The sequence below is a fragment of the Eumetopias jubatus genome, unplaced genomic scaffold, assembly GCF_037043125.1.
Source record: "Eumetopias jubatus isolate StellerSeaLion01/CBP00866 unplaced genomic scaffold, mEumJub1_p1.0 scaffold_5, whole genome shotgun sequence".
Lineage (NCBI taxonomy): Eukaryota > Metazoa > Chordata > Mammalia > Carnivora > Otariidae > Eumetopias > Eumetopias jubatus.
The window spans coordinates 143,411,528-143,483,616 of record NW_028274811.1 but is presented as its reverse complement, the minus strand read 5'-3'; positions in this window follow the sequence as shown (position 1 = coordinate 143,483,616).

Here is a 72,089-nt window from a genome sequence, read left to right as displayed (position 1 = left end):
GTTAATATCTCAGAAAGATGTAAAGCAGCACCTCACATACCAACTTAGTGAAGCAAAACAACGTCTAAGATTCGTAAGGCTATCTCTTAGTCCTTCTGGGGTAAACAATACTGCTTCCAAGACTCGTAAGAGTATTGTCCAAAAGCAGCTTCACAGAGAGCTCAAGATAGAAGATATATCTCACAAATTCACAGGTATAGCTTTTGTCTGACAAAAAGTGGATTAAAGGGGCACCTGGGTGGGTCAGTCGGTTAAGTGTCTGCCTTCGGCTCAGGTCATGATCCCAGGGTCCTGGGATCGAGTCCCGCATCAGGCTCCCTCTCAGCAGGGAGTCTGCTTCTCCCTCTCCCTCTGCTACTCCCCTGCTCCTGCGGGCCCCCTCTCTCTCATATATAAATAAAATCTTTTTTAAAAAGTGGATTATAAATATATTTCAACATATGTAGTGTTTAAAGAAATTGTACCAACTTAAATTGAAAGTGATGAAAATGTGATAAAATGAAAAGCAAAAGAAAAATGAAGAGAAAAGGCCTTTGGATCTACAGATTTCATCATGTAGCAGGCGGACTGAGAAAGTACTCTGTTTCAAAAACATGAAAATGGAAGGAATATGTAAACAATAGCCACAGAATTACAGGGCAGAACTAAGAGTCCAGAGGACAGAGTTAAAACCACAGAAAATCTTTACTAAGGAACAAGATTGAACCCCAGTAAAGTAAGTGGTAATGTGTCCAGCTGATTTCAGTGACTTCTGTGTGTCTGGGTTCCCCCCTTTCTCAGGAGTTTCTGTAGTAATTAACTTTTGTCTGTCTGATCACTATATATTGGGTATGTACATGTGGCCAGGGGTAGATAGGTTCAGATAACTTGTGTCTTTGGTTCAGTGGTCTTCAGATTGAGAGGGACTAAATCTGAGGAACCTCATTAGCACCTAAACTTAATCTATATGACAAGATTCTTGACCTCAAATCTGAGCTAATGCCATAATGGGATGAGACTTGGTGGGGCGGTGGGGGAAGATCTTGGGAAGGAGGGAGGGTACTCTGCATTCAGAAGGAACGTAAATAATTAGTGGCCATAAAAATATCACAGTGGTTTTAAAACATAGCAGCAAATTCCTTGCAATTGCTTCCATCCCGAGGTAAGGTCTATGCTCTCTCTCCTCTAATATGGGAGGGTGTAGAGTATGGGAGAGTAATGCTCTGTGACATCTGAGATTAGGTTGTAAAAGACCATGAAGTTTCCACATTATTTGCTGGAACACTCTCTCATGGAGTCCTGAACCACCACACTGGAAAGGCTATGTGTAGGTTTTCTACCCAAAGTTCTAGCTAAGGCAAACTTTCAGGCACCCCTGCCAAGAATGAAGTCATTTGGACCCTCCTAAACCAGCCCATAGACTAACTGAATACTGCTAAGTGGATTTTCTTGGTACCTCATGGTACAGAAAACTCAGCACTACTCAAATTTGTAATTTACAAAATTATGACATACAATGAAGTGGTCGCTATTTTGTCCCACTAAACTTTGAAGGTAGATTTTTAGCAGTTATAAATAATCAGAGCACCATGAAGTCCTGTCACCTGTTTGTTTTGAAGATGTTCTTCATAGAATTTTTAATTTTGGTATATATTGTTCTGCTTGGTTCTCAAGAGGAGTTTTGAGAAAATATAAAAAATATGCTGCTATCATTTTCCTACCACCATATTCTAAATCCTTCATTTTCATTAAAAATTATTAATGCCTTTGGTAGAATAAAGTCAGTATACCATTCAAATTTGCTGATGGTCCAGTGCTGGATAAAAAGAGGTAATGTACCATAATGTATCATAGAATCTGTTGGAATAAAATGATGGAATTAATCTAATGCAAAAAAAAACTTAAAAACTGGAAAAAAATTTAAAGTCATTAATAGGGCAATGGTAACTCAAATGGTAATGGTAGACAGACTTGCTTATAGCTCAGCATCTGGTAAATGTCTGAGCCAGTGAAAGTCCATCAGACTCCAAAGTACATACTGTTCCTATTACTCTATTCTGGTCACTAAGACACAGTCCCTGCTCTCTAGAAGGTCACAGTGTTTTTCTAGGGACAGATAACAAAACCAGTAATTACAGTGCAGTGTGAGGAGTGCTATGATAGACTCTGAAGTTCAAGCTGTGGGAGCATAAATGATCACACCAAACTCTGCATCTCTTAGGACATACACTGAGAGGAGGTGATACTTGACCAAGTCTAGAGAGATAAGGAAACCTAGCTACAAGGCAGGTAGGGAGAACGGCAAGCAAGTCACAGCAGTTCTAAGCAATGAACTGCAATGCACAAAGCTATCAAGGTCTGGGAAAGTTTCATTTTCAGAAAGTTTTACTAAACAGAGCTCCTGAAACAGGGGGGAGGCAGGGTGCAAGAGAAGAGGAGGCAGTAGATGAATCTAGAGAAGTAAGTCAGAGGCTGGTTTATAAAACACTTTGTATGCTGAAGGAAAGGGTTTGAAGTTTCTCCAAAAGCTGTGGAGAGCCAAGAAAGAATTTACACAGTGGCCAGAGATGATGAGATGAGTATCTGAGTGTCAGCATTCCCAGAAAAAAACTCACCTTAGTCTCAAGCCAACTTCTGAACTAATCCCTGTGGCCGGGGAGTTGGGCTTGCCAAGTGACTTTTCCTGGTGATGGAGCTGTGGGCAGATCCAGCAGAACTGACTGCTCACTAGAAGTAGGCTCTTGGGATGGATGGGTCCAGAGGGACTGGTTGTTGGGAAGGCAACCAACCCCAACATTCAAACACATTTTCAGATGACTGGATTCTGGCTTTTCACTTCACTCTTTTAGATGCCTTCAGGTAACAAGAAGACTAACAATCCTTCCTTCCTAAAATTACCAGAACATTCTCTCGCCCTATCATACAAATGGACTATTACAGTTCCTCAGAAAGACATACTTCTACTAATAAAGACTATCAAAAGAGGAACGATATGCTCATTTTAACTTAGAAGAAAATATGGAAGCCAGTAACTATACACACACGTATACTTATGTGCACATATAGTTTAATATATGTAGAATGCTCATTAAACAAAAAATATTAATAAACATATCCAATGTGTTTCAAGGAAATTAAAAACACAGAAGCTAAGGATACAGAACAAAGTGTACTAAATGATTAATGTGTATCTTTATTAACCCACAATTATATTAAGGAATAAGCCAATTGAATGAGACATGTCATTTTTTATCTTGTTTGGAATAAGTCTACTTGACAACTGAGTGAAAACATTACAGACTTGCCTGAGAAAATAAACAAAAAGAGCCCAATACTTCTCGTAGGGTTTATTGTTGGCTGCAGGACACAGCCAATTACATAGGGGGACTACAAATTTTCCTTAGCTGGGGAACTAAAGTGAATGTGATGAGTTCTTTTTATATAACAAAAGAGAAGGGAGCCTGAGGAACAGTGTTAATCAAGGATAATTGAACATAAAAGATGGAGAAGACAAAGATGAAGCCTTTAACAAGATAAGCTGCAGAAGGATCTTTTGCACAAGAACTGGATGAGACTGGGACAATCTGGCAAGTAACTATTTCCCCTGCAGAAGCTCTCCTCAAAGGGTGAAAGGATCGTTTGGAGCATACACAGACACAAATACTATCAACTCCTCTGACAATCAAAATATGACTCTTACATCTCCTCCAAAGAAAATAAATTTATCTTCCAATTTAAAACTGGCCAAATTCAATTGTTTCTTAATGTTTAAAAAAAGAAATTAGTCCAAAACAATCAAAGAAAAAAAAGAGAGAGAGAGAGGCAAACTAAGAAACAGACTCTTTAGGCTCTTAACTCTAGAGAACAAACAGATGATTACCAGAGGGAGTCGGTTAGGGGTTGAGTGAAACCGGTGATGGGGGTTATGGAATGCATTTGTGATGAACACCAGGTATTGTATGGAATTGTTGAATCACTAAATTATACACCTGAAACTAATATTACACTGTGTTAACTAAGTAGAATTTAAACAAACACTTAAAAAAAGAAAGAATTAGTTAAAAGTAGGGATAAAATATATGGAAAAGTAGTAAATGATTTCCAGTGACATCATACATACAGAATCACAACTCAAATTGCATTCATAATGAAGCTATCAATCTGTCTACATTAAAATAGGCCTTAGAGAAAACAACAGGCAACATGGGACAGAACAAAAAGAAGAATGGATTTCAAATCCAAATGCTCTGAAGTAAGAGTCTCAAGTCTGCCTTGCGGTAGCTCTGTGATCTTTGTTGTGTTACTTAATTTCTCTAACTCAGGTTCCTCTCCTGTACAATGGAGGGAGCGGCACTTACACTATAAATTTGTTGTGAGTATTAATGAGCTAACATTTGTTGTGAGTATTAATGAGCTAACATTTTACAGGACCTCTTATCCTATTAATATGAATTCGGGGGGGAGTCTTACTAGTTACATAAATATGTATTGATTTTATACTTCCTCCCACAGGTGGAAGCCTCAGTTTTATTTTATAAATGAAAAGAAAAATAAAAATTCCTTGCAATGTTTCTGTGAGGATCAAGTAGATGCCATGTGCCCAAGGACTCTGTCTGCAAAGTACCATACAATTGCTATGTGAAACTCTGCTCCCCTTCATCTCAGCGGAGAAAAGATTAACTTTTTGGATTGATCAAAAATTGACTTTGACAAGTTTCATAATTTCAGTATAGTTTCAAAGCTATTCACGCTCCCTCCAATTCTATACAGTGACATTGTTATTTAGCCAGACTCAGGATGAGTAAGATCAATGTTTTGACAAACAAAATTCCCATTTGAAAGACTAAAAAAGAGGGCTGTCTTATAGCCTGCCTCCCCTTCTCCCACATATGCATGTAAATAACAGCAATGCACTCTAACGAGCTGATGGGTGATTAGTTGCCACTACTTATAAGCAGATAAGCACTTCTATACCGAGGGTACTGATTAAGTACCCACCCCCAAAAAGGTGCTGCCTTAAGAAGCAAACTTTTTAGTTAAATGTTGTTGGAAAGGACAACTTAGCATCAGTTACTTCAGCTATATTTTCATTCTTCAGATTTTAAAAGGCAATGTTAGATCATTCTGCAATGAGTGGATTTATCGTGATTAATTCATGGTAATGTCAGGAAAATTGTACTAAGTTCCACTCAAAATTAGCAGTCTTCAGGAATACTCGAAGACTGATTTTCATGAAGGCTCTTGCTTGCTAACATTTTCTTTTGAAATTTTAATACCAAAAGTCAATGTTTCATGTGCAATATGACACAGAAACATGTACCCATCACGTTTTAAAAGAGATTAAAATTATTTTTTTGAATCATAGAAATATAGATCCTACCTATTTGCTGGTAATCTTTGGACCCACTTCCCTATAAAAGTAAAATGGTGTTACTTTCAGGAAATACTATTAATTAGGTTCCTTAATATTCACAATTACCAATTCTGTCATTTGCAAATCTGACAACTAAAGCATATGGTGATTTCCCACTTTAATCAAAATTACAGAGTATTAACAATTCAAGTGCTTATTTAAAAAAACCAAATTGTTATCTTCAATCTAGGACTTTCCTTGAAATATATGATATAAAGAAATACAGTAAAGGACATAATAACTATTCAGCCCTATATACTTTCTAAGTTATATTGCTATACTTAAATATGAGAAATAGATTTCTTCTGTGAGTCTAATATGGCCCTTTGTGTCCAAAACTTTAGTGACCCTCAATCACTGTCATTGTCAAAATCACCCACGGTATCTACCCAAAACTTCTTACTACACCAACATAAGGAGAACAACACTAATTTTTCCGGAGCCCAAGTATCCAAGTCTATGGTAGCCAGATCTTTCTACAGTGCAAAGCAAGAAGACAAGGGTGTTAGCCCATCCACAGCACAATAGGGAGAAGAGAAAGTTAAACTCAAGAAAATAAACACAAGCTTTGAGACCATGTGAAGATCAAAGAAATCAGAGTGGAGCTGAGTTAGCCTGCAAACAGGACCAGACTGGGGATAACGAGAGGACACAGGTGGGCATAGAAGTAAAGCCACTCTGTTCCCAGCTCCTGTAACAGTCCCTGGTACCTCGTAGGCGCTCAGTAACTATTTGATGAATAAATGAAGGAAGGAATGCATAAACAAATGAGTGGAAGTTCAACTGGCTAAAAGTGTGATGGTTACTGCCAGCCTGTATGTATTTACCTGGTCGTGCCTTATAAACACAAATTTGTGAAAAAATAAAAGCAACAACAACACTCAGTAATCACTGCCTTTGGAACTATTCCTCATGAGTTTCTTTGTGTCAAAACACCCCATTTTTCCACCTCTGCTCATTTGGCATTTGCCTATTTTTAGATTCTCTTGTAGGCTTTGTCAGCCAGCGTCCTGGCTGAAGCTGTTAAATTCCTGATCCAGCATGTTTGCCCTTAGTTTGTGACCTTGATAATCAATGTCTTATCACATTTGTGTGGCACCAAAATATGGCAACTTCCTTCCTGAGATATCCTGACTCTGCTCTCCTCCTGACTTTTATCTGAGCGTCTCCTCCTTTATTTTTAGTGATCCGTTCTATTCAAAGTTGACTCAATTTCCAGAAGGTTCTCCCCATTATGGACCCTGATTTATAACAAAGCACTGTCAGGTCAGTTTCAAAAGATATCTTTAGCCCCTTTGGTTCTTCTTACCACTGAACCCTTGCATTCCCTTGCTATTGGGAAAGGCAAAACCTCTCCCCATTGCAGCTGCTGTCCAGAAATCCACCTGCTGCACTTCCAATGAAGACCTGTTGGCTATTTTGTGATTTTTCTGTTCCCAGGTCCATTGTATGCTGCCTGCTGCTTTATCTTCTTCCCACACACCTGGCCACACCATGCAGGTCTTGAAGCTGAGGATAATTTGTCCCTACTCACTTGTATCTTTGGGGCTCGTACCAATATGTTATATAGAAATTAATGCTTCCCAAGATGGCTGCAACAATACCTACCCGCTTACATTACAATACAGTCTTGACACCATTTCCACTGACAGGTCAGGTCTGTGTCCTCTCTCCTTGAAACTGGACTGGCTTTTTAAACTGAATTTTTACATAGAAAATGAAAGAAATGTCACTAGTGATTTCTGAAGCCAGGTCATAAAAGGCAGTATAGTCTCCATCTTGCTAGACGGAATGCTCTTAGAGCCTTTAGTTATAATGTGTGTAGTCTGACTTCCCGGAGGATAGGCTCTGAGGAAGCCCAATCTAGCTGATTTGAAGAGACTACATGAGATGACCCTGATACCACATGAAGAGAGCGAACTGCCTGGCCAATCCTCAGCTGCTCTAGCACCCCACTGTTGTAGCCACCATATAACTGCAAGCTCGTTGGGAGACCTAGAGCTGCAACAACCCAGCTGAGCTGTTTCCAAACTTATGATCTACAAATATCAGGAAACATAATAAAATGGTTTTATCTAAGCCCTGAAGCTTTAGGGCAATTTGTTATGCAGCAGTAGATAACTGAAACATCTTGTCACCTAGTTTTGGTGTAAATATTTGCCATGGATTTCTGGACTTGCTATTGAATTGCTCTAGCTGGTTTTACATGGAGATTTGGAAAGACTTTAACACTATGTTACCACTACTGCTATCTCTCCAGAATCCCCAGCAGAAAATTTTTTAGAAGTTGATAAGGTAATACTCACATCCAGCCAGATTACATAACTGGCTTCATAAACTGGTTCCAATGTATAGCTCTCAATTCTTGGAGTCAGCTTTATATCTGGGCTTTCCTCTTGCTTTGTATGGCCCACTCTTACTCAGATGTTCCATGAAGGGAGTGAAATCGAACTGATTCTACACACTTCCTTGCAGTGCTTCTAGCAAATTTACCTGCTGAGAATTTAATTGGTACTTGGCATCATTTCTGTGGGCAGTGACTGGCCTTTTCTAGTGAATTTTCTTCCCGTTATGTTGCAGTTGATGGATATCCCAAGTGAATTAATGAAGGGGAAATTTATGAATGGTAAAATAAATATTCTCTCCTATGTACATATTTAGAATGGAGTGCTTTCTGTTTAATTAAAATAATTCTACCATTTATAAGTCAAATAGATATCACAGTAAATGAGCTCCTTTGTGCAGAATGTTTCTATGTCCAAAAAACATAGAATATTGAAAATAATTAGGAAAAACTGGCACATCTTACAATTCAACCAGGTGTGACCATTAGAATATGTTTTAAAGATACTTTTATTTATTTGAGAGAGAGAGAGAGAGCACAAGTGTGAGGGGCAGAGGGAGAGAGATTCTCAAACAGACTCTGCCCTCGGGATGGAGTCCAACGCAGGGCTCGATCTGATGACCCCGAGATCATGACCTGAGCTGAAACCAAGTGTCGGTTGCTTAACTGACTGCACCACCCAGGTGCTCCATGCATATTTTTTCTCTAAATATTCACTTCCCTCCTTTTCTCACCAGAGGCAGAGTATACTTGATCATATTACTTATGTTCAGTTCGACCCTGTGACTATTTGGGCCAGTGGAATGGTATTAGATATGACATGAGCAGAGGGCTTACAGAACTTTGATTGCATCTTCCATTCTGGTGAACTATCATAAGCAGAGTTTGCAGCAAGTAATTACTGCCCCTTCAACCTGGGCCCCAGAACAAATAGCTGTGTAGCAGGGCTGACTCAACCTGCTACCTGGAACCAAGCCCAGCCAACCCACATCTTGAAGCAGAGCCACCCATCCTAGGTAAGCTAAACTGCAGTTCCTCTACAGAGCAGTCAGCATAAAAATAAATGTTTGGGGAAGCCATTAAGTGTTTGCATAATTTTTTATTTAATGTTGTGGTAGCATTTGACCAAAATACCAGGTATCGTCAAATCATAGTTAATTGGATATAAACCAAAGGTCAGCAAATTATGGCCCACATGCCAAATTCATCCTGCAGCCAGTTTTTATAAATAAAAGTTTTATTTATGTATTGTCTATGGCTGCTTTAATGCCTCAATGGCAGAGCACAGTAATTGTGACATACACGGTACAATCCACAAAACTTAAAATACTTACTTGTCTGGCTCCTTACAGAAAACATTGCTCAACCAAATATAAAAGGATAATTCACACACAGAGCAATTAAAACTAAGCTCATCTATTTATATAGCACAGGTGCTGGAAGGAAACAGCAGTAGGAGTGCAGGGGAAGTTTACTATGGCAAAGCATAGCTCTGATAGCTTTTTCTTTGACCACAGTCCTGCACTCCTCTATGTACCTACCTTCTTTGCTTGCTGACTTTGTGGTTCTTCCCACTAAAGGTAGAGAGAATATTTCTTTGTCCCTTGACTTTGGCCATTTGGTGACTTGCTTTGCCAGTAAAAAGAAGACCAAGTGACTGGTACTGGAAGTGCCAGTTCTGAGTCTAGACCGTAAGAACTTTGTGTCTTTCTGCTTGAGCTCTAGCTTGGCCATTATCATGGCCAAATCAATAGCCTGTTGGTCTCAGGCAGAGGATAAAAGACACATGTAGCAAAACTGTCTCACCTAAGGTACCAAAGCTAAGCTTGACCACCACCACCCACCCCATTTCACCAATACACACATGCACGAGGCAAATAAATATATAGGGCTGCATGCTCCTGAGCTTTTATGACGCTTTGTTATACAGCATCTTCGGGGCCACAGTTAACTGATTATAATAAAAGGCAGAATTTTAAGATGGCTTCCAAGATTTCTCACATCCAGCTACACATGATCTGCGTAATTCCAGACTGTGAATACAATGAGTGTTACTTGCATAATTAGGTTATATTATATGGTACAGTTAACTTTTAAAAAGGGAAAGTATATGAGTAGGACCAACCTAATCATAAGAGCCCTTTAAATTTGATCTAGACATCAGAGGACGGCAGAAATCAGAGATGTGAGGCACAGGAGGGATTTGATATGCTCTTTCTGGATGGAAGACAGAGGGAGCCAGGTGGTGAGGCAGGCAGGTAGGTTCCAGATGCTGAGAGCGGTCCCCCGGCCGACAGCCAGCACTGTGTTAGAACCACAAGGCACTGGATTCTGCCAACAATCTGAATGAGCTTAGAAGCAAATATTTTTTTGCCAGAGCCTTAGGACCAGAACTCAGTCAAGATGATCCCTTGATTTCAGCTCCGCGATATTCTGAGCAGAGAATCCAGCCACACCCTGCCAGACTTCTGACTCAAAGGACAGTTGTTCCAAATTACTACACCCTGCCAGACTTCTGACTAAAAGGACAGTTGTTCCAAATTACTAAGTTTGTGGCCATTTGTTATGCAGCAATAGAGTATTAATACTCTGAAATGATCTCTTTGTACCGTTTTTATCATGTGTACAGTGGCTCTGCCTCAAAGGTTGTTGTGGGGATTAACGAAATAATGTAATTGTATCGCAGTGCCAAGCCAATAGTAAATACCCAACTGCTTTTAGTATTCTTAATTGCACCATTAGGAGCTTATAATCCAATACAACCATCATTGTTGAAGCAGACAGACGAGGCAATGATAAATTCTAGAAAGCACAAAATTCCAATAAATATATGATGAACAAATTAATTAGTGCATCTGGGGACTGGGAAGTTGTTTGAGCCTACAAGAGGCAGTAAGTTCTATGTCTGGGAAGGAAAAGGGATAAAACACCTAAAATTTAGCCTTCAATTGTGTGAATTGAGACTATTATTTGATTATGTAGTTAGACTCCATACTCTGGGCAATCATAATTGCAAATTTCAACATAACTGTATCTATCATATAATACATCTCACTCAATTTTTATTCAAAAGTAAGAGTCCTACAATGGAAAAAAAATTTACTTCCAAGATTTTATTTATAAGAGAGGGTTGTAGGCTAAATTTCTCCAAATATCATATGTTGAAGTCCTAATCCCCAAGACCTCAGACTGTGATTGTATTTGGAGACTAGGTTTTTTAAAGAGATCACTAGTTAAAATGAGGTCATTTGCATGGGCTCCAATCCAATCTAACTGGTGTCCTTAAAAGAAGAGATTAGGGCACAGATGCACACAGAAGGAAGACCGTTATAAGGACATGAGGAGAAGGCCATCTACAAGCCAAAGAGAAGGGCCTCAAAAGCAGTCAACCCTGCTGACCACCTTGATCTCAGACTATTCATCTCCAGAACTGGGAGGAAAGAAATTTATGTTGTTTAAGCTGCCTGTTTAAGCCACCTGGTCCATGATGCTCTGTTACAGCATCCCTAGTAGCAAACTATTCAGACTGGAATACAGCTTCAACTTAAGAGCATAATCATCTTATTTGGGGGATTTTTTTTTTTTTACCTGGAAAAATAAAGGACAACTTTCTATTCTGTTAGTAGTACCTCACTGATCTTTGCCAAGAAGCCTCCTCCAGAATGTTGAAGTCTCTCATATTTCAACTTGAACAAGCCTGAGTGGTAAAACTCTCCCTAGGGAAATGGCCAATCTCTTATGTTTAGAGCCACACAACAACCTTCTGCTGAATATGGTCTAACAGAAGAGTTCTCACCACATCAAATATACTGAACAATGCCTTATTCATTTAAATACTTGCGTGCACATATTACAGAGGATATTCAAAATGGAGCATACTACTTATGCATTAAACTAATGGTTTTCATCATTTTTCACATAATAGCCATAAAAAAAATCTGCTCTCTGATCGTGTGTTGTATGATTAGCACGTAACATTTGTGGTCAGTATATTTTGCATCTCTCTACTGAACTACATTTGCCATCTGCTGGCTCACTAAAAAATTATCAAACCTTTCAGCCAGCTTGCACTATGCATTAGACTTGCCATCACTTTCAAACACTGATAATGCAAATATTCTATTGTGAATTCCACTGAATAAATTATTCTGTGGGGGCCCAGGCATTTGCTAGGTTGAGACGTTTCACCAAATTTATTGATAACTGGAATTACACAACTTGTATCCAACTCACTTAGATTCTTTGCTGCCTGAGTTGGTGTACTTATTGATATGACCAAGGCTGCGAGGGCACATGTCAGACTTGAAGCAAACTCCTCCACTTAAGCCTCTCCACAGCAGTGAAATGTATAGGGAAGGTAAGGAAGCTGGAGCCCAGGAAATGGTGAGACTGAGTGAAAAGCTAAAACAAGAATAAAGACATGTCCAATGGCAGCATATGCATATCTTTTCTCTTCTATGCCTCAAGCTCCATGTCTCCAAAATTAGAGATATAAAGTTGTTGGATGAGGTCTCATCCAGTCAAATGTTGGAGGACTTCAGCATTCAGGGAATGGGAGAGTGTCAAAGCAAAAAATGCATATACTATTCAGGCTGTGACCCAATACTTGGATCTTCTATCATAACATACTCATTAGACCCATGCCCTTTGGGATCACGCAGGCCTGTGTTCAAATTCGGACTCTGTTACTCTGTTAGTAACTGGTTTTGAACCAGTTACCAGTATCACTCAGTCCTAATTCCCTCATATATAGAATAGGGATGATAGGTGGCGCCTGGGTGGCTCAGTCGTTGAGTGTCTGCCTTTGGCTCAGGTCATGATCCCAGGGTCCTGGGATCGAGCCCCACATCGGGCTCCCTGCTCCACGGGAAGCCTGCTTCTCCCTCTCCCACTCCCCCTGCTTGTGTGCCCTCTCTTGCTGTGTCTCTCTCTGTCAAATAAATAAACAAAATCTTTAAAAAAATAAAAAATAAAAATAATATTGAGATGATAATAGTTCATGCTTCAGAGTAATTTTTTGAGAATTAAATTAAGTAATCCACTTAAGTCCTCATAAATATAAAGTGTGCAATAATCTTAAATACTATTTTGTATTACTTTTGTTATATCTCCTCTTAATAATATTTATGTGAGGGATGGCACTCAGAATTACGTCCTGTTTAGGTACCATTTTTATAAGGGATTTTGTTTACCCTTGGTTTCAGTTTACTGGTTCAAAAGACAATGATTTTACCCAGTTCATATCTTCTCATAAAAAAAAATACACAGAGCAATTATTATAGGGCTTATAAAAACAGGGAAGTATTAATAGAAAATAAAGGCATTCTATGGACTTCAATATATATATAATGATCTATCCATCTAATGCAATTAACTTAAGCATAGACAAACGTAGATAGACACCTGCACATACAATGCACATGGTCATAGGAACTATAGCTAATGAGCACATGATAGTGCAGATTGGTTCCTCTGTTCGTTAACAATTCCTGTCAATCACTTTATTAGAAAGTCCTTGTTCATGAGAGGAAAGGAGAAACTCTCTGTCCTCATGTTGGCTTCTGCATCATCCTATTTGTGACTGCATCCAACACTAAAACATCCATGTGGGTCACTCTACTAAATGTAGAGTTAGTCACTTCACAAATGAGAAATTGTACTCTAACTGCAGAGAACCCAAGGTGCCCTGGGTTTACACTGCTCACACTTCATCTGCTTCACTTCTAGGACTACAGAGAGTTCCCTGCTTTTTCTTTCATATGTCAGGGAAACGCTGGAATCGGGGCAGATGGTTGTCACTCCCCAGCAATGTACATTCATGCTGTGGATTTGTTGTCAACAAAACCTACTATAAAACACCTAGAAAAAATATCTACTGTGATTTTCTTGTTGTCTTTAGACAAGAAAAAAAGATAACTTTGAACCCGGGAAATATTAGCACATTACTTATATGAACTTTGCGCTATGGTATTCCATTTCTTTCAGAGTTCCCCTCTCTCCCTGGCTGCAGGAACATGGTTCAAAGATTATCCATTGGCTGCCAGGGCAGGGATTTTACTCTCTACCTTTTCTGTGGCCAGTTACACATGAATTTTTCTATGTCTCTATATGTAGATCTCATGTTCATGCTTGTTGGACTCCAAATAAGATTTTTGCTCCAAAGTTTAATGTGGTGGCATTTTCCCTTTAGTACCTTCAAAGAATTGAGCAAATGATGGGCGAGCTGTCTTGCCCTGTTATGACAAAACTAAAACACTGATAATCCATAACTGTTCCTTCAGTCTGACTCAACCTGAACACAGCTACCTGAAATTGTCTGAAAGCTTGCTCAAATTACAGTAAATTACAGTTCTTGTTTCCTTTCAATAGTCACCTGAGCTCTGCAAGGTACTCACTCATTCACACTGAATTGCATTAGAATGCTTGTCAATGGCTCCAATTAGGGTACATAAACAAAAAGGTGGGAACTTTAGACTAAGATACCTAGAGGCCAGTTGGAATGGTATCTTGCAGTTCCTTTATTCTCTGCTCAAAACTGTTCGCGTAAGTTCATATACTAGCACACTGATTTTACCCTTTGGATTAGTTTCTCATTGCAGATGTAACCAACTACCACAAACTTTGTGGTTCAAAATAACACATTTATTTTCTTATGCTTCGGGAGGTCAGAAGTCTGAAACGGGTCTTACTGGTCTAAAATCAAGGGGCTGGCAGGGTGCATCCTTTCTGGAAGTTTTAGAGGAAATCTCTTTCCTTGCCTTTCTATTTCCTAAGGGCTGCCTACATTCCTTGGCTCAACCTCTTCCTCAATTTTCAAAGCCAGTAAGACTGAGCCTCTGGGTCAATCTTTTCTGTCTCTCTCTCTTTCCCACTTAAGGAACTTTGTGATTACATTCAGGTCCATCCAAATAATCCAGGATAATCTCCCTATTTTAAGTTCAATTGATTAGCAACCTTAATTCCATCGGCAACCTTAATTCTACATTGCCTTGTAACCTAACATAGTCATAGATTCTGGTGATTAGGACATGAACATCTTTGGGAAGCCATTATCCTGCCTACCATATCCCTTTACGTGCATAATTATTTTAAAAGTTTAAGTAGTTCTAACACCCCAGTTCTAGGGAGAAACAGGTGCAAAGAGTTTTATCTACAATGAACAAACTGTTCCAAAATAAAACAGTTCAGGGAGGTCTGGCTCCTTTTGTAATTGCCTTTGGATAGAAATGATCTGTAGACTTGAAGTCAACTCATAATTTCATTTCCTTAATGATGGTGGATTCAACAAGCTGACTGCTCCCTATAGCAATTTGAAGTATCAAGTTATCATAAGCAAGTTATCATAATTTTTTCAAAATGTTTTCTCAAATGAACTCTGCAAAATTTTAATAATTGCAAAGTTCTATTAATTGAGATAATGTGAAATTTATTTTTCTTAAGAAAGTAACAACTTTTGGTATGAGTCGCTTGAGTGCTATAGCTTATCAAAGCTTATTTCTATCCTTTTTCAAGAAAATATTTTAAAATACTTTGCCGAATGTTTTCAGGAAGACAGTCTGTCTACAAGGTACAGTTTGAGTGACAGTCTCCCAACATACAAAAACTTTTAAAGTAGCACGCATTATGTATAAAATCTTTTGGTAGACTGAGGTTTCTACAAAGAAGTGTAAGGTACACAACATTTTAAAATCTATACTTACTGGGAAACTGTAATCTTAAAAATAAAAAAAAATGGCAAATTATATTAAAATACTAAGGATCAGAAGTCTAAATCAACCAGAAGCACATGAAATTCAAATGTGACATTACTAATCACTCTTTGTGCATATGCATAAGAAGCTGTCCCAGAAGCTGCATGGTTTGAAGAGAAATTGAGAAGATTTGAAATTAAACAAACACTTGCTTATTCACCAACTTGCACTCTCAAGGAGTATAGCTGGCTAATGAATTTCTGCTCAGTAGTTTGACACTTATCAATATTCCAAAAGTAAAATTAGTAGTCTCGCTCTCATTTGATCATGTTCTAGTTTGACACAAACACGGCTATCTATTGGAATATTTTCCATGTTAAAGTAAAACCTACAAAAAGATGTGTATATCTAGAAAAAAAAGTGCTGTTTTCCAACCCATAATATATGAAGTGATAGAACCCTTCTCACTTCGTACTTAACACCTACTTCATTCCTGCCTGATATTTGCCCAAAAGAAATAGATGTCTGAGCTAAGTATTATCCTCCTGGGAGTATCCTTTCTTTTTAATTTAATTTTATTATGTTAGTTACCATACATTACATCATTAGTTTTTGATGTAGTGTTCCACGATTAATTGTTTGCGTATAACACCCAGTGCTCCATGCAGAATGTGCCCTCCCAGGAGTATCCTTTCTTAAAGGAAATACTCTTGAGATTGTATGATGCTATCATAAGATAAATGATAGCAATGATAATGATAGCAATAACAATTAAAATTTACTAAGTGGTTATCACATAACTGACATCATGGGGTTTTTTTGTATTTCTTTTTTTTTTAATTTTTTATTGTTACGTTAATCACCATACATTACATCATTAGTTTCTGATGCAGTGTTCCATGATTCATTGTTTGTGCATAACACCCAGTGCTCCACGCAGAACGTGCCCTCTTTAATACCCATCACCAGGCTAACCCATCCTCCCACCACCCTCCCCTCTAGAACCCTCAGTTTGTTTTTCAGAGTCCATCTTCTCTCATAGTTCTTCTCCCCCTCTGATTCCCCCCCCTTCATTCTTCCCCTCCTGCTATCTTCTTCTTTTTTTTTTTTAACATATATTGTATTATTTGTTTCAGAGGTACAGATCTGTGATTCAACACTCTTGCACAATTCACAGCGCTCACCATAGCACATACCCTCCCCAATGTCTATCACCCAGCCACCCCATCCCTCCCACCCCCACCACTCCAGCAACCCTCAGTTTGTTTCCTGAGATTAAGAATTCCTCATATCGGAGCAAGATGGCAAAGGAGTAGGAGACCTGGATTTCGTCTGGTCTCAGGAACTCAGCTGAATAGGGATCAAACCATTCTGAACACCTATGAACTCAACAGGAGATTGAAGAAAAGAATAGCAGCAACTCTCTAAACAGAAAAGCGACCACTTTCTGGAAGGTAGGACTTGTGGAGAAGTGAATCCGAGGCGATATTCAGGAGGATAGACGTCGGGGGAGGGGGCTTCCATCGGCCGCTTCTGGCAAGTGCTAGAGCCACGGAGCACAAAATCAGAGCTTTTAGAAGTCGGCTCCGCTGAGGGAGGTCGCTCCAGTGGCTAAGCGGGGGGTGGAACCCTCGCGGGACAGTGTGGTCTCGGGACCCTCGGGGTCACAGAAAGACCGGGGGTACCTGAGTGCAGCAGAGCTCCCAGGGATCGGAGCAGGGAAGCCGGCTGCAGAGACGGAGCCGAGGCGCGGGCTCTCAGCTCCGGGTTGCCATAAACTGTGATCCGCGGCCCAGTCGGGCCGCTGCTCCTCCAGCAGGGACCCAACAAGCGGCAGAGCCGGGGAGACTCCCCTTCCTCCCCGGGGAGGAGCGGCGCGGGAGCGCACCGCAGGGATCTGCTGGGTTTGGAGACTCCACAAGGGGTCGGGTGCCAAAGATAAAAACACTCGGTCACAGTCCGGGTGAGCACAGAGTGCGGCTGGAGACCAGGGAGACGGAGTGACTGACTGCTTTTCTCTGGGGACACACTGAGGAGCAGGGCCCCAAGTTCTCGGCTCCTCCGGGCGGAGACTGGGAGACCACCATTTTCACTCTCATCCTCCAAAGCTGTACCGAGAACTTTCAGGGAACAAAAGTTCCCGAGAGCAAACCCAAGTAGATTGCTTAGCCCAGACCACAAGGGCGGGGCAATTCCACCTTCCGAAAAGACATTTGGGACCCACGGCAACAGGCCCCTCCCCCAGAAGATCAGCACGAACAGCCAGCCAAGACCAAGTTTACCGATCAAGGAAAACTGGAGAACTCCAGTGCTAGGGGAATACTGCACATAGAATTCATGGTTTTTTTTTTAACCATGATTCATTAGTTTTTCACAATTTTTTAACTGTTTTTTTAATTTTTCTTTTTCCCTTTTTCAAACATCTTATCAATCCCTTTTTTTAAAAAAAATTTTTATTTTTCATTTTTAGAGGCATATTCTATCCCTTCATATAGTTACCCTTATTTTTGGCATATATATATATAGGTTGTTCTCTCTTTAAAATTTTGAGGTACAATTTCTTCTAACAGATCAAAATATACCCTAAATCACTAGTACATGGCTTTGTTCTGGTCTCCTGCCTGATCATACTCTCTCCCCTTCTTTTTTCTTTGTAAATCTTCTTCTTTCTTTTTTCAAACAACTTATCTTATCAATTCCTTCTATAAAATCTTTTATAATTTTCATCTTTACAGTCATCTTCCATCCCTTCATTGTATCAACCCTTATTTTGTACATATATGTCTTTCGTTCTTTAAAATTTTAGGAGGCACTTTCTTCTAACAGACCAAAATACACCCAAAATCTAGTGTGTGGCACTGATCTATGCACTGATCTATGATCATATTTGATCATATTCTGGGTTTTTTTGTTTGTTTGTTCTCTTTTTGTTTGTTTTTATCTTTTTCTTTTTCTTTTTTTTTTCCTCTTTCTTTTTTCTTTCCCTTTCTTTTCCCCTGCTTTCAGGTCTTTTCTGATTTCTTTAGAGTATATTTGCTGGGGATGTTGTTAACCTGTTAGCATTTTGTTCTCTCATTCATCCATTCTCCTCTGGACAAAATGACAAGATGAAAAAAATCACCTCAACAAAAAGAACAAGAGGTAGTACCGTCTGCCAGGGACCTACTCAATACGGACATTAGTACGATGTCGGACCTAGAGTTCATAATCATGATTTTAAAGATACTAGCTGGGCTTGAAAAAAGCATGGAAGTTATCAGAGAGACCCTTGCTGTAGAAATAAAAGAACTAAAATCTAACCAAATCGAAATAAAAAAGGCTTTTCATGAGGTGCAATCAAAAATGGGGCACGAACTGCTATGATAAATGAGGCAGAAGAGAGAATTAGCAATATAGAAGACCAAATGATGGAAAATAAAGAAGCTGAGAAAAAGAGAGATAAACAACTATTGGATCACAAGGGCAGAAATCGAGAGATAAGCGATACGATAAGACGAAACAACATTAGAATAATTGGGATCCCAGAAGAAGAAGAAAGAGAGAGAGGGGCAGAAGGTATATTGGAGCAAATTATAGCAGAGAACTTCCCTAATGTGGGGAAGGAAATAGGCATCAAAATCTAGGAGGCACAGAGAACCCCTCTCAAAATCAATAAAAATAAGTCAACACCCTGACATCTAATAGTAAAACTTACGAGTCTCAGAGACAAAAAGAAAATCTTGAAAGCAGCTCGGGAGAAGAGATATGTAACCTACAATGGTAGAAACATTAGATTGGCAACAGACCTATCCACAGAGACCTGGCAGGCCAGAAAGGACTGGCATGATATCTTCAGAGCACTAAACGAGAAAAATATGCAGCCAAGAATACTATATCCAGCTAGGCTGTCATTGAAAATAGAAGGAGAGATAAAAAGTTTCCAGGACAAACAAAAACTAAAGGAATTTGCAAACACGAAACCAGCCCTCCAAGAAATATTGAAAGGGATCCTCTAAGCAAAGAGAGACCCTAAAAGTAACATAGACCAGAAAGGAACAGAGACAATATACAGTAACATTCACCTTACAGGGAATACAATGGCACTAAATTCATATCTTTCAATAGTTACCCTGAATGTAAATGAGCTAAATGCCCCCAATCAAAAGACACAGGCTATCAGATTGGATAAAAAAAAAACAAGACCCATCGATATGCTGTCTGCAAGAGACTCATTTTAGACCCAAGACACCCCCAGATTGAAAGTGAAGGGGTGGAAAACTATTTACCATGCTAATGAACACCAAAAGAAAGTGGGAGTGGCAATCCTTATATCAGACAAATTAGATTTTAAAACAAAGACTGTAAGAAGAGATGAGGAAGGACACTATATCCTGCTTAAAGGGTCTATCCAACAAGAAGATCTAACAATTGTAAGTATCTATGCCCCTAACATGGGAGCAGCCAATTATATAAGGCAATTAATAACAAAAGCAAAGAAACACATTGACAACAATACAATAATAGTGGGGGACTTTAACACCCCCCTGACTGAAATGGACAGATCATCTAAGCAAAAGATCAACAAAGAAATAAAGACTTTAAATGACACACTGGACCAAATGGACTTCACAGACATATTCAGAACATTCCATCCCAAAGCAACGGAATACACATTCTTCTCTAGTGCCCATGGAACATTCTCCAGAATAGATCACATCCTAGGTCACAAATCAGGTCTCAACCGGTAGGTGTCAAAAGATTGGGATTATTCCCTGCATATTTTCAGACCACAGTGCTTTGAAACTAGAACTCAATCACAAGAGGAAAGTTGGAAAGAACTCAAATACATGGAGGCTGAAGAGCATCCTACTAAAGAATGAGTGGGTCAACCAGGAAATTAAAGAAGAATTAAAAAAATTCATGGAAAGCAATGAAAATGAAAACACAACTGTTCAAAATCTTTGGGATACAGCAAAGGCAGTCAAGCCTTTCTCAAGAAACAAGAAAGGTCTCAAATACACAACCTAACCCTACACCTAAAGGAGCTGGAGAAAGAACAGCAAATAAAGCCTAAACCCAGCAGGAGAAGAGAAATAATAAAGATCAGAGCAGAAATCCATGAAATAGAAACCAAAAGAACAGTAGAACAGATCAACGAAACTAGGAGCTGGTTCTTTAAAAGAATTAACAAGATTGATAAACCCCTGGCCAGACGTAACAAAAAGAAAAGAGAAAGGACCCAAACCAACAAAATCATGAATGAAAGAGGAGAGATCACAACCAACACCAAAGAAATACAATTATAAGAAATATTATGAGCAACTCTATGCCAGCAAATTAGATAACCTGGAAGAAATGGATGCATTCCTAGAGAAGTATCAACTACCAAAATTAAACCAGGAAGAAATAGAAAACCTGAACAGACCTATAACCACCAAGGAAATTGAAGCAGTCATCAAAAATCTCCCAACAAACAAAAACCCAGGGCCAGATGGCTTCCCACGGGAATTCTGCCAAACATTTAAAGAAGAATTAATACCTATTCTTCTGAAACTGTTCCAAAAAATAAAAAATGGAAGGAAAACTTCCAAACTCATTTTATGAGGCCACCATTACCTTGATCCCAAAACCAGACAGAGACCCCATCAAAAAGGAGAATTACAGACCAATATCCTTGAGGAACATGGATGCAAAAATTCTCACCAAAATCCTAGCCAATAGGATCCAACAGTACATTAAAAGGATTATTCACCATGACCAAGTGGGATTTATCCCTGGGCTGCAAGGCTGGTTCAACATCCGCAAATCAATCAACATGATACAATACATTAAAAAAGAAAGAACAAGAATCATATGATCCTCTCAATAGATGCAGAAAAAGCATTTGACAAAGTACAGCATCCTCTCTTGATCAAAACTCTTCAGAGTATAGGGATAGAGGGTACATACCTCAATATCATAAAAGCCATCTATGAAAAACCTACAGCGAATATCATTCTCAATGGGGAAAAGCTGAGAGCTTTCCCCCTAAGGTCAGGAACGTGGCAGGGATGTCCACTATCACCACTGCTATTCAACATAGTATTAGAAGTCCTAGCCACAGCAATCAGACAACAAAAAGAAATCAAAGGCATCCAAATCGGCAAAGAGGAAGTCAAACTCTCACTCTTTGCAGATGATATGATACTGTATGTGGAAAACCCAAAAGACTCCACCCCAAAACTGCTAGAACTCATACAGGAATTCAGTAAAGTGGCAGGATATAAAATCCATGCACAGAATTCAGTGGCATTCCTATACACCAACAACAAGAGAGTAGAGAGACAAATCAAGGAGTCAATCCCATTTACAACTGCACCCAAAACCATAAGATACCTAGGAATAAATCTAACCAAAGAGGCAAAGGATCTGTACTCAGAAAAATATAAAATACTCATGAAAGAAATTGAGGAAGACACAAAGAAATGGAAAAACGTTCCATGCTCATGGATTGGAAGAACAAATATTGTGAAGATGTCAATGCTACCTAGAGCAATCTACACATTCAATGTAATGCCCATTAAAATACCATCCACTTTTTTCAAAGAAATGGAACAAATAATCCTAAAATTTGTATGGAACCAGAACAGACCCCGAAGAACCAGAGGAATGTTGAAAAAGAAAAGAAAAGCTGGCGGCATCACAATTCCGGACTTCCAGCTCTATTACAAAGCTGTCATCATCAAGACAGTATGGTACTGGCATAAAAACAGACACATCGATCAATGGAACAGAATCGAGAGCCCAGAAATGGACCCTCAACTCTATGGTCAACTAATCTTCGACAAAGCAGGAAAGAATGTCCAGTAGAAAAAAGACAGTCTCTTCAACAAATGGTGTTGGGAAAATTGGACAGCCACATGCAGAAGAATGAAACTGGACCATTTCCTTACACCACACACAAAAATAGACTCCAAATGGTTGAAAGACCTAAACGTGAGACAGGAGTCCATCCAAATCCTAAAGGAGAACACAGGCAGCAACCTCTTCGACCTCAGCTGCAGCAACACCTTCCTAGAAACATCGTCAAAGGCAAGGGAAGCAAGGGCAAAAGTGAACTATTGGGATTTCATCAAGATAAAAAGCTCTTGCACAGCCAAAGAAACAGTCAACAAAACCCAAAGACAACCGACAGAATGGGAGAAGATATTTGCAAATGACATATCAGATAAAGGGCTAGTATCCAAAATCTATAATGAACTTATCAAACTCAACACCCAAAAAACAAATAATCCAAACAAGAAATGGGCAGAAGACATGAACAGACATTTTTCCAAAGAAGACATCCAAATGGCCAACTGACACATGAAAAAGTGCTCAACATCGCTGGGCATCAGGGAAATCCAACTCAAAATCTCAATGAGATACCACCTCACACCAGTCAGAATGGCTAAAAATAGCAAGTCAGGAAATGACAGATGTTGGCGGGGATGCCGAGAAAGGGGAACCCTCCTACACTGTTGGTGGGAATGCAAGCTGGTGCAACCCCTCTGGAAAACAGTATGGAGGGTCCTAAAAAAGATGAAAATAGAGCTACCGTATGATCCAGCAATTGCACTACTGGGTATTTACCCCAAAGAATCAAAAGTAGGGATCCAAAGGGGTACGTGCACCCCAGTGTTTATAGCAGCAATGTCCACAATAGCCAGACGGTGGAAAGAGCCAAGATGTCCATCGACAGATGAATGGATGAAGAAGATGTGGTATATATACATAATGGAATATTATGCAGCCATCAAAAGGAATGAGATCTTGCCATTTGCAATGACGTGGGTGGAACTGGAGGGTGTTATGCTGAGTGAAATAAGTCAATCAGAGAAAGACATGTATCATATGACCTCACTGACAGGAGGAATTCTTAATCTCAGGAAACAAACTGAGGGTTGCTGGTGTGGTGGGGGGGGTGGGAGGGATGGGGTGGCCGGGTGATAGACTTTGGGGAGGTTATGTGCTATGGTGAGCGCTGTGAAAGGTGCAAGACTGTTGAATCACAGATCTGTACCTCTGAAACAAATAATGCAGTATATGTTAAGAAAAAAAAAAGAAGAAGAAGATAGCAGGAGGGGAAGAATGAAGGGGAGTAAATCGGAGGGGGAGATGAACCATGAGAGACAGTGGACTCTGAAAAACAAACAGGGTTCTAGAGGGGAGGGGGGTGAGGGGACGGGCTAGCCTGGTGATGGGTATTAAAGAGGGCACGTTCTGCGTGGAGCACTGGGTGTTATGCACAAACAATGAATCATGGAACACTACATGAAGAACTAATGATGTAATGTATGGTGATTAACATAATAAAAAATTTAAAAAAAAAGAATTCCTCATATCAGTGAGGTCATATGATACATGTCTTTCTCTGATTGACTTATTTCACTCAGCATAACAGTCTCCAGTTCCATCCACGTCATTGCAAATGGCAAGATCTCATTCCTTTTGATGGCTGCATAATATTCCATTGTATATATATACCACATCTTCTTTATCCATTCATCTGTCGATGGACATCTTGGCTCCTTCCACAGTTTGGCTATTGTGGACATTGCTGCTATAAACACTGGGGTGCACGTACCCCTTCGGATCCCTACATTTGTATCTTTGGGGTAAATACCCAGTAGCGCAATTGCCGGATCGCATGGTAGCTCTATTTTCAACTGTTTGAGGAACCTCCATACTGTTTTCCAAAGTGGTTGCACCAGCCTGCATTCCCACCAACAGTGTAGGAGGGTTCCCCTTTCTCCGCATCCCCGCCAACATCTGTCGTTTCCTGACTTATTAATTTTAGCCATTCTGACTGTTGTGTGGTGATATTTCATTGAGGTTTTGATTTGGATTTCCCTGACGCCGAGCGATGTTGAGCACTTTTTCATGTGTCTGTTGGCCATTTGGATGTCTTCTTTGGAAAAATGTCTGTTCATGTCTTCTGCCCATTTCTTGATTGGATCATTTGCATCATGTTAACATAGAAACCACATCAAGCAGGTCTTTCTTATTTTCCCTTTAGGAGGTTTCATTAAGGCTCTTGGTTACAAAAAACAGAAATCAATCTGACTAGTTTAACTAGGGAAGCAATGTTCATAGGTGCCATTCTAAGGAGAACACAACTGAAATTACTGGGTACAACTTTTTTTAAAAAGCTTATTTTTAAGTATTAATGAGATATTTGGAAACAACAATAAAGAACAAATTCAAAGGTAATTGATTATCAGGAGTGAGCGTTGCTGACAAGACCTATGGTCATCCCGAATAACATAAAGATTGCTTCTGAAAGGACACAAGGAAAGAAACGGAGAGAAGGAAGGAAGGAGGGAGGGAAGAAAAGAAGTTTAAGGGTTAGAAAAGAGTATAACACTTACTGGCCACTGATATAAGTACCTTCATAGAAAACCTAAATTAATATACATAGAAAAAGTAAGATTTTAACAAGGATCTATAAAATGACATTCTACCATTGCAACAAATGGTGCTGGGGAAACTGGGTATCCACATGCAAAAAAACAAAGTTGGATCTTTACCTCAGATCATATACAAAAATAACTTGAAGTGGATTAAAAGACCTAGACTTAAGAGCTAAAACTATAAAATTCTTAGAAGAAAACATTGGGGGAAAAGTTTTCATAATTTTAGATTTGTAACGATTTCAAGGGCGTGACACCAAATGCCCAGGCAAAAAAAGAAAAAAATAGATAAATTGGACTACATCACAATTTAAAACTTCTGTACCTCAAAGAACACAAACAACAGAATGAGAGAAAATATTTACAAACCATATATCTGACAAGGGGCTAATATCCAGAATATATAAACAACTCCTACAATTCAACAATGAAAAGCAACCTGATTAAAAATGAGCAAAGGACTTAAAGAGACATTCCTGCAAAGACACACAAATGGTCAATAAACATTTCAGAAAAGATGTTTAAAGTCATTAGTCATTAGAGAAATACAAATCAAAACCATATGAGATAAGACTTCACAGCTACTAGGATGGCTATAATTTTTTTTAATGATGAGGATACAGAAAAATTGAAACCACTGTGCACTGCTGCTGGAATATAAAATGGTGCAGTTGGAGCGGCAGGCAGAGGGAGAGGGAGAAGCAGGCTCCCCACTGAGCAGGGAGCCCGATGTGGGGCTCGATCCCAGGACCCTGGGATCATGACCTGAGCCGAAGGCAGCTGCTTAACCGACTGAGCCACCCAGGTGCCCCTTCATGTCTTACTTCTTAACCTAGATAGTGATAACACATGTGAGTGTTCATTCTTCATTAAATCCTATGTTTATAGATACTCTTTAGTGCATATAATATGAAACAAATGCTTTAAGTTACTTTAAGGTTAAATGAAAACATAATGGAAACTCGTACAATCAGTAGGAGCTCCGACGAACTGGTTTTGAAAAACCAGTAGAAATTGGGAATCTGTTGTTCTGAGAACACTCTGCAACCAGACACCAGCCATTACTCTGGCCCTTGCCGCCAGGATGAGGGTCCACTGATGATGGCATTTTGTATCTTTTTCTTTATATTAAAAACAGAAACAAAAACAAACAAAAGAGCAAACAGTAAAGTTCATTTGACATGCTTATGCACTGGCCGCCAGTAGGCTGGAAAACAATTTTTAGCTTCTGTAGTGGGAAATGGGTGCCACCAAAATATAGCAAATATCTCCCACATGAGGCAAACCCAGTTCGTGGGTAGGAGCTTTGAGACCTAGTGCTTAAATAACTTGTCCATGGCGGCCAACTGGTGAATGGCAGAACTCACATTACTTACCCAGGCAGGCACCACATTTCCTCCCTTACGCCTTTGTATTTTATGAGGGCAGGATCACTTGCTAAATATAAGGCAGAGAAGAAGCCTAAGAACAAAGGAGGTTTGGGTTTGGGGTTTCCTTTATCTTCAGAGGGTAATATCTTTTCATGAAAGCAGAGACCTGCTGCTTTTAGGAGCATCTCTCCTCCTGTACTCATATCTCAACCCCCTCCCTTACACACACTGCTGGGGCCCAAATTGGCCGTGGACACAGAGGGCAGGGAGAGATGGAGGAAAGAGGCAGGCTACTCCAGAGTGGCAGGTGGCAGGTTTAAGAGGCAAGGCAACGTACATACAATGCTTATCTCAGGCAGTCACGAGGGGAGTAGAACTCATCACCTGCAGGCCAGAATCTTAAGTTTATACAGAGGCCTTAACTGAGTTCAGTCACCTGTGCCATCCAGATGGTCTCAGTATCACCTTGCTCTTTCACACCTGCATCCTTGCAAACAACTCCCACTGTGGGAATGGTGGGCAGAGTCTACAATCCAAGGACAGGGGAGGTGGTAAAAAGCCTCTGATTGCCCAGGTCCAGCTCCTGGGTCAACCAGAGGTCATGTCTTCTCAATGACCTCCTCCAAAACACACACACACACGCACACACACACACACACACACACACTTTTTATTTATTTTTTTTTGGTTGGTTGCTTTTTGAGTTTGTTTGTTTTATCTGCCACCATAGAGACACTGCCTTTGGGATATTAACATGTGAAAACATTGGTTTCTTATTTATGATTCTTTTTTACATGTAGACATTTGAAATTTTAGTAATTATAGGAAACAGAATCATGTGGGTTATGCATTATGCAATGTGTTGTGTATGTGTGTGTATATGCTGTTGGCACATATTATCATACAAAAATGATTAGCACCTTCTGGACCAGTGTCACCTTGGGGATGGTAGTGATGTTGCCCTGTGAGCATTGTGAGGCTGTACAAACTGCATTTTCCTCAACATGAACATGTGCATGGGAGCTGGTCCCAGCAAAGAAGATACAGAGGCACTTACCCTTGAGTGAGGGACTGGCAGCAACCTCAGCCTCAGCCAGGTCTTCACTGAGTACTGTGTTGGGAAGCCAAAGCCTTGCATAGAAACTAGTTGCTGATGGCCCATGAAACTCAAATTGTACTCTACGTAAATTCATAAGCCAAGACTAATATTCTATAAAAAGGGTCCCAAATCATGACACCTGCATCTTAGGGCAGACCACGTATCATGAGATGTCCATCTTTATCTCCAGAAAGGAGAACCTGGACAATGTCATCAGAACTAAGTGCAGAGCTTTTTTGTTCCATTATATACAAACATGGGTGATAAAGGGCATGTCATTCAATTATGGAGTGAGAAAGGCATTGCACATCACATGAGCAAAGCCTCTTAAAGTGGATTTATTATATTTAATTAGACACAGAAATAATAAATGGGCCTTTTTGATGAGTGTCAATTTACAAACATCTTTCCACTTAGACTCTGTAATAACTAATCTCTTTTGGTCATATAAAATGACACCAGCTAAAACCAAAGCTCATTCTTATTTATGACAATTTCAGAAAGAAAAACTGCACAATATTAAAGTTATATAAACAAGTGAATAAATTCCATCTGAAGCTAAAGTCACTAGAAATATTTTCAAAATGAATAAGAAAATGAATATTTTAAAAGTATTTTAACAACCAGTTAAAACAAGTGCATTTATTTTAGGGTCTCAGTAAAATTTAATTTATTAAAAACTAAAATGCTAGGGAGGTAATTTTACATAGAGATATATACATGTAGCAAACTGAAATGCATATATAGCTTTACGTAAGACTGTGTCATGTTGAGAGGATTCTAGAAACTTCATTTTAGTTAAACCATGTCTTTGGTTAAAATAATACACTTTCTATAAGTTACAAAAAATAAGTATAATAAAATATCAGATCACACTCACCCCCTGAGTTCCATTCCCCCACTCCTCAGTGGATAAATGTGTAGATCTCATTAAATTTAAGTTTTACATAAAAAATGAAACGCAGTGTGTCTCTATCTTTTTGAAGATACAAGCCTTATGAATCCTCCTCATGAATATGTCTGATTTTCCCTTATTTGGTGAAGAGACAATGGAGCGCCCTCAGCCTACACGTGTATCTAGAATCCACAGCCCTCAAGGTGTGTGGCTAAGGAAAATCACAGAACAGACGTGGAAAATAGTTACACTGATTTGTTGGGGTGAGCATTCTAGCTCAACTGTGCTATAGTGAAATATGCTTACCCGAGCCCTCTTTTGACCCTTACACAGTGAAGATGTGTGCTACCTGCTAAACATCAGTGTTTGCTCAAAACTGTAGGCCAGCTTTGCTGAGAGTCAAGTCAGGTAAAGATCTTGGCCACCGTCTTGTTCGTCTGTTCCCAAAAAAGCTATTCAGGTAAGTGCTGGGTGACTGAGTCTAGGTAAGGATGGACGGATGAAGTTCAGATACCTCATTCCTTCCTAGCAGAGAAGAAAAGAGCTGACTGTGTTACATAATTTTGAAAAGGCACTATTACTAAAAGTGAGTTGCTTTTATATTCTTGGGAAATATATGCCCAAAGAGGAAGCAGTTATCAAAGGGTAAGGTAAGATGGCAAAGAGGGAAAATAAGACATAGTTAGAAGGTCAAGTGTGGGAGGCTTCGGAGAGGTAGACGAGAAATCCAGGCATGCAAGCTTGGGCTGAGGTGCGGCTTCCTACCCATGTGTTCTAATCAGCAACGAGGTCTGTAATAAGCATGTGTTACCAACATGAACAAGGTCTGTGAACGACTAACACATTTACATTTAAAGCAGTCTTCACTGCCTCCCTATAATCTCTTTGATAGAAAATGCATTTGGTTCCACTATCTTAAAGAGACCTAATGAGAATTGCTAATAGGGGCTTCTTCCTTGGAAGTGCATCTGCCATATGCTCTCCATAGAGAAAAATGTTGAGAAGCACTATTTTGAAGGACATATGCCCTGGCTGGGGCCCCCAAGAACTACTTAAGTTGTCTGTACAATAACCTTATAGAGTTGAAGTCATATAGAACTCTACATATATTAACTAGCTATATCAGCCTCTGCCCAAATATGTGTTGCATCCAGATAATCAGATGCACGTCCAGATAATCCAACAAAATGTACTTTGCATGTAGGTATTGCATATGGGATGGGGAAGAGGTTACGTGGAGACAGGGTAGGGTGAAGGTGTCTAAGGAGACAGAAATGTGGGAATAATACAATGCAGAAGACCTTACGAGGATCCAGTCAGGCTTGACTGCTTGGAAGGAATGAACAAACAAGCATGTGAGCCTATTAGTGTAAGGCTGTATTAGGGCCCCATGATACTCTGGGAAGGCATGCACTGTAAGAGCATTAGGTGAAAGCCAGACTGAATATGCCTCTCCACAGAACTAGCAGAGGTGGGACAGACACAGCCGACAGGAAAGGAAAGGATAAAAAGTCTCCCCATCTAGGGATTTCATATCCTTGGGGAGGCAAATCTCCATTACAGTTATATGGAGAATGTGAATCTGTGGATCTTTAGAAACACCTTTGTGAAAGCTTGTGAAAACAAGTCAGGGATTATAGGTAGAGCAATTTTTCAGGAAGAGGGGAGTGACAAAGCTGGGAAAGAAAGCAGGGCACAATTAAAAAGGTCAGGGCTACAGGGAAGGATACCAGACAGGCAGTGGGAATCTGGAGACTCCCTCTGGCTCATTGACTCACGGAGTTGTTAATGACTTGGTGGGTTACCTGTCCTTGACATATCCATGGTAAGGAGACAACTGGAGAGAGCCATAATTAATCAAAATAAACTGTAACTGAATGGTACGATTTAAGGCACAGTGGCACCTGGGACGCCCTGAAGTGTAGAGAATCCTTCCTGTTCCAAAGTCCCAGGTAGACAATTGTACTTTCTTTCACCTTCTTCTCCTCCAACCGGTTTTGACTTCTGTTCTCATTACAGATCCACTTTCTCTCTATTCTTTGATTCTTCTCTTCCTCTATCGCTCAATCTATCAAGAGATTTTAAGTTTCAGTAGCTGTTTTCTTAGACCCACTTTTTTTACATCAGCTTTTGGAGTGAAATGGCAGAGAGAAGCCCCAATAATACCACTTCTACCAATAATCTATCACTTCTCAGTCCTGTTTTATTTGGAGATTGGCAACCTGGGGCATCATCGAGAGATTGCTGGAAAAAAAATTTTTTTTAATTTATTCCAAGAGAAATGGCCTTCTGTTACAGACTCATGATGGAAAACTCTGCCCATTTAGCAGAAAAGGAGTTTGGCAAAAAGAGGTGTCAAAAGAGAAGGAAGTCAGATTGCTGAATCAGAAAGAATCTGTAGATGTAAAGATAAAAATCCCATCTAATTAGTTTAAGCAGAAATAAATTTCCTAAGCAATAGAGGTAGCACACAGACTTTCTAGGAGGGTCGAGAACTGCACTTGGAGGCTATACAGCTAGCTCAGTGCCCAAGCCACACAGGCAGAAGCTGCAGTGGAGCCCAGTTGCTGCCATCAAAGGTGCCAGTTCTTGGTATCAATGATGCTGGGTAAGGAATTGCTCTGCCAGGACCTCTCTAATTGCTGCTCTGTGAAGATAGATGTCTCCACCACAAGGATTCCTCCTTCTTCAGGAGGAATGCATCTGAATGATGGAGTCAAGGCCTTGTGCTAAGCCCCAGCTGCAAAGAAAGTGGGCAAGTGGGTTCCTAGCTCCTCCCATGAAGCCATGGAACCTAAGATGGGAAAGTCTCACAAAGGAGAAACATTAACATGGTGCTAGGTATATCTACAAATGTATGCTAAATGTCCACTACATTACTCAGCCATCAGAAAGGATGAATACCTACCATTTACAGTGACATGGATGGGACTGGAGGGTATTATGCTAAGTGAAATAAGTCAAGCAGAGAAAGACAATTATCATATGATTTCACTCATATGAGGAATATAAGGAATAGTGCAGAGGACCACAGGGGAAGGGAGGGAAACCTGAAAGGGAAAAAATCAAGGAGGGAGACAAACCATGAGAGATTCTTGACTCTGGGAAACAAACTGAGGGTTGCAGAAGGCAGTGGGGTGGGCAGATGGGTTAGCCCAGTGATGAGTATTAAGTAGGGCACATGATGTGATGAGCACAGGGTGTTATATGCAACTAATGAATCATTGAACATTATATCACAAACTAATGATATACTATATGTTGGCTAATTGAATTAAATTAAAAAAATAAATGTCCAGTACAGTAAGGGAGGTTTAAATAAATACCTCAAGGTCCTTTAAATACTAAGAAAATAATATCAGAATGTCTACCAAATATCTATACTTATCATTGCTTTCTAGTTGGTCACCGAAGGTGACATCCACATGTATTTGATAAAGTGCAAATGGATTCGAGCATTAAGTGACAACCAAAGTGGTCATGTCAGAACCCCAGCTTGTCTTTTAAGCTGTAACTAGGCTTAGAACACCTCTGAGTCAGCCATTTCATTTGATATGTGCATGGACAGTGAATGAATTGGCAAAAATGACCCAAATAATCAGTTGCAGAAGCAGAACTGGAATGATATAATTATGCATGCTCAATATGACCTCCACATTTGCTCTTCTCTAGAATCACGTGCCAGAGGAGTCAGTCTGACTGTTGGATTCGATTTCCACTTCTCATTAGCTTCATAATCCCCCAGTTCCCTGTTGTTTGGATGAAGAGCTTGCTCAAACCTGCTTTTAACTATATCATGTGTCCCTTGCACAACCAGTTCTTTCTCCAACCACATCTGATCTGTGCTGGGCCCCAGCTTTTCCCCATGCTTCTAGACTTTAGACCCTTGGTTCATGCTATTTCTTTTGCCTAGAATATCTTTCCAGATTTTCTGATTGAAATAATCTAATAGTTCTTAGAAGGTAAATAAACTGTAACCTTAAATCTATCCTGATACACCAGATGAAAGCAGGACCAATAGTTTACCAAATGTGTGTGTGTTTATGTGTATTACATTATATCTTTATTATTCCTTTACACACATACCTCCTTGAACAATGCGCCGGTGGCATTGCCTTTTTTGTCTTTGAATACTTAGTATTTAAAATATTGCTTTATTCATAGGGCCCTGTTAAATGTTTGATGTGTGGATGATGCTATCATTCAGTCCATCTTATACGTGAAACACCCTCATAACAAGAGTCTGGGTACATAAATACATAAATTGAAAATATTTTGTGAATGTGATTTTGTAAACATGTTCCATTTACTAAATCTTATATGTCAAGAATTGTTAGACCAGGCTTTCAATATACCTAATTTTCAGAGGTATCATAATATACTTTTAATCATTGCCAGTAGCATTGATTGAGAAAATAAAACATAGTTTACTATGTAAATTTCAGTTCTCTCAAGGCTGTCTCTCAGTTCATTCTTTGAATAAAACTAGTACATATCCAAAAATCTTATAATGTAAATCCAGATAAGCATTTTAAAACTGAAGTTTTGTATGCATACTATGAATGAGTGAAACAAATGAGTTAGTGAAGCAAGGCTTGGATAAAATCTTAATTGGAGAATTTACTGAGCCAACTTTTCCATTCCAGTTTGATTCAATAGCCATATTGCAAAATAAAAGAGATTGAATCTTCCAGGACCAAATTAAGATTACAAAGAATGATTTATATGGCCCTAGTGTAGGACTTTCAAAGTGTGGTTAAATAAATATTATTTCATAAGGCAATAGTCAATCAACTGCTGGGCATTAAAATTTGGTGTATAAAAGTTTATGAATATCACAGATCTGGAGCCCTGTATTCCTATAAAGATTTTCTCACATCACACCTTCCACACTTCAGAATTTAGAGAATAGCAAGTACAAATCTCTAGCGCACAGGCCATTACTATTAGATAGGAAATTTGTGAAGGCCTGGCAGTCTTTTACCTTGATGCCTTTAACTCGATTGTAAGAGAATCCAATGGAGCTAGATATTAAATTAAAGACTATATCCATCACACCAAAGGGTCTTTTTCAATTAAGCAGAATTCTGGGTTGTCTGGAGTTTTAAAAATGTAACCATTTTACTCCATCTTTCAAGGTAGGCTTGTGTTTGGGGAAAAAAAAAAAACATATTAAGCTCTACTACCTTTCTAATATGAGAAGGGAGGCAAAGGATAAAATGCAAATCGACTGGAATGATGGACTCGGTCTATACACTGAGGAGCAGAAAGTTACTCCCATGCTTCTGATTTAATCTAGACAATAATGGAAGTATACTCAAGGGGAAGGGGCACATCTGAAATCTTTAAAGATGGAAGAGGCTAACATTTAAAAATACTTTAACACTTTAATAGTTATATTCCTGTGCTAGGGCTGCTGTAACAAAGTACCACAAACTGCGTGGCTGAAACAAATTTATTGTCTCACATTTCTGGAGGCCAGAGACTGAAATCCAGGTGTTCCAGGGATGGTTCCTTTTGAGGACTGGGAGGGAAACATCCATCAAGGCCTATCTCTTTGGCTTACAGACAACCATCTTCTCTCTGGCTCATCAAATCATCTCTCCTCTGTGCACTGCTGTCTCTACACCAAATTTCCCCTTTTTATAAGGACACCAGTCGTATTGGATGAAGATACACCCTAATAACGTCATTTTAAACTGGTTTCCTCTGTAAAGAACTTATTTCCAAATAAAGTTACATCCAGAGGTCCAGGGGGTTAGGACACTCTATTTTAAGAAGACACAATTCAATGAATGACAACAGTGTCCCGTGATGATCACTTTGTATACAAATCTCTTCATCTTGACCTCCATATTATTTCTACAAGAACTCTTACTCTCTTTTCCCACCATTGCCATCTTAATAATATTCATGCCCTCACTTTGGCTACTACAGCGGTCTCCTATTCAATGTCCTCACTTGGTTATTGTACTTCCTCCAAGTCACACTACAGTACACTGCAAAATAAATCCTCCTAATGTGTACACCCGATGATGCCATTTTCCTATTAAAAACAAAGCAAACAACAAGACATGGATGACTCTATAGTGCTTATAATGTAAAATCCAGATGTCCACATACCTTTATGATATTCAAGCACTGAATGATTCCACCCTAATTTTTTTTTTTACCTTATCTCTTATTCTTTGTCTTCATATGGTCAGGATGTGTTAGGTTATGTTGCAGTTATAAACAATCCTCCAAGATCTCAGTGGATTAAATCAGATAAGCTTTGTTTCTTTCTCTTATCATGTCCACTGTGGACTGGTCAAGAGGTTCTGCTGATCATAAACAACCAGGAACGTAGGTCAACAGGACAGTCACCATTGCAAACATTATTAGGGAAGAATGTGGGGAAGCATGCAATCACCCTTAAAATTTCACTTGTGTAAATCTGCCACATGACCACACCCAACTTCCAAGGGGTGCAGAATCCTACCACATGCCCAGGAAAAGCTGGAGCATTTATAATCAGAATTAATGACTCCTCTATTAGCCTAAATGAACTTCTTGCTTGATTGTTGATTAAACATCTCCCTCCTTCTGAAATGCCTGCTTCCTTCATACAAACCTGAACACCCTACCCATGAAGAGTTAAACGAGATATTACCTCCTCCACATAATGTTTTCTCATTGAACTGCCTCCAATCTTATGTAAACTTCCCTTCTCCAAACTCCTTGGTATTCATTACCTCCCTCATGACACTCAGCACAAGTTATCTGGTGTAGCTATTTGGGAAATTCTTATATTCCCTACACAACTACTTCCATTGGGACCAAGAATGAGGATTCATTCATTGGAAAATCCACAAGATATAAATCAAGTGTCTTACACAAAATGTGTGTTGAATACCCTTTATCATAAGGTGATAGAGGCTGCTTTTATTACAGGATGGCAGCACTGAAAGTAATTTTTTCCTTAAACGTTTTTGTGCTTTGTTGCATTTCCAATCTTTGTACAAATATTTTTATTATAAAAATGGAATGATTCAAAATTGTTCTGTTTTGCCACTTATCTTAATATGGAGAAAGATTACCACATACAAATAAACAGAAACAAGGCAAAAATGCCCTTTTGAGTAAAGTTTATCTCACATAAGGAATTAAGAAATCTGAAAATATACAGCACAGCAAACCCTATCAGCCATCCTTCTGATTCAGTTCTTGCCTGAACTCACTTGATTTGATACTCACACCCTTATATTATATAGTGTATTATTGAATCAGTTCTTAAAATAGAGTCACAGCTGATTATAAATATATTAGGTATACACAGTAGTTAGATTAGGGTCCCACTGACTTTATTTAATCATGTTCATCAATTCTAAAATATGCTTTTTTAATATTCAAACTTTTCTGATAGTTGGCCATGCAACAGTTGGCATTGGCTGTGAAGGCTTAAACTTAATCAGAGTGGTTCAATTGTCAATTTAATTAAGCAGCATTCATTTTAGCTAATATTGTGAGTTTTATTTTACATCCATTGAAAACATATTCTAAAATATTACATTGTGATTCAGCATTGAATCACAAGTTTACTGTTTAAGCAGAAAGGCATGGAAACAGAATAGTGGGGCATACCTTTGATGTTAGGGGAACTGATAGAGGAATGACTACAATTCCATAATTTTTAAAATTATTTTTCCAGGTTTATTAAGATGTAATTGATGTATAACATTGCATAAGTTTCACATAATGATTTAATATATGTATATATTGTCAAAAGATTACCACAACAAATTTAGTTAACATCCATCAACTCACATACTTACCAATTTTTTTCTTTGTGATTAAGAACTTTTAAGATCTACTCTCCTAGTAATTTTCAAATATACAAAATGGTATTGTTACCTATAATCATCATGTTGCACATTAGACTCACAGAATTTATTTATATTGTCGAAGTTTGTACCTTTTGACCACCTTCATGCATTTTTTTCACCACCCACCTTTTACCTCTAGCAACCATAAATCTGATCTATGAGTTTGTTTTTTTAGATTCCACATACAAGTGAGTTCATACAGTACTTGTCTTTATCTGTCTGACTTATTTCACTTAGCATAATGCCCTTAAGAAACATCCATGTTGTTGCAAATAGCGGGATCTCCCTATTTTTCATAGCTGAATAGTATTCCACCGTGTGTGTGTGTGTGTGTGTGTGTGTGTGTGTGTGTGTTACATACATATCACACACACACATATCACATATATATCACATTTTCTTTATCCATTCACCCATCGATGGACATTTAGGTTGTTTCCATATGTTAGCTATTATAAATAATGCTGCAATGAACAGAGAGGTGCAAATATCTCTTCAGACTAGTGATTTTGTTTCCTTTGGACTTATACCCAGACATATTTTCTTGGAAAAAAAAGTTTTATGGAAACTAAGGGAGGACAGAATCTACAAGAAGATAAAACTTTCTTAAAATTTTATTACTGAGATGTGCACAAAAGGACTGCCTAATGCATACCAAGCAGTGCAACAGAAAGCAGGATAAATGGATGCATCCCTAGAATGGATAAGAAGATATTTCAAATAATGAGAGGCTGGTGTGACGAATTAATTAAAGTATAAAAAAACCTCTTACAAAAGGCATAAAATAAAAAATCTCAGTGAGAAGGCATGATTGTGTCACAGTTTAATCGGAAGTGGTTTTTTCTTTCTTAGTGGAAATAAAAAAAGCTCTCCCTTATAATCGATGGCAACTCAGATTGAATGAAGTACAGTAACTGCCAACAAAAGAAGCCAAGGAAATATTTTAAGACTAAGAGCCTTTTTCCATTACTCTTGAAGGATGAGGAGTGTTCTAGGGCAGTGGTCAGCATAGCGGATTTGCCACAATGCCTCAAATTGAACATAGTGAATTCTCCATAAATGCTTCCTCTCCCTACTTCTCCATCTTGTCCCTCTCATTTCTTGCTGGTCCTTGGTGGAGCATCCACTATGAGTCTCTGTTACATGCATTCAGTATTTGCACACCCTGCTTTTCAGGTCACAGGCTGTGGCTCATTGTGCCCAAGTCTACCAAATATTGACTTGCAGATCTAAAACTGCCACCTCAGTTCAAGGCTCTCAATTCTCCAGGTGCCCAAATAAAAATGGAATAAAAATTTTTAAGGGATACTTTTTGTTAAAAAAGGAGAACAATTTTCAGATGATGGTCTGAATGTTAAAAATTCACTACATTTTAGAGAATTTTATGTTTTGTCTTTCATGTCCCCTTCCTTAGAAGCCATGATTAATCAAATGATGGTTACTTGGAGCACTGGGATTTTCATCTTTCATGTAGCGTCACATCAACCAAGAGCTGCAATTCGTGAGCACTCATTGCCAAGAATTATTTCCTGAAAGAAGCAGGGTTGCCATTTCTAATTTTTCCTTATCTTGTTCCCAGGCTTGTCTTACAAAGTACACACAGATGTTAAAATAACTGGACTGGGAGAAGTGGGAGGTGGGACAGCCTACAGAGTATATGTGCACCCTGCCTGCGGATCAAGGAGAGAATCTGCTTAGCAATCAAGTGCTTGGCTGTGGAAGAAGCTTTGGAGCTTTGTGGCATCACACTGAAGATCAAATGTTTACCTTAATCACTAGACCTGCTGTCTCAACCTGAATATTTCCTACACCAGAACTTAATTCCCAATCAATCCACTTAATGTCGTCATCCCACAGACATTTACTTCTGATGTAAAATGCCCAAAGAGGTCCAATAACCTCTCCAATATACATTCCACAAACAGAAAAATGGCAGAGGGAAGAGGGCACTAGAAACCCCTTTCATCATAATGATCTGAGCATTGAATCGCTGAAGGGATGAATCTTATGGTGAATGAAAGACTACAATCACCCAAATAATGAAGCATGGATTATTGATGCTGATGAAAGTAAGTACTAAGATCAAGTAAATATACTCTCAACTTTATCTCTCTCTCTGTGTTTGAAAAACCTCTGTTCCCTGTCAATACCCCTTGCCCCTCAATTTGAATCTATCTGAATAAGTGTCAATTTGAATAAGAATCAATTTGAATAAGTATCTCCAGGAATGGACACTTGAAAAATTCTAAAAATAAACTCCAAAAATCCCTTAAAGAGAAAGAAGATGATTTTGTAGGACAATGGGTAAAAGGAACAAAATTTTATAGAGTCCTTCTTAAACATTTCTATTCTTTCCCCCAAATCTTCTGCCTCGGCAGCACCATTTTCTCTGTTCTCTGTCACCAGCCATGGCTTTTGTTCCCAGAGCAACCACCATTCTTCTCATTTTTGCAAGTTGCCCAGTCTACTGACTGTGGTATATACAGATACAGGCAATGATCCTAACTGCTGTTGCAGCTAAGCTATTTGTGTATTTCTACACAAAGGAGTCACACTTCAGGCCAGAAAAGCTGTCTTCCTTATCATATATATCTATGCACTAAGAAATAAAGTGGTCAAGAGACCATTACCACTCGAACAATACAATGTGATATAAGGACCATCATGAGTTAGGATAGCCATGTACATATATAAGCATCATCTACAGCATTGTTATCAAGAATGTCTACATTCTCATAACATCACTGGCAGTGCTGGCGTGGGTGCAACCGTGCAGTAGGTAAGGCTTGTCTGCAGCATCATTACTTAAAGTGTGGTCCATAGACTGGCGCCAGTCTGCTAACCTTTTTCTGCCCCTTGATGAGATAAGCACTGAAATTGGAAGTGAGCATTTAGATACTTGTAGAGCAATTTGACATTGCCTGATGTTCAAGTGCATAATTGGTGCACACATCTAGCTAAACAGGGTTTAAGCCAGTTTGACATTGTCCGCATCTGGTATGAACTGACACCGGTGTTAGTATGGAACAAAGTGGGAAAAAATAAGTTCTTCGCAACAGGTAGTTTGAAACACTCAACCGGAGCACTTCCCCACCTCTTTTTCAGGGATCTTTCATTTTATATGTTGTCCCAAGCCTCCTATCCCCACAGAATCTCCATATTCCTTTGAGAGACTAACACCTGTGAATGAAATCTATGTTATGAGTAGTTGCTATGAAGATGTAGACATTCTTGATGTGATGTCTTAGTTGATGCTTACTTATGTACAAGGATCCCCTGACTCCAATCTAGTTCTTACCAAACACTGTATGCATGTGTACACATCTATGAATGTAACTCTGTGGTCCCCACCCCCTACTTCACCTGACCCTCCAAAATTTAGCATGCTCGTTTTAACAAATCTCATTGACATGCCATGTCTAGGTAGAAGCTTCTCCATCCCAGGCACACCAATTAGCACCCCAAAGCAGTAAACATACCACAGTCATAGTATCGATGCCTTAAACTAAATGCGTTAATTTGAGAGAATAAGTGAAACTCATCTCAGGAAGACATAGGAGTCTGCTGCTCACATCAGTCTCTGAGCAAGGACCGCACTGTGCACCAAAGAAGAAACAGACACCCTCACCACACACATTCAGTGCACACATGCACATATGCATGCAGGTGCATGCACACACATGTACAAAGAGACACACACCAGCTGCCACACTCATACTAAAGCAATTGTCTTTTTGAAAATCAACACATTATACAACAGCAGCAGACTCAGCTTTGGCCTGGGTACTTCATTAAGATAATAAAGTTCACACTTCCATTTAGACATTGTCATTCTGGATTGCAATAGGTATTAAATTTTTTTTTTTTGCCTAACTTGATACAAACATAAAAAATAACATTAATATGTTAATATTAACATGACATGTTAATATTTATATTAGTATTTATGTATTTTCATCATTTATGTGATTTAAATAATGTATATTAACATAAACAATGTAAATAATAATAAATAATATAAAAATAATAACATAAAAACACAAACATTAACAAAAGAAACATTGAAAAAGGCTGTGTAGGAGCTGAAAGACTTGCCTCATCCCAGTTCTACTACTTACTAGTGTATGATCTCAAGCAATCTGCTCAATTTCTCTGAGGATATTTCATCTTTCAAGTCAGGATAATAATACATACTTTGTGGAGTTATGGGAAGAATTAACAAACAATCCAGCACATAACACATGTTCAACAAAAACTATCTCCATTTTTTATTTTTTCTAGTAAAATATGTTTTCAACCAAGACTTCTTATCTTATACCCACCTCCTTAGATGTGTCTATGAAATGCATAATTGGGAAGTTTTTCAAATACAAACATCCACTATCTTTTCTAGCATAGCCAGACCACAAAATTGACAGAGAGGGGAAGAGACAAGAAAGGATGACCCATCTGAAAATCATGGTGGAGAATGGCATCCTGCCTGTTCCCAGATTCTAACAAACTACCCCCAGGGTCCAACATTGAGGAACTGAGAGGAGTCTATTCAGTTTGGAAACAACGCAGCTCTTGCTATGTCAGGATCCCAGAGGGAGCAGATATTGGAAAAGGTCTTCAGGTGGTACTGATGGGTGATCACCCTGGAGAACCACTGACCAGAATGAAAAGGTGGACACGTCATTTGGGGTCTTACAGCTGATGATAATGATGCTATGATAGAGGACAAGCAGGGCATAGAGGAGAGGGGCGTGGGATTCCACTCAGAGCATCCACAAAAGCTTTGCAGAGGAGATGACATCTGGGCTGAATTTCTGGGTGTGACCAGCCCAGTAAGATTCACCCAAGAAAGAAACTCAGATTGAATAAATTTGCCATAAAAAAAGAAAAGAATAGTCTTGGTGGAAATAAGACCATGGTGTTTAGAATAACATTATCAGTTTATTTGTTTTTGCAATGATGTAAGTTTCAAAGATATTAAGAAGACATTAGAAAAGGATTGGCTTCAGGCAAAATGTAAACTCCTTTCCCAGACACCTGGCAAAAAGAAAGATCATTTCCACTTATAGCTCTTTATAGAATACTTTTGTTTGAGTTTTAATGGTTTCTTTGTTGATTATTGCAAAAAATGAATATTCTTGAATGCAATTATATAAAGGTATTATGGTCTTCCAGAAAAACAATAAATACACTGAAAAACTAAATTCAGAAATTCTTCATTGGAATGCAAGTAGGTAAACATAAGGGATTTCTAATTTGTGTAACCAACTTATTCCCTAATAAGTTTCATTCTGGAAGAAGAATGATTGCAGTGGCATACACACTTCCCAAAATACCTTTCAGCCAGGGCAGTATCTTTATGCTGGCTGTTACGTGTTTCAATAAGCAAAGATGCATTATTGAAAGGACAAAGTGGTAAGCGCTTGATTGGCTTTATACATATCAACAATGCAGGATGTTTTCAAATTTGGGGATGAATAATATGGAAAAAAACCAAAATCACTCATCCAGATTGTTTTCTGAGAAATATGTTTTTAATGGTAGCTGTGCTGTTTGTTTTATTGATAATAAACTATGCAATTCATCAGACTTTTACACCCTCCCTCACTTCTTTTGATAATTAATATGACCAGTCTAGTGATCAAACATTCAAGCCCTTAAAATATACAAAGTATATACATAGATATGATGTTAGCAACACAGTCAAGAGGGACAATGTGAGAGAAGAAACAAAAATATGGGTAAATGGAAAACTCACAAAAAGATACACTTCAGAACTTTACTTCCTCTGAATGGCAATAATCAAAAAGACAGATAACAAGTATGGGTGAGGATGTGGAGAAATTGGGAACCCTTCTGCACTGCAGGTGGGAATGTAAAATGGTGCAGCTGCTTTGAAAACTGACAGTTCCTCAGAAGGTTAAATAGGGTTACCATATGACCCAACAATTTCCCTCCTAAGTATGTGCTATGGGCTGAATTGTGTCTCCTCGAAACTCGTATGTTGGAGTCCTAACTCCTAGTACCTTAAAATGTAATCATATTTGAAGACAAGGTCTTCAAAGAGGTAATTAAGTTAAAATTAGGTCTTTAGGGCAGGTTCTAATCTCATATGACTAGTATCCTTATAAGAAGTGATTAGGACACAAACAACACACTGATTGAGGGAAGAATATTCTTGAATGCAAGAGAGTCCAGGAAGAGAAGCCTCAGAAGAAACTGAACCAGCAAACACCTTGATCTTGAACACCCAGCCTCCAGAACTGTGAGAACATAAACCTCTAGTATGCAAGTCATCTGATCTGTGGGATTTTGTTATGGCAGCCCTAGCAAACTAATACAGCTTATTTCCAAGATAAATGAAAATACATATCCACCAAAAAATATATGTCCATGAATGTCCATAGAAGCATTATTGATAATAGTCAAAGGCAGAAATAATCCAAATAACCATGAACCAATAAATGGATAAATAAAATGTGTTACATCCATCCAATGGAGTATTATCCAGCCATAGAAATGAATGAGGACTGATGCTTGCTAAAATATGGATGAACCTTGAAAAAATTGTATTAAATAAAAGAAACACAGAGACACAAAATAACAGGTCACATAGTATATGATCCCATTTATATGAAATCACAGAACAGGAAAATCCAGAAAAACAGAAAGTAGATTAGTGGTTGCCAGGGGCTGTGGAAAAGAGAAATTAGTTCATGGGCATGAGGTTAATTTGGGGGCGGGGGGGCAGTGATCAAAATTTTCTGGAAGTAGGTAGTGGAGATGGTTATACAACTTTGTGATACATTTAAAAACCACTGAAATAATAGGTACCCTTTAAAGGGATAAACTTTGTGGTATATGAATTATATCTCAATAAAGATGTATAATATAGAAGAGAAGAAAAGGAGACTAGTCCCAGCTTCTTAATCCTTTATCCAGAAAAAGGATCATGCTCCAAAAGAGCTGAAGCAAAGGTAAAAACTGTCCCCTCTAACACTTAGAAGTAAATGTAAAATTACAAGCCACAAGTGAGATTGTGCCTTTTTATTTGATAAATTTAAAATATTTTTAAAGTTTTCTTCTTTTTGTTTTAATAAAATCACAAAAGTAAATGTGAATTACAAGAACAAATGCTAAATGTACTAAAAGAAAACAAAAAACTGGCTTGACCTCCTCTGAATGTGTGAATCTGATACTAAATAATAAAAGAAATTGAAGGAAGCAAGGGGATGGGTATCTGGGGTCAAAGAAAAAGCTGTGAAATGAAAAAGAGAGTATCAGTCAGTCATTATTGTAAAGAGCTGATGGGGTGCTTGACCTGGTTTTCTCTTACCATTAAAACACAAATCAGGTGTTTGCTGTCTCTGAACCAGGGACTTCTGCAATAGCAGTGACAAGAATTATTTACGAGGGCTGGTGTAGCTACTAGACATCATGACCTTCTCCTCAAGGTAGCTAGACAGAATAATCACCTGTGGAGTCCTTGAGGCACAATTGGGAGAAAACTGCCAGTCTCCGTGGTGCTGACACTACCATAACTCAGTCCTGGGGACCCCACATCCCACCACACTCTTTCTTCTGCCCCAGCTACCCTGGGTCAGAAGGTCATATTAGGTCTTCATGCATCTTCTCCAAATTTGGCTGCTCTGAATTCCTCCCTTCAAGCCAACCATGTTAACTTGCATGCCATTTAGACACTTCTTTTCTAAATGATGGCTGCCTCTTGAGGTCACTCTAGGTGTTCAAGGGTCTCCACTGCCATCTTTGCCTCAGCCACCCTCTGGCTGAGCCACTCTGCGCAGGTAGTACTGCCCTGACTGTGGTGGGGGCAGCATGACCCTCTTTTCGGTGTTGGGGGTCTTACCCTAGTCCAAAGTATCAGCTGGTCACCCCTGCCCCACTTCACACCTTCCCTTTCTAGAACAATCAGCTTGCTCCACTTGTCCATTTATCTCCCTACCTGGGCCACACCAGAATAGACAATAATTTTCTGCTTCCTCCTAGACTTCTACTTCTTGACAAATGGACCTCTCCCCAACTTCCTTTCATGTCTCAAAAGCATTTCTTCATACCTTAGTGAGTGAGGGTGCATTTAAAAACAGTAAGAAGTTTGAAAATGTTTCATGAATCCAAAAATCATTATTTTCTTTCTAGTCTTCTATTTAATATTTCACTCTTTTTTATTAAAAAAAAGAAAAAAACAAATATTTTACTCTTTTTGCCAAAGACTAATGATAATTAAGTGTATACATCAGGCATCAATACAAGGTAAATAATAGTATACAGAAAGTTTTAAGAAGTTCACAGGATATCTTTTATTTTCTTTTGGTATAGCATATGGTTAAATCGCATCTGTCTTCTTTTTTGCTGGGTTATTGATTTCTATTATAAGATGCCAAGGGGTGTTTATGTGATAAGTTGCCCTATAAATGGCTTTGTACTCAGACAATGAAATGAGAAATGTTCATCTATAACCATAGTCCAGATGCTTCCTTGAAAATGTTGAAAGATGTTGCATTTAATACTGTCAAAAAAGCTTGGTTTCAGAAAAAAACAAACTAGCTTCCCTTTAATTGACTTACCTTGTCTTACGAAACTACTATCACATAGACTCTAAAACTGCATGAAAAAAATTGCAATTGAGAAAATTCCAATATTGAAATATTTAAATTCTGGTTTAAATTAATCTTTTTTGTAACCAGTTGTTGAGATTAAACTCAGAGTTATTACTGCGTAATTTACAGCCACCAATAAAATGCCATTCCTAATGGCCAGATACTTTGATGGCCAGATTTAAATTATTTTTCACTTAATTATTTGGCAGATCTCTTCTTAGAGTATTTCAGAATTAGATGCATTGCCAATGCATGGAAAAGGCTGAGAAGACTCTAGATCTAGAGCATGCCACAACTTTTAGGAACTCCTTCCTCCCGCAGAAACAATTAGCTCAGCATGAAGAGTAGAATAGACAAACTGGTTTGCCATAAAAAGCCTGCTTTCATCCGTGAACATAACCCAAAGGCAGTGAACCATGTAGTTATTTGGCTATTATTTCACTTAAAAATACGTGAAAATCTATTCTTATTTCCTCTTTTCATGATCCAACACATTGGAAAAAGCTTGTCCCGTGCTTTTCACGCTTTTGAGGCACAATGATGAAACATGTTACCCAAATAAATGTCAGAAACACACTAAGTCCTTATTTCTTTTCTAAAACCAAGAATGTTCCTACCATATAGCTAGGCTCTGAATTGGCAAAGAAAGTAAAACACTGCAGGTTTCTTCTTCACGGAACAAGACAAGGACGAAGGAAGAAATGACTTAATCTCACAAAGGTAATGCCGATTGTGAGGATGAAATAACAATAAATAAATAAAAGCTAACGTAGATAGTGCTATGTATACATTAACTAGTGCATTACTAATTTCATATATATAACATGGAGCAGAGAAAAACAAATGAAAAGCAAGTGAGCCAGTGGCCAATGTGTGAGAGAGCATATTAAACTCACACACAGACAAGCTTAATGGATTGTAACAATGAAATTTATTATAAATTTCATAATTCCCTCAAAAGATTGACTGATAATGGAGATTGATGAGTGATGCATAACTAAGAGGTAGAGAATGTTTGGTATGGCTGAAAGGCTCAGGCTTCAAAGGAGCAGCATGCAAACAAGCCTACAAAGATATTAGTTTTTTAAAACCTCAAAGTATAACACATAATTCTGCAGATAATACAATAGAACAAAAAAGACAAAAAGGTAAAAGAAGGGTGAATTCACTCTTTCTGCTTGAACTGAGACATCTATCTTCTCCTGCCTTTGGACATTGGTGCTCCTGCTTCTCAGGCTTTCAGACCCAGATCAGGATTTAACACCACCAGCCCCTAAGCCTTCAGACTTAGATTGTATTACATGCCCAGCTTTCCTGCGTCTCTAGCCTGCAGAGGACAGATTGTGGGATTCTCAGCCTGTGCGGCTATGTGAGCCAATTCCTACAATAAATCTTGATGATGATGATAGATAGACAGATAGATGATAGATAGATAGATAGATAGATAGATAGATAGATAGATAGATAGATAGATATAGATGATAGATAATAGATGATTGATAGATCAGTAAATGATGACAGATGATAGATATAGATACATAGATAAATACAGATAGATATAGATAGATTTGAGCCTCTGGCCCAGGGTATCCCACAAGGCTACAGTTAAGGTGTCAGCAGAGACCAGGATCATCTCCAGGCTTGAGAGGGAGAGTATCCTCTTCCAGGTACACTCACATGGCTTTTGGCAGGGCTCAGGTCCTCACTGGCCAGTGGCCAAAGATATCAATATCTTGCCATATGGGACTCTCCATAGGACTACTTGCAACATGGAAGATGGCTTCTCCCAGAGTGAGGTCTCTGAGAGAGAGAAGGAGTGAGTGTGCCCAAGACAGAAGCTACATGTTTATAATCTAATCTTGGAAATGACTTTCCATTCCTTCTACTGTAGTCTCTTCATTGGAAGCACGTCCTAAGTGCAGACCACTGTCAAGGGGAGGGGATTGCATAAGGTTGCAAATACCAGGAGTCAGGGATCATGGGGGGTCATCTCAGAGCCTGCCTACCACACTCCCCTTTTGCTTTTCTCGCCTGTACTCTTTTCTCTTCACTTCTTTTCCTTCCTCTTCCATCAGGGATTCAGAAGTCTGCCCACTGGCCCACACCTAACGCTGAATGAGAATGTGTGGAAATTTGGCTAAGATCCATTCTTTTAGGCTCACTCTCTCCAAACGACCTGGGCTTTCTATTGCAACATCTCAACTTTTTCTTACTTCCTTCATGACAGGAGATCATAAAGTAGACCCTGCCCGAGGCTCTTTATCAACTACTTTTAACACAACTTTGCCTCTGAGTGCCTAATCGAAAACTGCAACCCTAATAAAAAAAAAAAAAAACGAGAGAGACGTCAACAGAGCTAGAAAGGGTTAATCCCTTCAGTTGCTCCACCAAAGACTTTTTCAGTTTTTATAGACTATTAAAAATAATTACCTGCTTTAATATATGACACAGAAAGCAAAGAGACACTTTTGTACTGTTTAATTTGTGTGCTTTAATATCCAAATTCCGATTCAAGTCCTGACACCACAGTGGATCTCTGAGAATCTTCCATGTCACTAAAAATTATATTAGATTAGTGCATGTCCAATTTTCTGACCAGCTGCCTCCTCTCAGGTCCTCAGGGTGTCCTTAGCACCTTATTGCCCCAAGACTGATAGACTGGAATAGAGACATCAACACAGCCAATAGCAATTTATATTATTGGCACCATAACAGCTAATTTGTCTTCATGTTCTAGCAACTACCACTCTGGCCACCCTTATCCTCTCCAGTGTAGTAGCCAGTATTGGCATTTGGAAAGCATACATTTTTTTAAAAAATGATTTGCAGTGAAGAGCTGACTGTTGAAGCTAAAATCCAGTACTTTTTTCATGGTAAAATGTGGTGCTTACCCTATGAGAAGCCATGAAGCAGAGTGAGACATGTTGGCACTTATTCAAAAACTTTTGAAAATATGCTGGTGAGGTATTTCTAAACTTGTTAGTAAATAACTGCTGTTTATGATACGAACACTTGGTATATGTACTGATGAATAAGTGATATGTTAATTCTAATTAGTATGATATCTGATAAATCTACGAAATAGAGAAGTTCATTAACTACTAAGCATTTCAGATGATGAGTGGTGTGAAATGTCATGTATCTAAATATATTTTGGAGAAGGTGAAAATTGTCGTTAGAATTATTCTCATCTATTAATTCTGACCAAATATCTTCCAATGCTGAACTTGCCTTTCTAATCTTTTTGGCTCCTTACTAGTGAGTAGAAATGGAGGGAAATAAGGAAAGGCAAGAAAAATATGTGAAACAAAAAAGATGAAAGAGGACTTAGAGGTTAGCACGTAAAATAGCAATGTAAAAATGCCATAGAACAATCAAAACCTCTCTGGAAAAATAAAAAAGGGACTATGTTAAAATCCAAAGAGATTATCACCTCACACCTGTCAGAATGGCTGAAATCAACAATACAACAAACAACAGGGATTGACGAGGATATGAAGAATCCTGTTGATGGGAATGCAAACTGGTGCAGCCACTCTGGAAAACAGTATGGAGTTTCCTCAAAAAGTTAAAAATAGAACTACCCTATGATCCAGCAATTGCACTACTAGGTATTTATCCAAAGAATACAAAAATACTAATTCCAAGGGATACATGCACCCCTGATGTTTATAGCAGCATTATCTACAAGAGCCAAATTATGGAAACAGACCAAATGTCCATTGACTGATAAATGGACAAAGAAGATGTTGTATGTACACACACACACACACACACACACACACACACACACACACACACACACACACACTGGAATATTACTTAGTCATAAAAAAGAATGAAATCTTGTCATTTGCAACAACATGGATGGAGCCAGAGAGTATTACGCTAACGGAAATAAATCAGTCAGAGAAAGACAAATACTATGTGATTCCACTCATTTGTGGAATTTAAGAAACAAAACAAATGATCATAGAGAAAAAAGAGAGAGAGAGGTAAACCAAGAGACAGACTCTTAACTATAGAGAACAAACTGATGGTCACCAGAGGAGAGATGGGCAGGGGGATGGGTGACCTAGGCGATGGGGATTAAGGAGGGCACTTGTGTGAGTCCTAGGTGTTGTATGGAAGTGCTGAATCACTAAATTGTGCACCTGAAACTAATATTACACTGTATGTTAACTAATTAGAATTTAAATAAAAACAAACAAAAAAAAAACCTGAGTTGCATTTTGCTTCATTTCTTCCTCAATTTCCAATGAAAATAATTGCACTTAGATATTTATTAGAAATATTAAAGGCATAGTTGTAATTGGTTTACTGTTACCTTGTGAATATTGTGTATCATATAATAGATGGCCTGTTCTTCCCATCCATTGTTGTGAAGCTCAGAACTAAATATTTGACTCACCTCTAACAAATGCATGGATTTTGTATGGTATACATTTTATTCTCACTTTTTCCTGGATGTAGTTCATTTCTTCCTATCTCTATTTTCATTTTGGGGGGAAGTTGTATTTAAAGACTTTATTTTTTGTTTGTTTTTGGAGCAATTTTAGATTCACAGCAAAATTAAGAGGAAAGTATGGAGATTTTCCATATAGCCCCTGCCCCCATGCATAGTCTCCCCCTTTGTAAACATCCCTCACCAGAATGGTACTTTTGTTATAATTAATAAACCTACATTGATACATTATAATTGTCTGAAGTCTATAGTTTATATTAGGGTTCATTCTTGGTGTTGTACATCTCAAGAATTAGACAAATGTATAATGACATGTATCCATCATTAGGATATTACACAGAGAAATATTACTTCCCTAAAATTTTTCTGTGCTCTTCCTATTCATCCCTTCCTTCCCCCCAAACCCTGGTGACTGCTGATACTTTTACAGCCTTCATAGTTTTGCCTTTTCCAGAATGTTATATAGTTGAGAAATCATGTCATCTATAGCTTTTCCTGGTCAGCTTTGATCACTTAGTAATACACATTTAATTTTTCTCCATGACTCTTTATGGCTTGATTTTTTAAAAATCACTGAATAATGTTCCACTGTCTGGATGTAACACAGTTTATTTGTTCGCTCACCTACTGAAGGATATCTTTGTTGCTTCCAAGTTTTGACAAATACAAATAAAGCTGGTAAAAATGTCTGTGTACAGGTTTTTGGGTGGACATAAGTTTTTAACTCCTTTTGGTATAGTTCAAGGAGCGTGATTTCTGGATTGTATAGTAAGAGGATGTTTACTTTTATTTTTTTATTTTATTTTTTTATGTTATGTTAGTCACCATACAGTACATCATTAGTTTTTGATGTAGTGATCCATGCTTCATTGTTTTCATATAACACCCAGTGCTCCGTGCAGTACGTGCCCTCCTCAATACCCATCACCAGGCTAACCCATCCTCCCCACCCCCCTCCCCTCTAAAACCCTGTTTGTTTCTCAGAGTCCATCGTCTCTCATGGTTCATCTCTCCCTCCGATTTCCCCCCTTCATGTTTCCCTTCCTTCTCCTAATGTCCTCCGTGCTATTCCTTACGTTCCACAAATAAGTGAAACCATATGGTAATTGACTTTCTCTGCTTGACTTACTGCACTTAGCATGATCTCCTCCAGTCCCATCCATGTTGATGTAAAAGTTGGGTATTCATCCTTTCTGATGGCTGAGTAATATTCCATTGTATACATGGACCACATCAACTTTACCCATTCATCTGTTGAAGGGCATCTCGGCTCTTTCCACAGTTTGGCTATTGCGGACATTGCTGCTATGAACATTGGGGTGCATATGGCCCTTCTCTTCACTACATCTGTGTCTTTGGGGTAAATACCCAGTAGTGCAATTGCAGGATACAAAATCAATGCACAGAAATCAGTTGCGTTCCTATATACTAACAATGCAACTGTAGAAAGAGAAATTAGAGAAATGGTTCCATTTACAATAGCACCAAAAACCATAAGATACCTCGGAATAAACCTAACCAAAGAGGTAAAGGGTCTATACTCTAGGAACTACAGAACACTCATGAAAGAAATTGAAGAAGACACAAAAAGACAGAAAAACATTCCATGCTCATGGATTGGAAGAATAAACATTGTTAAAATGTCTCCGCTACCCAGAGCAATCTATACCTTCAATGCCATCCCGATCAAAATTCCAATGACATTTTTCAAAGTGCTGGAACAAACAATCCTAAAATTTGTATGGAATCAGAAAAGACCCCGAATCGCCAAGGAAATGTTGAAAAAGAAAAACAAAGCTGGGGGCATCACATTGCCCGATTTCAAGCTATATTACAAAGCAATGATCACGAAGACAGCATGGTACTGGCACAAAAACAGACATATAGACCAACGGAACAGAACAGAGAGCCCAGATATGGACCCTCAACTCTATAGTCAAATAATCTTCAACAAAGCAGGAAAAAATACGCAGTGGAAAAAAAAACAGTCTCTTCAATAAATGGTGCTGGGAAAATTGGACAGCTATATACAGAAGAATGAAACTTGACCGTTCTCTAACACCATACACAAAGATAATCAAATCATCCAAAATGAATGAAAGACCTCAATGTGAGACAGGAATCCATCAAAATCCTAGAGGAGAACATGGGCAGTAACCTCTTTGACACTGGCCACAGCAACTTCTTTCAAGATTCATCTCCAAAGCCTAGTGAAACAAAAGCAAAAATGAACTTTTGGGACTTCAACAAGATAAAAAGCTTCTGCACAGCAAAGGACACAGTCAACAAAACAAAGAGGCAACCCACAGAATGGGAGAAGATATTTGCAAATGACACTACAGATAACAAGCTTGTATCCAAGATCTATAAAGAATTTCTCAAACTCAACACCCAAAAAACAAATAATCAAGTCAAAAAATGGGCAGAAGACATGAACAGACACTTCTCCAAAGAAGACATACAAATGGCTAACAGACACATGAAAAAATGTGCATCATCATTAGCCATCAGGGAAATTCAAATCAAAACCACAATGAGATACCACCTTACACCAGTTAGAATGGCAAAAATTGACAAGGCAAGAAACAACAAATGTTGGAGAGGTTGTGGAGAAAGGGAATCCCTCTTACACTGTTGGTGGGAATGCAAGTTGGTATAGCCACTTTGGAAAACAGTGTGGTGGTGCCTCAAAAAATTAAAAGTAGAGCTACCCTATGATCCAGTAATTGCACTACTGGGTATTTACCCCAAGGATGTTTAGTTTTATAGGGAACTGCAAAACTGTCTTCCAAAAGTGACTATACCTTTTTCCATTCCCACTAGCAGTGAATGAGAGTTCCTGTTGCTCCACATCCTTGTCAGCATTTGGTGCTGTCAGGGTTCCAGATACTGGCCTAGAATTCTAGTAGGTGTGTAGTGGTATCTCATAGTTGTCTTAATTTGCATTTCCCTGATGACATATGATGTGGAGTATCTTGTCTTTTTTTTTTATTATGTTATGTTAATCACCATACATTACATCACTAGTTCCCCCCACACACAGGATTACTGGGTTTAATCAGTTTACCCCTTCAGTTCCTATTTGCAGTACCCAATATTCCTTTTGAAATACCAGACAGACCTGGCAATGGCCAGCAGTACACTCCAGACTTTCAGAGTTCAAGTTCAGGTTCTCTGAGCATTTGGTGCTGCTCTGGTATTTGTCCAGAACTGGTCCCTCCCTTTAGCTGGGGAACTTTATATGTACCAGTGAAGAAAACTTTTTCCCCTTCAAGGGGAGGAAAGAGAATGACTCCTCAAAACCCAGCAGATCTGGCTGTGAGGTCTTTCCTCCTGTCCATCTCCTCAGGCTTGTTTTTTTTTCTTTAAATTTTTTATTGTTATGTTAATCACAATACATTACATCACTAGTTTTTGATGTAGTGTTCCATGATTCATTATTTGTGTATAACACCCAGTGCTCCACGCAGAACGCGCCCTCTTTAATACCCATCACCAGGCTAGCCCATCCCCCCACCTCCCTCCCACAACATTAGTTTTTGATGTAGTGTTCCATGATTCATTGTTTGTGTATAACACCCAGTGCTCCACGCAGAACGTGCCCTCTTTAATACCCATCACCAGGCTAACCCATCCCCTCTAGAACCCTCAGTTTGTTTCTCAGAGTCCATGGTCTCTCATGGTTCGTCTCCCCCTCTGATTTCCCCCTTTCATTCTTCCCTTCCTGCTATCTTCTTCCTCTTCTTCTTCCTCTTCCTCCTCCTCCTCCTCCTCCTCCTCCTTCTTCTTCTTCTTCTTTTAACATATAATGTATTATTTGTTTCAGAGGTACAGATCTGTGATTCAACAGTCTCACACAATTCACAGCGCTCACCATAGCACATACCCTCTTTTCATATGCTGATTTGCCATCTTTATATCTCCTTTGGAGAGGTCAAGGTTTTTGGCCCATTTTTAAATTGAGTTGTTTGGTTTTTTATTGCCAAGTTTTAAAAGTTCATATATTCTTTGAATAACAGTCCTGTATCAGATGTGTCTTTTGCAAATATTTTCTTTCCATCTGTGCCTTGTCTTCTAATGTTCTTAACATGGTCTTTTGCAGAACAGAAGTTTTTCATTTTAATTAAGTCCAGCTTATCAATTATTTCTTTCATAAATTGTGCCTTTCATGTTCTATCTAAAAAGTCACTGCCATACTCAAGGTCATGTAGGTTTTCTCCTATGTTATCTCCCAGGAGTTTTATGGTTTTTGTTTTATATTTAGGTTTATTATTCATTTAAGTTAATTTTGGGGAAGGGTGTAAAGTCCATGTCTATATTCATCTTTTTGCATGTGGATTTTTCAGTTGTTCCAGCACCATTTGTTGAAAAGACTATTTTTGCTCCAATGAATTGCATTTGCTCCTTTGTCAAAGATCAGTACTTCTATTGATCTATTTGTCTATTCTTTCACCAATATCACACTGTCTTGAGTACAATAGTTTTATAGTAAGTTTGTATGTCAGGTAGCATCAGTCCTCCAACTTTGTTCTTTTCCATCAATATTGTGTTGACTATTGTGGATCTCTTGCCTCTCCATACAAACTTTAGAATCAGTTAGTTGATATCCACAAAATAATTTGCTGGAATTTTGATGGGGATTGCATTGAATATCTACTTTCATTTTTAAAGGTGATTTCATCATATGTATCAGTTAGCTATTACTGAATAACAAACTACCAAAACTCAGTGGCTTAAAACAATAAGCATTCAATATATAAGCAATAGTTTGTAGGTCATTTGCTGGTTCTTCAGGTCTAAGCCAGATTGGTTCATCTCAACCAATCTGCAAATGCCTCTGAGGTCAGCTAGAGTGTTATGTGGGAGCTGGCTTATCTAGGATACTCTATATACATTATCTGACACTGGCTGGCTGATGGCTGAGGTACCAGGTCAAGTTTATTCTCATGATGAGTACCAAAAGAGAATGCAGAATTATGCAATGTCTTTTTTAGGCTTAGAACCACTACATCTCATTCTATGAGCAAAACAAGTCACAAGACTAGCCCAAATTCAAAGGGGAAACATACTCTACCTCTTAATGGGAGGAGCTATAAAATCACATTGCAAAAGACAGGCTCTTCTTGTCATGCAGGTCTCAGAAAATCTTTCCCTGTCTCTCTGCACTAAATTAGAACCCATTCAAATATCCTCTTTTATATTATCATAAAGAACTTATAATTATATGAAATTATCTTGTTTTCTTGTTTCTATATAGATTTAATTTTCCTACTAAAATATAAGTTTCACAAGAACAAGGACCTTCTCTGCTTGTTCACTGCTAAATCCACAGCAACTAAAACAAAGCCTGTTATATAACAGGTGTGAAGGGGACCAAATCCATATACGGTTTTAGCTGTCGATGGGGCTTTTCTCCTTCCCCTTCTCTGATGCCAGGCAATAATCCAGTTCACGTAGACCAAGACAGTTTACAGAGAGATAGCAGGGCTTTTGAGTGACATTAACATTCTTCCTAGGACTCTCAGTATATAGACTTTAGCCCTTAGTATATGCATACTCCCCAGCATTGTTTTGGGGTCTAGAGGTTCTTTGTTCTGTGTTTTGTTACTTAAAGAAACTACCTGTTTCCATCCTCTTGTTATGGGCTGAATTGTGTCCCTTCCAAAAATTTCTAACCACTAAGTACCTGAGAATGTTACTGTATTTGGAGACATTTTTAAAAAGTTAAAATGAGGTCATTAGGGTCAGTCTTAATCCAATAAAGCTGGTATCCTTTTAAGAAGAGATTAGGACACAGACATGCATAGTGGGAAGACCATGTGAGGACACCAGGAGAAGGCAGCCATCTGTAAGCCGAGAGAGGCCTCAGAAGAAATCAACTCTACCGACATCTTGATCTCAGACTTCTAGACTCCAGAATTGTGAGAAAATAAATTTCTATTGCTTAAGCCACCTGGTCAAGTCACATAGTCTGGGACAGCTGGTCGTTAGGGCAGACCCAACAAAATACTACACCCCTTTCAGACCAACACGCAAATATGGAGTGCAGCCTGAGAGTGATGGTCTCTCTCTTAGGGTGTTCTTTGTTTGTTCAGGGTGTCGGCACAAACATGCTCCTGAAGAACAATTATAAGAAATCCTATACTTCTCTCTTGCAAGTTACCATAACTAATGAACTTTGTTGTCATCAATATCACATGTTTTGGGGACATGGATAATTTTGCATCTTGCACAATAAGATAGATGCTCAAAATATTTCAATTGGATGGATAAATAGATATATAAAGAAGGTAGCATGTAAAACTGGTAATTGAATAAGGCCATACTGATATGTGGAAATTGATCAAGACAATGGATAGGAAACTTGTCACCCCTATCAAAAGTAATATTTTACTTACTTGAATCCTGATTTGTTCTATCCTACAAAAAGACATGTTTGATTTATGCATTTAATGAAACCTGCACCGAAGCAGAAGAGTAATAACTCTGCATGATTTAAAAAATTTGTTTCATAGGATAAAACTGAGGGAACTTGAACCCCACATTTATTAGAAAATGATAGATAATCCTAATAGATAATATAATGTTACTATCATAAATTAGGGTTTTTCAGAAAAGCACAAATCAGATAACATGTTTCCCATAGGATTAGTCAGTGAACTAAGAGGAAGTACTAAATCAAGAATGCACAATGGAATAAAAGATATAAATTACAGAAGAACATACATTCTCCATGCTTAATTTGCAGCAGGAATACATACTGTAAAATGGAACAGTGAACTATTATTAGCTGTGAGACTAAATGGAAATAATAATGAGGTATTATAGAAATGAAGTCTTATAGAAAAGAACACACACACACACACACACACACACACCAGAGAGAACAAAGTGCTATCATTGGAATTCCTTAGCAACAGACTCTGAAATGGAAACTTGCATGGAGGAATTTCATTATGGAGTGTTCTGTGGAGCAACATCTGTAAGGGAAGGAAGGAAACAAGGATGGGCTGTGAGAGAAATTAAATTGATATTGAGCCACAACAAAGGCCTCAACTGATCCCATGGAGAGCTATGGGACTAGATGACCCACTGGAGTAGTTTCCCATTGACAAAAAGAGTCAGAAGTTTGATCCTCTCCTAAATCACTCCTTAGGTATAGGCTTTCCCTGGTGAGTGGGCATAAGCTTAAGAAGAGGCAGCACCTTTGGCTGAGAGCAAGTCCTCAAGAGGGCGTCAGGTTTGAACCTTGACAGGCATCACTCTCAGCGGTTTTGGAATGAGTGCCATGGTTCTAAGAGAGAGAGATCTGGACAGTGTACCACATCACCTTCTACAGTCCACCCCTTGCACTATTAATTGCTCCCCACTTAATAAATATGTTAACCTGATCAGGGATATCTCCTCCAAAGCTCAATTTTTGTCTCTTTTCCCAGGGAAAATTATAAGAGAAGGGACACTGGAATAAGCTACAGCCTGTGTTGCTACTAGTCATAGAGCTGCAACAAATACTCATCTTCCTCCTCCATTATCCATTCTATCTTCTCCTGATCCATCACAAGCAGTATTCCTAGTCTACATAGCCTGCCTGATGAATTGATCCCTACTCTCATTCTTGAGACGTTTGGAGCTACTGGTCTCTATGCCCTTATCAGGTCAGGAGGGCTTCTCCATTGGGAGGGGATTTCAAAGGAAAGGTCTGGTGAGCCATCTGGATGCCAAATACAGTGATTTCCCCCTTATTTAAAGGGGATATATCCCCAGACCTGCAGTGGATGCCTGAAACCACGCATAGTACCAACCCTATATATACTACGTTTTTCCCTATACATATATACCTAGGATAATTTATAAATTAGGCACAGTAAGAGATTAACAAAAATAACTAATAGTAAAATAGAATGATTATAACAATATACCCTAATAAAAGTGTGAATGTGGTCTTTCTCTTTCTCTCTCAAGATATCTTGCACTGTACTCATCCTTCTTCGTGTGATGATGTAAGATGATAAAATGCCTATGTGATGATATCAAGCAAGATGAACAACATAGGCATTGTGACATAGCATTAGGCTACTGTTGACCTGCTGACCATATATCAGATGGAGGATCATCTGCTTTCACACCACAGTTTACCTCAGGTAACTAAAACCACAAAAACTGAAACTCCAGATAATGGGGGGCTAACTGTATATTCTGTCTGCCTTTATTATAAAATAGCAATCCTACCTACTTCTGATCTTCAGAGTCACTAACTCTTAAAGAAGCATCATTCTTTTCCCTGCCTACTTGTTCTTTAGCCCAAGAAGCTCACAGGGATGGGCAGTAGTCATTGCTTAACATTTAATGGCACTCTGCTTTGCCAATTAGTAGATTTCCCCCACAGGAAGAAGAGGTTTCATCCAACAAAGCCTAGACATATGTGGCTGAAACACACAAATTCCCTGAGGGGGTCATTGGGAGCAATGATAAGCTGGCTAATTCTATTTCCACATTTGATTCTCAGACTATGTATTCTCTCCACTGGGGACACAGTACCATACAATTGTCACTAATCTAGTTGACAATTAGATACTATATTCTGGAGGGAGGAAAGCACCCCATTATCACAGGATATCTGCATCTTCAAAAATCTGTTCCAGACCCCAGCTTCTGAATAGTGTGATATGTAATAGAACAAGTGGATGTGCCCTCTGTCACACTTCCTTTGTTGCAAATTTCTTCCCTTGGTCCAATGTAATATTAAACAGGATCCTGCATCAGTGGATCAAATCCTCTGTGAGCCCTTAGGGAGTGGTGCTTGCTCATGCAGTGTGGGCAAGAAAGAGAAACACACACCTGAAATATATATGTTGATTCGGTTCAATATCAATTGCTGCCCCTTCCAGAGTGGAACAAAATGCATTGTAATCAACTTGCCACAAATGGCTAACTGGTCTTCTCAAAGAACAGAGCCCTCTCAGGGACTCAGCATTGATCTCTGTTCCTAGCCAATTGGACATTCAGCAGAGAATTAACTAGATCAACCCTGGTGAGTGAAAGCTCATGCTGCTGGGCCTATGCACTGCCTCTTTCTCTGCCATAATGGCTAACCTGTTCATGTGCCAATTGTGCCACCACTGGAGTGGACGATATTAGAGCTGCCTGGCATATGTGGCCAAGCTCTTCCATCTACATCATTCATGCCTCTTCTGGATCAATGCTCTCCAGGGGATGTTAACCATGTGATCCTAAGACCCTCACATTTTATTCCCACTCCCATAGGTAGATCCACATGACAAAGACAAGATGTCTTTGTCCTTGACACACCAATTTTGATCCTTCAAGGCCCATGAACAACCAGTGAAGCCATTCACCACTGCTCTTGAATCTATATAGCCTCTAACTGAGCTCTTTTTCCATACAAAGTAGATTATCAATGCCTCACTACGTTCTCATGATTAAGAGTATTTTCCCTCATTGCCATTTTCAGGACCGTATCAGACAGGGGCTATAGTGCAGCAGCAGTCGTTTTTGGCTTGCACCAAATTACAATACTGGCCAATCCATGAGTTTTTACTTTTTTTCTTGTTCATTGAGATGGTCATAAAAAATCCTCCCTATAGCCACAGGTGTGAGCTAATGGACAAGCTCCTGTGTAACAGTGGTAGATGATATAGGGGATTGTGATCCTTGCTCAAAGACATTACTTGTGCCTTCTGGCATAGCTTGTGCATGATCCAAGTGGTATAGTTTCCACCTTACCAAGATTTACTGCTAGACCTGCATGATCTTATGACTTAGTGTGTCTCCTAGCTCCCAACTTTTAATGGGCGCCTCTGGATACATTTGCAATTAATGTCACATGGTCAGTTGCTTATTTCTACCAAACTGGGTGCTTTGAACAGTGCATAACTTTCCATTAAAAAAATGCAAGGTCTTGCCTCCAGAAATCTATTGGGTCTACAGTAATCCTACTGGAGGATTACTTGATATAAACTCTACATATTTTTTTCCATCACAGATACATCTAATACTACCAGATCTGACAGATTGTATGACTCTAGTGGAAGGTCTGCTGATACTGCAACCTGGTCTAGCTACAGAACACTTTTTTTGTTCTGACCCCACTCAAAGATGGTCGCCTCGCGTTTCACTGGGCAATGGGCCAGTACAATATTTCTAAGTTGTAGAAAATGCTATCTCCAGATCTCAATTCCTTAGCAGTCATTGTGTTTGTTTGTTTGTTTGTCTCTTAGAGTTGGAGGCATGATGCAACAATTTGTCTTCTACTTCATGTTTAGTATACCCCAGACAACAAAACTCCTTAAAAACTTCAATAATGTGATGGTTCCCTTAATTGTCATATGGTTTATCTTTCTACCTCTGTAGTAAATGTGTCCTACCAAGACCTTCAACACACTTGTCATTTATTTTGCTCTTAGAGTTGCTTTGTTCTAATAACTATCTTTATTGTCCTTTGCTGGTTAGGGACCCCTGAAAACAACGCCAACCTTCCCCTTTTGATTATAATTGTGCCTACCTTGTTTTTGGTGGTTAAATTCTGGCATCTGTCTTCTATTATTTTGTATCATCATATCATCCCCATTGCTGTTAGGGAGCCCAGTTCTGTAAGAACATCTCTACCACCATCTCTGGTGTTCTGAGTTCAGTCACCATTGGGCTCCTCCACAATGTTGGTTCTTCTCCCACCAGCACATACTTCATAGCTTGAGGAATCAAAGTGTTATCCATGCCATCCACTAGCATGGATAGCTAGTGGATTTTCCAGTTTTTCATAGTATCTCTACTCTACAAGGCCCACTTATCTGGATTTGTATTCCTTTCTTCCACCATTCTCACAGAATTCTGGCATTCCTACTTAGTATGAACCCTAGGCTTATACAAGCTTTCAACAGCTAACCTAAAAAGCATGTCGGCAGCATCTCCTGTATCCTTTCCAGATAGTTAAGTCCTATGCATGGGAAGGTCCTCAATAAATCCTCTCTTATCCAATTTTATGTTCTGTACCTCCCTCTACTTTGGTCCAACCCTTAAGCATCCAGCCCCTTCAGGCTGTTATGTTGTCTATGTCCTACAGCCTTGTTCAGGGTAGAGTCTATTTTCTACTTTAGGAAGTCCAGCAGTGCCTTGCTGAGTTATCCTATGACTTAACCTTAGCTGTCTGTTGGCTAAAAGAGAGTTGGAGGTGGACAGAGGATGGAAAGGACACATGTTCTCTTGCAAGGCATAGGCCCTTGCATCACTTTCAGTCAATGCAGCTTTAACAGCGAGGAACGGGCCATTTCTGCAGTTCTAAAACAGTCAAGAAAAACTAGGGATCCAATATTGTCAGGTGCATCAGCACAGATGTCTCCCATTTCAGGGCTCAGAGTCCTCTTCTTATTAATTTGCTATCCTTGGCAAAACAGACTTTCTGAGTTTGGAATTTAACCTTTTCTAGGGCCCTTCTAATTAAGTTCTGAGACTGGTCCTCAGCTTTTTCTGTCCCTAGATTCCAGAAGGTGAGACAGTTTATATTCTCAAGAAGGCTACAGGAATTTCACACTTGAGCCCAAATGGGTAATTAACCATCCTAAGTGCTTAATTTTCTTTCTCTAATACATCAGTAGCACTCAGCATGGGCCATTCTATTCTATAAACCTATTATTACTAATCATCATAAACATCTCAAGTCCCTGCCTCTAAAACCACTGCACTCTTCAACTGTATACCATCCCAATTCAATACTGGTGAGTTTTACTATTGCACCACTATAATATAACAGCTAAAATAGAGGCCTCAGCCCAACCCATTGAAAGCTCTGGAGTTGCTATGGTCCTTAAGAATGTCCCAATTCAGGGTGCCTGGGTAGCTCAGTTGGTTGAGTGACTGCCTTGGGCTCTGGTCGTGATCCATCGAGTCCCACATCGGGCTCCCAGCTCAGCGGGGAGCCTGCTTCTCCCTCTGGCCCTCTCCCCTCTCATGCTGTTTCTCTCTCTCTCTCTCGCTCTCTCTCTCTCTCAAATAAATAAATAAATAAATAAATAAATAAATAAATAAAATCTTAAAAAAAAAAAAGAATGTCCCAATTCAAAGGAAGAGGGCCAGGCCCTTGAGCCACATCTATCATTAAGCCACTTCATGTGAACTTCCATTTGGGAGTGCATATAACCTCCATGAGGTCACTCCGTTCAACTGCAGGCAATTCTTTGTAGGGACCCAGCTGTGAACCACTGGCAAGCAGCAACACTTTAACAACTGGGTGCCTTGGAATCTGGATGGCACATCATGACATCCACTATGCAACGTTATTAGTAAATATGCATGGGCTGAAATCCCCAATAACACTAAATAAATTTAGCACTGCAATATAATAAATAAATCTGTTTTCAATAGAAAAAAGTGTCATATAAGCAGTTTGGAACAATGATAATGTTAATACTAACCTGAAAAAAATAGGTAATAGGTTTTGATGAAGTCTTACAAGGTGTTGAAGCACACTATATTAGACTTTAAAAAATAATCTATTGGGAGAAATCTTACATGGTGATAAAGAAATTCAACAATTCCACAGAAGAAATTATAGAGTAAGGGAGTCTTTTTAAAAATCTTTATTTTATAATTAAACTCTATCCATTTATCTCTGTCCTTCCCTGGAATGGATTTTTTTCAAAAAGGGTGGGTTAATCCTCTCTTTCTCTCTCTTCTGAAAAGGTCATTAATTTTTCTATGGCAGCAATCAAGGGAATATATCACAAAAGAAAATTACTCACATCAGTATGCACAGGTACTGAAAACCTGTGCCATATGTAAAGTATACAACAGGCAATGACATTCCTGCACACACTAGATGTCCACTAGACTGTGAGTTCTCTGAGAGCAGGGATTGTGTCATTCCTGTTTGTATATCAAATGCCTGTCACTATGCCTTGCAAAGAAAAATGCCTGACAAATATTTTGTGAGGGAGCTGATTAAGAAACTGAGGAATATCAATTCTGTGCTTAGACTCAAAATTCATTCAAGTGTCTAGTAAATGAATCATCTGAGGTTGAGGTTGACCAAGAACATTTTAAATAAAGTTTCAAATGTAAAGAGTATCCTCCAGAGCTTTCAACGGGATGGGCTGATTATATAGCTGATTAAAGGCAATTTAAAGTTATTTTTCTAAAAATGGGTCTGTAGTAGCCTGTGTTACTCAATAAATACTGTAAAGTCTGCATATATTGACGGGGAATGAATTATAGGATAAGATGCTGCTAGGTGCTGGGAAGTAGGATAAATAATACACAATACCTTCCTCCAAGGAGCTTAAAGGTTTCCAGTGATGGTAGCATTCAAGTGAAAGCTAATTATGATCAGGCAAGGTAACACAAGAATTAAGTAGAAGTATTTAGTTAAACTGGTAAGTCTTTACTCAGCTACAGGTTTTCTCCCTCCTTGAGTAACAGAACTCAATTTTTAGTTGAATACATAAACCCCCAGAATAATTATTTCCCAACCTCCTTTGTAGCTACAGTAGCCACGTGTTAATAGTCTGAATATAATAGTTAATAGTCTGAATATATAATTTTGTGGCCCTCCTGCCACAAACATTCATGTATTGAAATCCTAACCCCCAAGGTGACGGTATTGGGAAGTGGGGCCTTTGGGAGGTGATTAAGTCATGAAAGTTGAGCTCCTATCTATAAATGAGATTAGTACCCTTATAAAAGAGGCCCCAGAGAGCTCCCTCATCCCTCATACCATGTGAAGACACAATGAGAAGATGACTATTTATAAAACAGAGAGTCTTCCCTAGACACTGACTGCCAGTGCCTTGATCTTAGACTTCCCAGCCATAATAAATGTCTGTTGCTTAAATATCTCAGGTTGTGCTATTTTTGTTTTAGCAGCCCAGGCTAAGACACCATGTGACCAATATCTGGTGGATGGAATATAAGCAAGTGGTCTGTGAGAATTCCAAGAAAGTCTCTTTAAAAGGAGGTCTTCTGCCGACCCACCCCCCCCCCCCCCGCAAATGGGAACATATTCTGAATGCTCAGAATGGGAACATAATGGCCAGAGTTCTAGAAGCCATCTTGCACCATGAGGTAACTTAGAGAAAGAAAGCCACATGCTGAGAACAGTAACTGGTAAACAGCCTGAGGCCCTGGTGATTACCAGAGCAACCACCTAGCCATGGAAAGAAGCACCTGTCTTCCTTAGGTCACTTCAACTTGTTTATATTTGTTGGTATACTTTATTAAGTAAAGGCAAATCGAAATCTAATGGATATTGGACAAGTGAAAAGCAGTCATTTGTTCTTATAGGAGGACAGGGAAGTTTAGGGAAGAGGCATCTTTTGAGTTAGATCTGACAGGATGAGAAAAATCTGTCTTTTTTAAATTTTGAACTCAACCTTTACCATTAGCCTGAAGAAAAAAAAATAGAAATGTATGTCAAAATATTTGTGTCAAATCAATTCCAAAGGAAGACTTAGTAATAAGAGCTATATTTATTGAGGTTCAGTTGTTCCAGGCTTCTTCTTTAGCTGTCGATATACCTAAAAGCTTTCTTTCAATCTCTAAAATGAAAGCCATAATTTATTTGCCTGTAAAAGACAAAATTACCATAAAGCAGATCATAATTTTAAAAGCACACCTTAAAAATATACATAAGAGCCAATTATACTTTCAAAATAATTAATTTTGAGAGCAGAAATATATAAATATATATTTTCATGTGTATATGAAAATGACCTACTTGATTCCACTAAATATGGAATCATACTAAATACATAATAAGCTGTGGGGCAGAGCCTTCTCCAGATACCAATGCAAAACCAATAGAGAAGTATATGAAAAACCTTTCACTCTGTTGACACTAATTTATAGACTGCAGCTATTTTTGCAAAATAGGTTATTGTCTTCCTTGACATATATTTCTAAACATATGAATATATAGGTTGACATACATTCCTGGAAAGAGCGCATGTGGTATTTGGAAGAAGAGGGAAGGAGAATATTGGGGAGCTACTGCAAATCATATAATACTGTAATTAATTTAAATATGTCCTTGGAAAGAACGCCGAAGTGAATATTTTTCTATTAAACTCAAAAGATTTTGGTAATTTTTTGAAATTGTTTGTCAAAACTTACCAAGAACTGTGAAGAGTCTCTTACCCTCCTCGCAAGTTAATAGGTTGCAAGGTAACCACAGTTTGATGGATGCTAGCGGGTGACCCCAGACTCCTGGATCAGCAACAAAGGATATTATTACTCCTGACAAACCCCATGGAGGCAATGCAGAAGGGCACAGGAAGATACTGTACACGCAGCAGGCTGCTGTCACAGAACCCAAAATTTTTATAAAGTGCTGCAAACCTTCCTTGGACAATGAGGAGTATACTGTTTTATATATATATTATATATACATATATATTTATTATACCGGACAGTAAACAAATCTGCTCTGGGCTGAACAGAGAGACAGTACCTCTGTCTTCCAAGCTACACAGACATCCTTAAGAAGATAAGCAGGGCTTCTGATTACAATATGTGCAGAAACATAAGGAACCCAGGGAGAATTGTCTCTCAGAGAAAGAAGTACATTCTCCATTAGAGCAACTTGACAAAACCAAGTCTTTGGGAGAAGAATCAGACCAACAAGTATAAGGAACTGAAAGAAGGCAAAGAGGTCTATATCTAGAGCAGGTTAAGAAGGAAGAGAGCAAAAGACAGATCATATGGGGACTTGAAATCCATGGGGAAAAGAAGGTTTTATTCTGAAGACAAAGGGGAGTCATTGGATATTTTCCAGCAAAGGAGGATCACGGTCTGCAATGCAATTTATATTTTAGAAATGTTACATTTTAAAATATTACAAGGATTGAGGCACCTGGGGGTGGCTCAGTCAGTTGAGCGTCTGATTTTGGCTCAGGTCATAGTTTCAGGGTTGTGTGATTGAGCCCCATGTTGGGCTCCCTGCTCAGCAGGCAGTTTTCTTGAAAGTCTTTCCCTCTGCCCCTCCCCCTGCTCGCTCTCTCTCTTTCTCTAAAAATAAGTAAACAAATCTTTAAAACAAAAAAAAATATATTACAAGTATTGGTTAAAGGGTACAAAGTTTCAGTTATGCAAGATGAATAAGCCCTAGAGATCTCCCATACAGCACTGTGTCTACAGTTAACAACACTGCATTATAAAATTAAAATTTTGTTAAGAGGGAGGATCTTGTGTTAAGTGTTCTTATCACAAAATAATAAGGTGAACAAGGAGTGGGAGGAAATTTTCTGGGGTGATGGGAAAAAATATGAGATTGGCTGCTGTGCTGTGTAGGGAATGCATTACACAGGAGGAGCAAGAACAAGAGTAACACCGGGCAGACCAGTTATGAAGGGCAAAGATGACTGAGGCAAGGACTAGCACAGTCAGGGGGAGATGGAAAGGGAACAAAGTGTGTCTGTTCTGCAGATGGAAACGATGGAACTCAGTGATGAATTGGGTATGAAACAATTCGATGGATAGGTGGATATAGAAGATAGATCGGGAGCTAAACTGGGACTGGAGAAATATATGTGGAAGTCAGAGGAGTATGATGTGTAAAGATACAGGAACAGATGAGGACGCTGGATACAGAAAAGGACAGAGAAGGGAACCTTGTGGCAAAGGCGTACCACATGATCAGATAGGTTAGACTAGGAGGAAGTCATAACAAGGAGCAAGAAAAGGAGCCACTGATTAGGTATTCAAGATACTCAAAATTCAAAACAGTTTGGTGTCATGGAAACAGAGTGGAGGTATTTCAAAGAGCTATGTCTAAAGCTGCGACAAGTCAGGTAACACAAAGACAGGTAAGTGCCCACTAGATTTAGCAACGTGGCATTTTTTGATGACTTGGGCAAGCTCAGTTTTACTGAAAACCAAAGTCAAATTAAGAGTGGATTTAATTGTTCCCACCACTAGAAGAAATTACAATTACATGACCAGATAGAGGTATCAGCTAATGCTATAATGGTGATCATATTGTAATATAAGTGTATCAAATCAATATATTGTGCACCTCAGCATGCCTTAATGCCTACTCTATGTTACATATCAATTATATCCAAAAAAGTGAAAAATATGGTAAAGTTTATGAATTGGCATTCAGTGGGTATTTCCACTCAATCCGTAATAGAATATTTATTATAACATAGTCCCATCTACTTTATCACTAAACGAAGAGATCTTTAGAGGACTGAAGTAGAGCTTTTCACCTTGGTGTCCAAAGGCTGATATGTAATAAACATTTAATAAAGATTTTAAATGAAACAAAAGGATGGATTGAGGAGAAAACCATAAGTGAATCGGTGAGGGCTGGGGAATGGTGAGCACAGATAGCTCCTTTCTGGAGGTCTGCCTTGACCTCCGTAGCAGAGAAATAGAGCTCATGAGCATATGAGGTTGAAGAACTTCTAACAGGAGGTGGTAGAGTATATTTTTATATTATTGGGAAAGATCCAGAAAACACCATGATCTTTGGGACAGGCAAAGAGGACAGGTGGAAAAGTTTATATTCCAAAAGCTAGGGGCAATTATTTCACAAAATAGGAGGTAACTGTAAAATCTGTGCATAAGGGAAATTATATTTGTATCTTTGGCAGGAAAAGGAAAGAGTTCTATTCTAATAAAACTCCATTTTTTTCAATGAAGTATGGTCCTCCTATTTTTTCTTATGAAATGTCTTATTTTCCCAGTGAAAAATGGAGGTCAGGAGTTGAATGTATGGCTGAGGGAGGGACAGGGACAGGTGGGAGGATGAAAAAGAAAAGAAAATATAGAAAAAATTAACACACCAGCAAGAATCCCTTTAGGAGGTTATGATTTTGTTCGTTCCCTAAAGAATTCTTTTTTTTTTAAGATTTTTATTTATTTATTTGAGAGAGAGAGAATGAGAGATAGAGAGCACGAGAGGGAAGAGGGTTAGAGGGAGAAGCAGACTCCCCGCCGAGCAGGGAGCCCGATGCGGGACTCGATCCCGGGACTCCAGGACCATGACCTGAGCCGAAGGCAGTCGCTTAACCAACTGAGCCACCCAGGCGCCCCTCCCTAAAGAATTCTAAGAAGGTTTGACTAGAGAGCTTATCGAGATTATAGATCAAAGTCAGGAGGAATGAGAAGACCCTGATAACATAAGTTATGGTTACTAAACCTTTGTTGCACTAGGTTAGGTGCCTAGTATATACTATCGTTAATTTTCACAAATCATGAGGAAGGGATGATTTTCCCATTTTACCGTTAAGAAGCCCAATGCTCAGAAACATGAAGTAACTTTCTTGAGGTAAACCACAACCAGGAAATAACAGAATTGGACTTAGGATCAAGTCTGACTCAAAAGCTCATTTTCTTCACATAGCAGTGGGGAGCCATCAGACACTTTTATTCAAGGAACGTATGTGAAGAGATCTCCATTTCAGGAAGGTACTTTTTATAGAAGTGTGGATAAATCAGAGGAACAGAGATAAGAGGTAGAAATCGAGCTTTGAGAGTGTTGCCCTCAGCCAGTTCTTGGTAAAGGCGTAACAACGGAAGGATAAAAACTAAACATCTGTAGGCATGTTAAGTAGATACTGAGGTGATGGACCCCACATCTACCTATTGTTCCCTTTCTGCCATATCAATGTTTTTTTTAAGATTTTATTTTTAAGTAATCTTTATACCCAACATGTGGCTCTAACTACAACTCATAAATCAAGTTAGATGCTCAGATCAAGTTAGATGCTCTATTGACTGAGCCAGCCAGGTGCCGTCATATCAATTTACTTCTATTCTGCTACCAATGGCTCTAAAAAATGAGACACTGGCACCATTTTACTTTCCCTTTCCTTTTCACCTTCTCCCCTGACTTCAGAGGAAGGGGCTGGGGTTGGGGGGGGTGTGAAGAGGGGAAGAAATGGGAGGAGTGCACTTACAAAGCACTAAGGCAAGCTCAGACGCATTGTCTCAGGAAGATTCAGGAATAAGTCAGTGTGAGTAACCTGAAATAGCTCTGCGTATTAGAAGGGGGTGAGGGGGGCCCCCAGAACATGCGAAAGACAACTCCATTTCAAACCCATCGTCTTGGGTTTGTGTTGCTTGAAAAACATGTTCCCCTTTCACATTTTTAAATTTGTGTATATGTGAAAATTGTGAAAAACTGAAGAGAACAGTATCTGAAGACAGATGATCCAATATTAATTTAAAAACAATCACCTTATGTGGACACGGCCTCAATGTTTGCCAAATGTTTGTAATAAACAGAAACGTTCTCCTAACAGGTGCAGTTGCTGCAATGAACATCACACAGCAGGCACAAGTGGCATTTCCTCTACAGTTGGGCCATTGAAACAAAGTGCAGATTAATGAAAATATACGACTGTTTGGATGTATTGGGAGAAAATCATTTGCCCAATGGTAATTGATGCTTACTAAGGACAGGGAAACACAAGAAAAGTATTGTGATTCAGCCCATATTTCTTTTGCCACCTGTATAGCTACTCCACAGGCAGAATACAAATAGAATGTGAATTTGTCTTTGGGGCAGTATATAATTTCATGTATTTTTTTTTTCTGTCTTGGATTTCCTTTTATTCCTTTTTCACACAACACCTTGATCTGATTTTTTTAGTGTGCCATGTAGTATACATTTATTTCTCTTTTTTTTTCCCCTCATGGTATGGGGGGGGGAAAAAGTCCCTGAACAGATGTTGTTTTAAGATTGCCAAACTCATTTTGTTTTTGATGGGCCATGCTCAAAGCTACTTTCTGGAGAGCACATTGGAAGAATGTACTCCTTGTTGTGTACTGTACATTTAATAGCAGGAAGACAGTTGGAAAAGGATTGTAACACCATTCCTGAAAATGCTAATATCATTGAGCATTCAAAAATGAGCAGAAGGAAAAATCTGGCAAAAGGTTCACATGATGAGACACAAAGACTGCATTTATAAGTCTATTAACAGTATCTGGAGAAAGATGGTCCAATATTAATTTAAAACAATCACCTTATGTACACATGGCCTCCATGTTCATCAAATGATTATAATAAGCAGAAATTTAAGAATAATGTTATATTTATTATATTTATTCACATATATACGCATATATATTTATTCACATATATAGTGTATATATTCACTATATACATATATATAGTGAGAAAATGCTTAAGGCAGGGAGGAATTTAACAACAACTCAAAGATGCAGTTTGACAAGCATTAAAAATTATAATAAAGTACAGGAAAAAAATTATCAAAATAAACAACAAACAATTAGTAGCCAAATTTCCCCTAAAACTATTTGGCAGTGAAACTGTGTAAGTTAGGCCTTCATCCTTCTGAACATAAGCACACCAACATACACATACATACACACACATGCACGCGTGCACGCGCGCACACGCACGCACACACACACACACACATACCCCACACATACTTTCTTCCTAGCTAAACTGACATTTGACACTCAAAGCTCTGATAAGAATCCAACTGAAGGTAAGTACTGTATAACCAGTGTATACATTGGTCTCTATCCTCTGTAGTGAAAAATGGGAGATTACATGGAGCCATACTGAAACACAGTGTATCTTTAAAATGAGGCACTGCCAGTCTGGCCATTTTTAGCTGGGGAAATGCTGACCTGATGGACAGAGAGGTGAGAAATGGGGCTGGATTAAGGGTGCCAGCAAGTTTTATGCAGAAATGTGTCACATGCACAGGTGACAGAAAATATTCAAATAAAAGTGGGTGACTATGGAATGCGGATGGGTCCCTTGAATGTCGGTATTCTGAAAGTATAGAAATGGTATAAATGTGCACTGTATTAGTTTGCTAGGATCTCTATACCAACACACTATGGCCTGGGCAGCTTCACAGTAGAAATCTATTACCTCACAGGCCTAGAGTCTAGAAGTCTGATCAAGGTGTCAGCTGAGTTGGTTTCATTTTGAGGTCTCTCTCCTTGGCTTATAGATGGCTATCTTCTCCTATGCCTTCACATGATCTACCTTCTGTGCTATTTCTGTGTCTTAGGCTCTTCTTATCAGAACACCAATCACACTAGGTTAGGGCTCTTCCCAAGGACATCAATTATCTCTCTAATGACCTCATCTCCAAATACAGTCACTTCCTGAGGTACTGGAGGTTAGGGCTTCAACATATGAGTTTTGGAGGGACACCACTTAGTCCATACCTAACACTGAACTCTTGTGTCCAGAACTGAGCTACACGTTAGGGGTACACAGAAGTAGCTTCTAGTCATTGTCTCCAAGGAGCTTACAAATGAGTGTGACAGGGATACCTGGGTGGCTCAGTCGTTAAGAGTCTGCCTTCAGCTCAGGTCATGATCTCAGGGTCCTGGGATCGACCCCCACATTGGGCTCCCTGCTTCGTGGGAAACCTGCTTCTCCCTCTCCCACTCCCCCTGCTGTGTTCCCTCCCTTGCTGTGTCTCTCTCTGTCAAATAAATAAAATCTTTAAAACAAAACAAAACAAATGAGTGTGACACATAGTGCCTACAGATCCCTGTAAGAAGCACATCCTTCACAGAGTGCTAGAACATAAATGCTAAGGGAATACAAATGATTGAATAACCAAGTTGATGAAATCAAGGAAGACACACACAACATGTGACATTTGAATTGACTTGAAAACTGAGCAGAAACTCACTGGACAGAGAAGGGTTATGAAGGCTACATCAGGGAGGGACTATGACATCCTGGCAAAGACAGAGACCTTCAGAGAGACATAGTCAAGGCTTATGACATCCCCAAGGAACCACCAAAATACAAGCAAATAAATTAGTACAAAAGTTGTTTAAATGCCCCCTCTAAGAGCTGTAATATACTCTAGACAATTAAGGGGAAACCTAAGATATGTATGAAATTCAACTTTAAGGTTGGGCCTGAATGGATTTTTATAGCAAAAAAAAAATTTTTTTAAGTTACTCCAACTTTAGAGTCTAATAACAGTAATTAAAATAAGACATTGGGAATTTCTAATTCTCCTGGAATTTGGAACAGAGATATTTTAAGTCAGAATTGGGATCAGGCTAACACAGTCATGTATATATGTGGAAGTGGCTTTATGTATACCAGGTACTTATCTATCAGGGACTCTCATCACATTTAGATATGGCTTAGGAAGGTTTACGACATTTTTGCTCTCACTTATCTGAGAAGAGAACACTCAAGATCTAGTTGCTTCATTAACCAGAAAGATAATTCTTTTAGTAAAGATGATGAACATGACCATGTTGTGCGACTGTAAATGTTGTAAAATCATCAACTAAAAACATACTCATCTTTTTAAGTTAAGCTATTTCAATTCAGTTTTTTCTCTGGCCAAGATCAGTCACACAGTTCTTGGAATGCTGCTATTCATGTAACACAAATGGATTTTAGAGAAGTAGAAAAGAATAGGGCTTCACGTTGATCAATAATTTACATCGGATCCCTGCCTTAACTATATGTATTAATGCCCATATTCTAACTCAATCTCTTGAAAACCACAGTATTTATTTGTAGCATATCTTGTGTCAAAACACCAAGAAAAAGAAAAAAAAGCTCAGTTACTGATGCCAGATAAGAAGCTACCTAATTACCTCTCTATTCTGAGGCATGCAGTTCCTAATTATTTGCCTCTTCTTGCATCCATTCAGTCTACAGATAGGAATAACTGAAAGATTTTCTCCTCAGGACTCTGTGAGGTGACAAATAACAGGTTAAGAATAACTGCAACCACTATGTTTGCAAAGATCCAAGCACAACAAACCAGTAAGGATATATAGTAGATTCCAATATTCACCTCAGGTTCTCTTTAAAAAACTACTGTGGCTGAGGAAAAGATTTTGACGCTGGGCATCTGGTTTTCCTGATCTCATACTATCTAAGTGGGATGCAAGCTTCCTGATTCAGGGCCATTTACCAAAGTCTTAGATTTTGAAAATGCACTTGCTTAAAGTGCACA